The sequence below is a fragment of the Asparagus officinalis genome, chromosome 7 (assembly GCF_001876935.1).
Source record: "Asparagus officinalis chromosome 7, Aspof.V1, whole genome shotgun sequence".
NCBI lineage: Eukaryota > Viridiplantae > Streptophyta > Magnoliopsida > Asparagales > Asparagaceae > Asparagus > Asparagus officinalis.
In genome coordinates, this window is record NC_033800.1 from 72070133 (window position 1) to 72142221 (window position 72089).

The 72089-nt window shown below is 42.6% G+C and overlaps 1 protein-coding gene across 1 annotated transcript in view; it reads right to left on the minus strand.

Moving 5' to 3' along the window:
- The window catches only part of LOC109848642 (luminal-binding protein 2), a 6204-nt gene extending 4865 nt beyond the window's left edge, over positions 1-1339 (minus strand). The window contains exon 1 of the mRNA XM_020418261.1: positions 1112-1339. Coding sequence (XP_020273850.1) covers positions 1112-1169 — 58 coding nt within the window. The 5' untranslated portion in view covers positions 1170-1339. The remainder of the gene's footprint in view (positions 1-1111) is intronic.

Here is a 72089-nt window from a genome sequence, read left to right on the forward strand (position 1 = left end):
GAAAACCCATAATTATGAATCCATAAAAGCATAATCCAAAATAACCCAGTTAAACAAAAAGGAATTACCTAAATGAAGATTCTCCCGCTCCTTGACATCAACGGGAAAGGTATTCAAATAACATGAGCGTGTTACTTCTTATGACAAATATTAGATTTTTAACTATTTGGTATCTATCTTGGCATTTTTCTATCTCATGATCATGGAATAATTTCTTAACTATTTGGCTTCTACAAATGGCATTTCCCTTTTCTCGTGATTCTGAAACGTTTAGGTTCAAAAAAGATTAATCGCATTCTATCTTCTCACTACCAAGTTATTTATCAATAAAAAGGCTAAATATCATAAAACCCCCCTTAACTTTGGATGATTATCAGAAAACCCCTTAACTTTCAAATTATCAGAAAACCACCCTTAATTTAGGTGCTATCAGAAAAACCCCTTTTAACTTTGAAATTTTATCAAAAAACCCCTCATTAGGAAGGTTTTTTGATAAAATTTGAAAGCTAAAAGGATTTTCTGATAAAATCTTAAAGTTAAAAGGACGTTTTGACGTTTTATGATAATCCCCATATTTAAGGGGAGGGGGTTCTCATATTTTGGAAGTTAAGCGGAGTTTTCAGATAATTGTCCAAAGGGGGTTCTGATATTTAGCCTAAAAAACTAACTTTGGATGATTATCAGAAAACCCACCTTAACTTTGAAAATATCAGAAATCCCCTGAATTTAGGTGTTATCAGAAAAACCCCCTTAACTTTAAAATTTTATCAAAAAACACATCATTAGGAAGGTTTTTCGATAAAATTTGGAAGTTAAAGGGTTTTTTTTGGGGGGGGGGGGTTTCTCATATTTTGAGAGTTAAGGAGGGTTTTCTGATAATTGTCCAAAGGTGGGTTTTCTGATATTTGGCCTAAAAAAACTGGTAGAAAATGCAAATTGTACTAAGATCACGAGATTTCCGAGTACGATTCAGATCATAAAATCAAAAGAAACGCACAGATCTAAGCACTTGAACACTACCAACTAAACCAGACCCAACTGCATTATCACTGAAACTAACAAAAAAATTATTCAAATCAAACAACTCAAAGAGATCGGATCGCGACGTTACCAGCAAGAACGAGACCGAGCAGGATTAGAGAGCCTCGGTTCCTCATCGATCGATCCATGACGCGCCCCTTCAGGAGCTCTCTCCCCCCCTCTCTCTCTATATATAAACTCAAACGCTAGTAGATCTCAGATCGAAATCCTCTCTCTCTCTCTCTCTCTCTCTAGAAACTTCTAGTGATCTCCCTCCCTCTCTCTCTCTCTCTCCGCTTTTTCTTACTTTTTTACCCCTTCTTTTTCCTCCTCGATTCGCGTTCCGCGTCAACTGGTATTTATAGCAGGATCCCGTGGGGCCGGGAATTGAACATGTCACTTGTGATGACGTGGACCAATCGGCGTCCGGGTGGCTCTGGGCTTGGCCAATTGATGATATTGAGTTGTTGGGTTAATCTCGACCGCTGGTTTAGTTTATCGTACGGTTTGTGATGGGTTGGTTAGGTTAGTTCTTTACGATGGTATTGGATCGGGTTTCGTCTTTGAATTTGTTGTCGCCCGTTTAGGCAGTTGCGGGCTTGTAATGGACTTTGGGCCGGAAATTGTGGCACTTCTGGGCGGCATGGGGAGTATAAGGCCCTTTTTTTTGAAGTTTTTTTCGTTCGAACAAAATGTTGTGCTCAGGCTTGAAGTTGAAATGACATCTCAAATATTAAAGTCTAAAGATAATGCACGCAAGAAATAGAGTGGCGTGCGCAACAGATCTATCTACGGGCTCCCCGCATAGAAATGAGCGTCAAGAGTCTTATTCTGCGAGTGCAGAGTCGAGACTCGACCGAAGACCCTCTTATGCTCAAGTCCATGATTTGTAGCTAGTGAACTGTAATTTAGAAATTAACGTATAGGGGTCTATCTACCAAAATGAAGCCAATGCGCAATTAACCCAATAATATTGACAATGCTAGATTTCGAATTCATATTCCTTTAATTAAAGAGAGACCCTTATAAAATTTTAAAATAGGAATGCTAATAAATTAAGTCCGACGACCTCAATATCGCTAATGGCAAACAGTGAAGTTAAAATTGTAGAGGCCGGAATCAATAATTTAATTTCACCATGACATTAAATGCTCTAACAAAGTCATCATGGCTCATCAGCCCCTAAAAGTCTTTGCACTAACCACCTGGATGACCATCTTCGCCAGCGGCCAACACCTGTTATCACACATGTAACTCATGACACCCACAACTGATACCTATCAGTTGTCTACCAATTTAGCTACTGCTTGGAGTCGATCACAATTACATATTTACCTCTCTCAGCTGGGTATAAATATGGGCTTATCGCCTACTGATGAAGGGAGCCCTCAAGCCCCTAAGGGGGTCACAGGTATGCAACTTCTGCATACTTAGAACTATTTTCAGTTGATTGGTATCTTCTCCGAAGAACCCAACTCCGACCTCTCACGAGTGTTTCGGGTGCAGGGAAGAATAGCGATTTATGGGGCCATTCGTCTGAAGAAGTTATGAGGACTCTAATCCTACTTTAATTCAAAAATAACATCATTGTTTGATAGTTGACATTAATAGTTTAGCACCCACCATGGGACCCTTCATCTCTCCTTTACCTCGGCTACCACCAAGGCTGACCGCCATCAACTCGGCCTACTTCGGCCAAAGACCTTGGAGTCACTTTTATGAATAAGCCTAAGGCAAATATGGTTCTCTCCAAGGCAATTAGATTAATAAACTATCTTCAAACAAGATATGTTTTCCTACTGTATCTATGTGTAGCTCTCGTCGATCGATCATCATCGACTCGGTCGGCTTCGACTCAAAAGATCTTGGCACCTACTCTGGGTAAAACCAAGGCACACCATCGACAAAAGTCCTTGGTACTCTCTCGGGGTAAAACCAAGGCACGCCCCGACTCGGCCGGTTCCGACACTAAAGACCTTGGCACCTACTCAGGGTCAGACCAATGCACACCATCGACAAAATCCCTAGGTGCCCTCTGTAGGCAATAAAAATTGTCTTTATCCCTACACAGCAACTTGGAACAAGCAAAAGATCTCAACGGTCTATCTGAGTGAAGTCAGGCCTACTTGAGCAAAGTCAGACCCACCTGAAAGTCAAGTTCGCCTGAATGCTTGACTTCACAAAACAGACAAAAACAGTGATATCTCTCAAACCAGAGGGAATTTAACAAAACGGGTAGTAGCAAACCAAACTTTGATTCATTTGGTCGGCTCCATCTTGTCGAGATAGTCGATTTTCATATATAATTTATCCAATTCTGACTTACGGTTCGAAAGTTATGGTCTGTTCTTTGTAGCATGTTCTGGAGCTCGCCTGAAGAGCAAGCTCGCCTTCAAAGAGTTTAGCTCGCCTGAAGGCCAAGCTCGCTTGATAGCTTGAAGCTCGTCTACATAGGCCAATCTCGCATGACAGCTTGAAGCTTGCCTGCATGAGCTAAGCTCGCCTGACAGATGGAAAGCTCGCCTGCATAAGCCAAGCTCGCCTGACAAGCTTGAAGCTCCCTTGCATGAGCCAAGCTCGCCTGAAGGCCAAGCTCGCCTGATAGCTTGAAGCTCACCCGCATGATCCAAGCTCGCCTAAAGGTCAAGCTCGCTTGACAGCTTGAAGCTTGCCTCACGATCCAGGCTCGCCTGCATAAGCCAAGCTCACCTGACAGCTTGAAGCTGCCTGCATGATCCAGGCTCGCCTAAAGGCTACGCTCGCCTGACAGCTTGAAGCTCGCTTGCATAGGCCAAGCTCGCCTAATAGCTGGAAGCTCGCCTGCATGACCCAAGCTTTCCTACACGCTTGAAGCTCGCCTACATGCTTTAAGCTCGCCTACACAAGGCAAGATCGCCCGCAAGCTTGCCAAGCCCATCCACTTGAGGCATGGGAGAGGTCACTTCCCACGATTTAAGGGAATGACTATGATTCTCCTCATGGCCATACCCAGTATGGGAAGAGTCACTTCTCACAATTGAAGGGATTTGTCATGATTCTCCTCATAGCCATACCTAGTATGAGAATGGTCACTTCCCATAATTTAAGGGAGTTGTTACACCCTCCTTCCTCTCTATAAAAGGCCATGAGTAGCCATAGAGAAAGGGTCTTAGGACCTGACCTTTTTGAGGGCGAATTTGAGAGATCTCAAGACCATCTTGGACTTGAGATCTGTCTTGTTCCTGGCACGCCGTTGGAGATCGAACTTCTTGTTCTTTGGAGATCGGACTTCTTGACATTCAAGAAGACTGAATTTGTGGTATCTTTGGCCCACAAACACAAGCACTTGTTTGGTCTCGGTTAATCAAACTCATCCAATCAAGCTTCTACTGCGTACTGAAACTTACCCACTGTGACGCCCCAGGTTTCACGTGAGACTGCAATCCAAGGTGAAACCCGGATTGTCAAACCTGCCAAGCACCGAACACCATGCTACGACATGTTTCACCATCATAGTCACTATCTCTCTAGTGGAAACAACAAATAGGGGAAAGTACCGACAGACAAATAATAGAAATAGAACAAACCAAGTGTACACAGAAGTAATGAGAGAATAATCATCAATGAGCCCAACTAAAATAGAATAAAAGTATCTCTGAGTCTGAAATAAACCTCAAATACAATGAGTCAAATAAAGTATCACTAAGGCTCTCAGCCTCTACAAAATAAAATACAAGTCTAGAGTCTGAACATAAACACTATCTGTGAAGTTCTGAAATAACTACTAAAATAATAAATAGTTAAATGGAATCTATAAGAAAACCCATCAACCTGCGGCTCTCCGTACACTGGACTCGCTGCCTGAAAGGGAGGAAACAAGGAGCGTTAAAGCGCTATAGCGAAATCATCTCCACCTCTCCTCAGGGGAAGGGGTAGGAGTATATAGAAAATATAGACAGTATATAAGTATAAAATCATTCATATAAATCTAACTGGAGATAAAGTTCAAGAAATGATTGATGATGGACTAGCCATGTTTTTTTCCTTAGCATGATAAGTTATCGAGGAGTTTCTTTTAAGCTTAATGCTAAAATTTCTCCTCTATCCTTATCCATTCGAGGCATCAGATTAAGAGTTGAGTATGATTACAACGATTAATTCCTAATCAAGTTTGGTTGCGATGTTCAGTGCAACAGGTTAACCTGAAAATTTAAAAACGAGGCTTATCACGTGGTAGGCCTACTATTTCAAGAAGTGGTCGTTTGTGGAAATGACTGAAATAATGTGATGATCTCGTTAGTAAAATAACAATCTCAGATCTGAATAGTGACTCATTGCTTAGTAGGTCACTATTCAGGAATAAGAGGATAGATAGGGGCACAACGCCTGGTAGGTTCCTATCTTGAACAACGTTACTTGCAGGAATAATTGGAATAATTAAGTCGTTCAGTGACATGGGAGTATAGCAATTGTGATTGGGATAGAGGCACATCACATGGTAGGCTACTATTTTTTATCGCTCTAAGGAAATAGAACGTTTAGAAAAGATCAAGTAGTGAAACATCGCATGGTATATCACTATCTTGAATGAATGACAAGTAGGGGTTCATCGCATGGTAGGCCGCTACTTGACAGAGTATTTTCAATAGAGGTTAAAGAGTTGATTATCAGAGGTAATTGTTAACATGATAGTTTGTTGTGGACCCGCTATCTTGTTGAAGAGGATTGGTGGGAGAATCTAGTGGGAGATTGAACTATCAGAGGTAATCATTAACGTGAAAGTTTTGTGTAGACATGCCATCCTATTGAAGATGATTGGTGGGAGAATTTGGAGGAAATTGACTATCAGAGGTAATTATTAACGTGATAGTTTTGGAGACCCATCATCCTATTGAAAAGGATTGGTGAGAGAATTTGGAGGAATTTTACTGTCAGGGGTAATCATTAACGTAATAGTTTTGAAGACCCGCCATCATGTTGAAGAGGATTGGTGCAAAAATTTGAAAGACATTGACTATCATAGGTAATCATTAACGTGTTAGTTTTGTAGACCCGCTATCCTTGGTTAACCTCGTGGGAGTTAAAAGAACTTTAACTACTTCAATGATGTCGAAGGTCGTGTTTCTCAATATCGTTGACATCAAGCATCATCGTTACATCCATGGTGTTTGTAGGATGTCAGATTGAATGATCTGCGTCCCTCGCGCTTGGGCAATAGTAATCCTCGTCAATCATGAAGACCATTATAGGGAAGACGCCGGTATGTAAGAAGCCTATAGGTAGTACTTTTTTAGGAATTTACCATTGATATGTATCATGATCTTATCACCATCTTAATTGATTAAGCGATATGCTCCATTTGAGTAGACCGTTTCTACTACAAATGGCTCTTCTCATTTCGGCTCGAACTTGCCTTTCTTTTTGGAGTTCAGAATCATTGGGCATCGGACGGAGAGAACCAGATCACCTTCCTTGAAAATACAATATCTGACTTTCTTGTTAAACACTTTGGAGATTCGAACCTGGTAAAGCTCGATATGTTGTTGAGCTTGTAGTCGCTTTTCATCTAGCCCTTTAAGTTCTTCAAGGCGTTGGCGATGACTTTCTTCAATTGTCATATCGATCATAAGTGATATCTGAATAGATGGAATTTAAACTTCCAATGACAATACGGCTTTACATCTATATACCAAAGAGTATGGTGTAATACCCGTTGGTGTACGAACCGTCATGCTATATGCCCATAAGCTTTGACCCAACTTCTCATTCCAGTCTCATTTGCTTGTGGAGACCAACTTGGTGAGAATTTTGATGATGGTCTTATTAACAGCTTCTACTTGTCCATTTGTAGCAGGGTTATAGGCTGTTGACACCAAGTTTCTGATTCTGAACTTGTCACAGAATCGTGTGAAAGTCTGGCTGGAAAACTGGGGTCCGTTGTTATGGATGATGCTTCCTGGGACACCATACATGTATATAATGTGATGTTTGACGAACTTGATCACATCACTTGTCTTGAATTCTTTCAATGGAATTACTTCGGCCCATTTGGAAAAGTGATCAGTTATCACCAGGATGAAGCGATGTCCTTTCGTAGAAGATAGGGAAGTCAGCCTGATGATGTCCATCCCTCATGTTTCGTATGACCATGAAGTGGCCGAAGGATGTAGATGCTCCAGCGGTTGATGCATGTAGTTAGCATTATTTGGCATGCGCGAGATCGTTTGGTGTAAGCAACAACGTTGCTGATCATCTTCGGCTAGTAGTAGCCAAGTTTGCTTAGTCGATCTCATAGTTTAGGTCCTGTGTGGTGAGCTCCATAAATGCCATCATGTGATTCTTTAAGGTATTCTTCTACTTCTTTAGTTGACAAGCACCGAAGCAATAATCCATCGTATGACCTCCTATATAGGGTTTGCGACTGGGAAGCATAATAGAATCTTGGCGCCCGTCTATGGACAAATTCTCTTTCTTTAATGTCTTCAGGTAGTAAGCTGTATAAGACATAACCAATTATCGTGAATCGCCAATCCCTAGGTTCAAACACTTTTGGGCTCTTCATCGACCATGTTGATTTGCAATGCATACTTAGGTCAGAATAGTTGTCTGCTGGCTATAGTAACTCGCTGAGTAGTTCCTTCAGGTAGAGATAGTGTAGCTGCAAGTGATGTCAGGGCAACGACATATATTCTTGAGGTGAGGCACATAATCAATGTAAAAAACCTTCAAAAGAATTAGCTAATGTGATGGTCGTTTTATGGTGAGGGACCAGATGCTCATGTCTGACTTCGAACTCCCCATTGAGCAGATTGATGACGAGCTTTGAGTCATCATATGCTTCCGAGTGCTTTACCCCTAATTTCTTGGCTAAGTCAAGACTAATGAGCAAAGCGTTATACTCGGCTATGTTGTTAGAGCATGGCTCCATTAGAGAGAAGGTTCGTGGTAATACATGGTTTTGTGGAGAAACCAAGACTATCCCTGCTGCATTGAAGAATAGGTGCCATACTTATTCTTTAGACGCCACATTGGCTTCGCAGGTCTCGTCCTGCATATATTAGTACAAATCAAGATTGAAGGGTCATGATGCATGCATCTAATAAAGCTTGGATTTTATCCTTCAAGATGTAGTATGCCTTCGTTGGGTGATGCACCATCATGTGGTACATGCAGTAATTAGAATCATCTTTCCTTAAAGCCTCCTCAGATTGCTTTGATTCTGGAAGCTTGATCTTCTTCATCTTAATTAAGGACTTGAGAATTAGGACGACTTGTTCATCTTTGAAGTCGTACTGCTTCTGGAAATGGTTGTCCAAAGAATTGCCCTTCTGTTTTGAAGAGGGTTTGGATGAGGAAGTAGTTTCTACTGTCAAAGTATCTTTCCCCTTTGAATGGGTGTGAGGGGTAAAGTTGCCTTGGTTATCCCCTCTTCGAGATTCATGCGGCTCCTCGGTATCTATCCTCTTGAGAATGTTTTCTACCTATTTACCTTGGCGAACAAGCTCCTTCCAAGCTTAGGTCTCTACCTCTCCAATCTTGGATAAAATATGGATTGAGAGATTATTATGGCACATCTCGATCAATGTGTCTTCAATAAACCTAATCATAGTAATGCAGCAACTAATTTCTAAATCTCTTCACGAAGTCATTAACAGACTCCCCTTTTCTCTATTTTTCAGCTAGCAGAGTGGACATTGACACCTCTGTGTCGTCATCGAAGAAGCGGGCCAAGAATAGCTTCTCCAGGTCAGCCCAAGATTTGATGGAGCTTGGTTTTAGCCTGCGAAATCATTCAAATGCTACCCTTTTCAGGATTCCGATGAACAGCCGGGTCAGTATAGGATCGTTCCCTATAAGAAATCCTATTTGAGCAAAAAAAAAAAGTAGATATATTGTGAGGGAGAACCCTTACCATCAAACTGGACTAGGCTCATGGGCTTAAACTTCACCGGGTAGGAGATTGTATCTCATTCGACCGGATACGTCCTGACAACCTCCAGTTCATTCATATTTTTCTGGAGTTTCAAGGCGTGCAGTTGGTTTTAGAACTCATCAAGCCTCTTATCTCATGGATTGTTGCCAGAATATGATGCCCCTTCTGAAGACTCGGATGATGAATCAGAGGGCGACCCGGTATTCTCTTCTCCTTTTGTTGTTTGTAGAGGAGTCGGTTCACGCTCTTTGTTCTTGGTTGAAGACTTCGGGGGAGCCCGCGATGTCCTCTTATTCTTTTTCTTTTTGTTCAGAAGTTTCTAGCATCTCATTTATGGCAATGATTGTTCCTTGTTGCATGGCGATCACAGTTTGGTGCTTTTCCAGCTTCTTGTCTATGTCATCAGGAATTTCAGCCATGTGCACCTTTGCGCGCTCACCCTGAATCGAGCTTGAAGCCTGAGATATTGCTACTGCTAAGAAATCATCATCATTATCATTAGAAATAGATGCTAATCGCTTGTAATCAAGCGATATGGTAGTCTTGTCTGAGTCCGGGTGTGCTGGTAGACACTCTCAGGCTCAATGAAGAGGCCTCTTAGTCCCGGTGAAAATTCAGCATCAGAAGAGTCTGAATTCTTCGCCTTAGACTTTCTTGTCATGTTGATAGTTGCAGTTGGGAGATCCAAGTCATCGAGAGCTTCTTTCCTCACGCAGTTACATCTCCGGCAAGGAAGTCTTGTCTCTACTGTTCGCTTAGAGAGTCTCTCAAATATTGATGGTTTCGACAATTCACCACACTGGCACCCAGCGAGTACTGCTGTGATAAGCCTCTCACAGTGGTATCGAGGTGTTATCTCATGAATACTGTGTTTGCACGTCAAGTGTTCTTTGAGATCCACTGTGGATCGATGCTTGCAACCCCCAGTGTCAAAAGGATCAGCTGAGTGATTGTGAGAAGAAGGTTCAAGAGATCATTTGGAGAAATTTCCAAGTGTTGGATTCTGGCAAACTTGCCTAGGCAGGCGAAGTCGCCTAGGCTAGTGAAATTGATGAAGTTCAACTCTCTGTTCTTCCTAGCGAGGTTCGCTAGTTTGGTGATCTTACAGGCATTCAGTTTGCTCACGTTGGTGAAGTGCGCCTGTCAGGTGAACTTCGACCACTTTACCTTTCTAGCGAAGCTCAGTTTGCAGGTGGGATTGAGCTGTCAGGCGACCCTGGCGAGGTTCTCTAGTCGACTTAAATCCGCCTGATTGATGAAGTTCATTTGACTGGGGAAGTCCGTTTGATCGGTGACCTTCGCCAGTAATATGAGGTTCGCCTGAACTGCGCAACTTGCCAAAACTGGGAACATTGCCTTTGTTCTTAGAACTAGCATTGTTTATCAAGCGGACCTCATATTTCGGTCATCGAAAGAGATCAGAGCACGTGATTCATGGCGAACGCAGGCTTATCGTCGCCTCTGCCTGGCCCTCTTTGAGAGAGGAGCGTTCACGTTGACGGTGAAGGCATAATCTGTACCAACATGAACTTTGATCTCTTCGGAGACAAGAGTTTGTGTGGATTGCTTAACAACCCAACGAGTGACTTCACAATTTGCATCTTTGGCCTTTTGGCCTACCTCAATAGTCTTAGGGGGAATGGAACCCCTAGTGATTGTTCAAGTAGAGTTCTTAGTCACTATGGCCTTGGGGTTGAGCCTCACGTAAGATTTTATGATATTTACGTGACGTTTTTCCACCAGATGAAGTAGAAGATAAGTATTCTTTATACTTAGCATGATCGAACTCTATGATGAGGGACTCAACGGTAGTCCCTGTAGCAACCTCGTCGAACTGTGCCACCACTAATTCATCTGATAGAATGATTTCTCCCACTGTGGTCACCATCTTTTGTAGATCGTCAAAGATGATTCTGAATTTGTATTGATTGATTTGTGTATTACAAAATAGAAATCTCTTTTACACAAAAGAAGAGAGAATTGATCTGATCTCTCTTTTGTTTAACATGGGGTCGTTAGGGCGAAAGGATACCTCACTCGATGTTTGAGACGAGCTTACTTCCCGTTGACGATTCGAACAAGATTGGGGATAAGCTTCCTCGTGTGGTAGAAGCTTTGTCAGAGTTTGAATACCCAAGCTAGAATGCTTGATTGCTAGAGGCCAAGTACCTAATCGTCTCAATGTTAGGTTCCTCCCATTTCTCTCCTTTTTTTGGTAGCCATTAGTGGCTATTTATAGAGAAGAATGATGTGTAACTGTCTTCTATGAATGTGAGAAGTGGGCGTAACCACTTCCACATTTTAAGCCTTAGTGACTGACTTGGTCAAGCAGTGCAGGCGGACTTAACACTGGTGGACTTGAACGTTCAGGCAAACTTGGCAAGCTTGCAGGCGAGCTAGAGCATGCCGGCGAACCTTGTAGGCGAAGTTAAGTGTTTAGGCGAACTTAACTTCATTCAGGCGAGCTTGAATGCTCAGGCGAAGTTCAGTGTTCAGGCGAACTTTAGGCGAAGTTCAGCCTCGCAGGCGAACCTTTAAGCTTCTTTGCTTGTTCCAAGTTGATTTAGAACAACTTTCTTCAAATAATTTCTATATTGGTTTGTTAGTTTTTACCCAAAAGGGTGAAGTGGGCAATATATTGCTCAAATCTTGATGTGTTTGTTATACAACTCGTGCATGTCTAGATATTGACCAAAAGCTTCCTTTGTTAGGGATAGAGGCAATTTTATTTGCCTACAAATTACTGTCATTAAATTTGTTAATTTTTTCTAGTTCTAGTAGAACAAGTTTACAAGCCATTTGGTAGAGAACTAAACTAATTTTCCAATTAAAAATATTGTATAAGGTTGATGTAATAACAAATATATTAAAAAATAGAATAAGGTTAGAAACCAAGAAAAATATTTAAAAGAACCTGATTGTTCTAAGTTGATGAATGAGGCTTCAATTTGAGCGAGATTGTTTCTTAGTGGTGTTGATTGAACAAGCAACTCTCTGATCTGAGTTGGTGAAGCTTGTATTTGGAAAGGGTCCAGTAGATAGAACCAAAGATAATTTGATCAAATGGTCATCGAAGTCGGAGATGATCTGGCCGGTGTCGAACTGATCTGAATTGCTAGTTGAAGGTGGCAGCTGCTGAGAGATTGTTACGATTCTGGCTTGGCTTGGGATGAGGGTCTTATTCAGAAAATAATTAGGGCAAGGGGTATTTAGAAAAAAAATAAACAATTGAAATATTCAATAACGAGAGCACTCTGGGAAAAACAAATATATATATATAATAATGGGGCAACAAAATCAGGCTCACATGATGGGGTTTGATAACATAAATAAAATAAAAAATAGTTGAAAAGGTTCAGAGATGCTTTAGATGCTTTTTTTGAAATCGAGAAGGAAGAAAAAGAGCTCGGTAGCTGTCACCTAGGCAGAAAGAGAAATATAATCCATCGGATATTAGGAGAACAGAGAAAACCACGGGATAACATCTCTGATACCAGTGTTACTTTAAGAAGGGCTAAATACCTATATTAGTATCTTATTTATCAAAAAGATATTTTAATTAGGTAAATCTGCTTTAAGTCATTTTAATTGATTTAACTTACCAATAAGGTCATTTTTCTCGTCGGCAACCAATTTTTCGACAAGAGCTCGTCACGTGTGTGGCACGTGATGACTTAAACTGTTTTTTAGCTGCTGATGTGGCACGGATCTGTCCTATTTTGGGTGAATTGGGATTTTAGAGGGTTAATTCCCGCATTTAAACACTGCCACGTCAGCAAATCCGTGTCACATCAGCAGCTAAAAAACAGTTTAAATCATCACGTGTCACGCACGTGACGAGCTCTCGACGGAAAACTAGTCGCCGACGAGAAAAAGGACCTTGTTGATAAGTTGAATCAATTAAAATGCCTTAAAACATGTTTGCCTAATTAAAATACCTTCTTAGTAAATGGGATGGAATTAAAATACCAATATGGGTATTTAGCCCTTTAAGAAGAGAGGAGAAGAGATTAGAATTTGTTTTGAGGGGGGCTCCAGTAATAAATTTTGAGGTTATTTTTCTGTGTTGTTTCTCAAAGAGAGGACTACACTTTATATAGAGGTTACCCCATCATATCTAACCTTGATTCTTCATATTAGACCGAAAATCGGCATTTCCTCTTAAGTCGAATTTGAGAGAAGGAGATGGAGTTTTGGAGTTTTCTTTCCTGAAGGTTAATAACATGAAAAAGAGCGCAAAACAGGAGGGAGAGGAGTTGGAAGATAAGAGAAAATTGAACTAGAGTTTACTCCTTTTGAATGGCCACGAGAAAATCACATTGGTGCAAAAGGGTACATGCGAATAAAATATCCACTTTTAAGGGAAGATGTCAGATTTTTATATGATTTCAGCCCCAATTGAGAGGAAGTGGGTTTCTATGAAACCCTCATCTTTTTTATACTTTATAGAAAATCACTTCTATAAAAAAGAGTTGAACCAAACAAGGTTTAAGAAACAAAACCAGAGACGATTTAATTATAAAAATTATCCCTACCAGGCAATTTTCATGAAGTTTTTTTTATATAAAACAGTCGAACCAAACAACCCCTAAGATTGGATGAAGTGGAAGAGTACAGGGTGTAGGCGTCCAAAATTGTCTATGAGAGCCCGCAGGAAACTCGAAGCAAGGAGTGGACGAGTCAAGAAGGTTTACCCAATCAGCTCGCGCGCGTCAGTCAAGATGCGCTTCAATCAGCTCGTGCGCGTCGGTCAACACGCGCGCGTCAATCAGCTGGTGCGCGTTGGTCAACATGCGCGAGTCAATCAGCTCGTGCGCGTTGGTCAACACGCGCGCGTCAATCAGCTCGTGCGCGTCGGTCAACACGCACGCATCAATCAACACGTGCGTCAATCAGCTCGTGCGCATCAGTCAACATGCGCGCATCAATCAACACGCGCACGTCAACCAACGCGCGCATGTCAACCAACACGCGTACGTCAGGTAGCCCCAAGTGACCGACGTGTTCGACGGTCAGTCTCACAACGAAGCGTACAAGTCAACGAGTCGACCAAATACATGAAGCGACAAAAAGTACAAGTTCCAGAAAGAAAAGCGCCAAAAGAGAAAGAGCTCGTCGGAGGCGACAAACCCGCACAAGCGCGGGTCAGATCTTGTCGACCCGCACCCCCCACGAGTCAGCAGAGCCCGTCGCGCAGTCCAGAGCTCGAAACACATTTTCGATGGTTTTAAAGCGGTTTTCGCAGGATTTATCTGTTTCAGGGGTTCCCAACTGATTTGATATCATCCACAAACGTGGTTAGGCTGTTGTTAACTGAAGATAAGGCCAAATCGCTCATTCTTATCTAAATACCAGCACCCGAGGCCTATAAATATCAGTCCAAGGCCTCCATTTTACATGTCTGGAATTTTATCAAGAGGACAAGGTGCTGCTGGATTGATGAGTCAAGGAGCACGAAATTTCAGCGAAGGCCAAGGAGATCCCGACGAACTTTAGCATAAAGGGGAAGTCTTTCAAAGGATCCGAAGCCCCGTACGTCGGTTCCTTAAGATTAGGCTTAGTCCTAATCTCGAGAAGAGCTACTGATTTCGCTTGGTCGATTTCAGAGCTTCAAGCGAATACTTTCTTGGTGAAGTAGGAGCTCCGTCAATTTTCCGACAACCGGATCCGATCCGCGGTCGTCCACGAATAAACCCCGACACTAGCGAAGAACTCACGCAAGCAAGAGCCGATAAACGATTCTTGTGTTTATTTTCAAGAGAGTTGTAATTTTTTTATTTTTGTTATTTGAATTCATTGTAAACGATTAAAGTTATAATGAAATCAATAATGAAGGCGACTTTTGACGAAAACAAACTGGCCACCACAGTAGGAGCCGGCAGCCTTTCTGTGAAGGCTGACGTGTCGCAACCTCGGATCCTCATCCCAGTGGAAACAGAGGTCAAATATGAGTTCGATCAGCAGAAGTACGAGGAATACTTGTCGCCCCGCCGGCATCCGACGAGGCTAAAACCACGGATCTGAACCCCTTGAGTAAGGGGTTGACTGTTGATGATGTGCCCACATTATCAAAGAGAGCACGTCCGAGGCGACACCAATACCTCGTACGCCAGCTGGCTAAAGCCTTAGAGCCAGTTGATGGAATCCGCTATGAAGCGGTTCTGAAGTCCAGGAGGCGCCAACCGCCACAACAGCGAGTGGACAACCCTTCCTCCTTCAAACCAACAAAGAACAAATGGATCCGCGTCAAAAGGACCCAATCGACTCTTCAATAGAGGATTCAGAAACGCCGCACATTTCTTGCACATGCAAGAATTTTTGTGTAAGAAGCCAAAAAATTACAGAATGAAGAAGTGGAAAAGAAGCCACAAAGACTACACAAAGTATGGAGGCCAAAGTCCAAGACGGCGGCCGAAAAGATCGAAGCTCGCGGGACACTCAGATCCGACCCTCCAGCCCACGGGACACCCAGATCTGACCCTCCAGCCCGCGGGTCACCCAGATCCGACCCTCTAGCCCACGGGTCACTCAGATCTTACCCTCCAGCCTACGGGTTACCCAGATCCGACCCTCCAGGTCGCGGGTCACCTAGTTCCGACCCTCCAGCCCGCGGGTCACTCAGATCCGACTCTCTAGCCCGCGGGTCACTTAGGTCTAACCCTCCAACCCACGGGTCACTTAGGTCTGACCCGCGCCAGGGTTAAGATAGAAGATGTTCTGTACATGTTTCTTCGATTCCATCAAGTTCCGCACCTCTGGTGGAGATCCGCGACAGTACAGATTTGTCCCGGTTTAAGATAAAGATCACAGATCGCCTTGGCCCTTCACAGGGAAAAAAAAGCCACAAAGACTACACAAAGTATGGAGGCCAAAGTCCAAGACGGCGGCCGAAAAGATCGAAGCTCGCGGGACACTCAGATCCGACCCTCCAGCCCACGGGACACCCAGATCTGACCCTCCAGCCCGCGGGTCACCCAGATCCGACCCTCTAGCCCACGGGTCACTCAGATCTTACCCTCCAGCCTACGGGTTACCCAGATCCGACCCTCCAGGTCGCGGGTCACCTAGTTCCGACCCTCCAGCCCGCGGGTCACTCAGATCCGACTCTCTAGCCCGCGGGTCACTTAGGTCTAACCCTCCAACCCACGGGTCACTTAGGTCTGACCCGCGCCAGGGTTAAGATAGAAGATGTTCTGTACATGTTTCTTCGATTCCATCAAGTTCCGCACCTCTGGTGGAGATCCGCGACAGTACAGATTTGTCCCGGTTTAAGATAAAGATCACAGATCGCCTTGGCCCTTCACACGATGATCAAGGCAAAGCTTCAGTCAAAGAGCGCTTAGGCCCATTGAACGAATCTCGAGCGGTTTTTCAGGCTGGAGGTCATGGTCCTCCTCCTAAGCAATGGAGGAGAACGCATGATGAGAAAAGTCCTGTAACTGACCGCATTAGATTGCGTGTCGAAGTCCAGGAGCCCGTTAAGGTCCCGCGCTCACGTAAATGTAGCCTCGAACGTGTGACTCCTGAAGATGTTAACAAAGCGTTGAGTCCCCAGAGGGAAGTGTATTCATCTGATGATGACGTTATCCTGGGGAGTCGTGTCGACATGCGATGTGTTGCTCCGGTCATCAGACCGATGAGTTGTACTATCGAGCTAGGGATAGGAACAAATCTCGAAAAATAAGTACCCGAGAAACGGATTCTCGTTGTCCGTGTGCTAAGATCACCAAGGCAGTGTTGTCAGAATGCTGCTGTCCTAAGACTGCCCCAGAGAGAGTTTCAGTATTTAAAAGAATATCCATCGGAATGTCCAAATCCAAACCATGATGTTTCCGTAGAAAGAAATCAATCACTCAAGATGATGAATTTCCAGAAGTATCTGTCAATATGACTGGTAGAGGGAAATCAACACGACTCTTTAGTCCTGACCAGTTTTCAGGAGTATCCCAATGAATAACTCAATTACGATCAGGGACCAGTAGACGAAGGGATCACCAGAGAATGCAAAAGGGACTACCCTCAGATGACGAAATGTCAGATGCTTGCTCAGCAATAGCTTTCGATGATACGGCATCTAGTGCAGGACAATCTTATGAGTCACTCATGATCAGCACGAAGCAGATGACTAAAATTCTTTAGGACGCTTTAACCAAGCAGAAAGAGAATTTTAAATTTGAAATGGAGATGGCTATGCAGCAGATGAGAGAAATGTATGACCAACAAATCACGGCACTGACAAATCAGCAGAGAGAGTCCAGCCGTCGTAATAATCCCAACCAAATTGATAGTGATTGGGAAGCGGAAGAGAATACCAACATGGATCCCCCTCCTATTGACAACAATACTAGAAATGGTCCCTCAGATGATAACAATACGAAGGAGGACCACGTCACTTCTCTCCGAAATCGCTCGAAGAAAGATACGAGCGAGGATAAGAAGATGAGGGATTTGGAGAGCAAAATCAATGCGTTGATGAGTTCTCAGGAAGTAAAAAGGTCCGGAATACTGTGCCCATACACAAGAGAGTGGAAATCAATCCCGTATCCGGTAAAGTTTAATTTAATCAACTTCACGCCATTTGACAGAAAGGGTTCCCCCACTCAGCATTTAATATACTTCAAGTCTCACTTGGGAATAATCTTCGGGAATGAACCTCTGATGGTACGATCATTCGTCGGCATTCTTCGCGGAGCAGCCTTCGATTGGTATCGCCACCTCAAGTCGGGGAGTATTAGCAGTTAGGATGACATGGAGGACATGTTTCTCACAAATTTCTTTGATGACGACACCGAGGTTTCGATCAGAATGTTGTTCGATGAGAAACAGAAGGATGGAGAATTAGTTGAGAACTTCGTCAAATGATTCCAGAACAAAGCAATGAATTGTCGGGATCCTATCAGCGAAGACTTCATCCTTGAAACTTGTCATAATAATCTTTCATTGGATATCTTCAAAGTCATGGGAATGGCGCCATCCAAGACTTGGAAGGATTTGAAGGTACGAGGAGAACGAGCCGAACGCTTTCTCAAGAGGAAGAAGGCCGAAAGGGGTCAAACGATGACAAATACTCCGCAACAGAATTTTGTTCCCTGGGGTAAAGGAAAGGCACAAGCAAATGCAGTAGACGCGAACCAAACATTCGAGCTGCAAGCGCAACCACAACAGTAGCAGCCAAAGGCGTCTCAGCAATCGCAGTGGCAACGACAACCTCAAAAACAGAAGGCTTCAGAACCGAAATTCCCGAAGGTTTACTCTTTTAAAGAAGACGAAGTCCCTGGTATTTTCAAATACCTCATAGAGAACAACAAGATCAAGTTGCCTCCGATCCAAGACCAGGAAGATGCTAAAAGGGTTAATGACCCAAAGTACTACGCGTTCCACAGAGCAGTTCACCATCCTACCAAGTCATGCTACACCCTCAAAGACAAAATCCAAGCGTTGATTGATGTTGGGGTCATTACTATGAAGCAACCTAAGGAGAATAAAGTGGGTGCGAATACGGTGTCAATTAGCTTCGGATCTATTCCTTTGACTTGGTTTCAGCTTGAACCCGTGATTAAAGTAGAAATGAAGACAGTTAACGATGATCCTCACAAACAATGTTAGCAAGGACTTGTGCCACACATGGCCCCGAATGGCAAAATTCTCTGGGTCCATCTCGATCTGATTGAAGATGAACAGTGAGTCGGATCGTCATCCAAGAGGAAATCAAAAGGCAAGGGAAAGTCTTATTATGGATCCTCTGCCATTCCAGGAGAGGATGATGAAAGAATCCCGCTTTCCCGCTCTCTGAAGATGAATAAGAGGCCTTTGCAACCCGGGGTGGAAATGAATATCATTTCAAATATCCGGATGCTTCCGAGCAATTAGCTAAGCAGGGGGTAACCAAAATCATTCCCTCCAAGACATTAGCGGAAATATGAGTGGTCACAATTCCCCCAACACCCGTAGTTGCGGAGAAGACTCAACAAAAGCAAAAAGGGAAAGGGTTAAGAATCTGAAGCAGTCTCGATTCAATCAACCGATTACAAGAGATAAACCGGGGAGCTCGAGTACTCCTCATCACTTCGATATTATGGCACAACTAGCTAATATACCGGCTAGATTAACCTTATATAAATTGCTGCATCTTTCAAAAGACACAAGGGAAGCACTGCAAGAAGCATTGGCCAATTCTGAAGTTTTCCTGACTCAGATCAAGTCATCTCCTGAAGAACCAGAGCCGCTAGTCCAACATTACAACCTCACGGCACACCATTTTCTCTGCATTTCTTTGACCAAAGAGGACATGCAGATGAAGAATTCAAAGCATGACCGACCCCTGTATTTCATCGGGCACATTAGCTCTAGCGTTGTCAACTAGATCTAAATCGATTCGGGTTCCGCTGTCAGCATCATGCTACTCCGATTGATGTATAGTCTCGAAATATCGGCTAGTAAGTTGGCCTCCACAGGCACTACGATTTACGGATTCAATACTAGTGGATCCATACCATTGGGTAAAATCCGAGTGAAGTGCCAGATTGAAGATTTGAAGTCGGAAGTCATGTGTTATGTGATTGACGCAGAGACTTCTTATAACTTACTGTTGGGTCGACTCTGGATCCACGGTAATGTTATAGTCCCTTCTACCCTTCATCAGTATCTTAAGTATGTAGACACTAATAATGAGGTCAAGACGGTGGTCGCGGATAAGCAACCATTTAAGGGGTTGAAAATTTATTTTACTAACTCCCTTCTCTACGAAGCTGAATCTGATACCGAACCATCGGCCTAAGGTAAGGACAACGGGGAAGAAGCTGATACCGAAGCTGGATTTGATTATGATGGTGATTTTGTACTTAATGACATTGTATCCATTGTAATTGATCTTGATGATGAAGAGTCATCAGAAAGTAGTTGTAATTGGCAACTTGCCGAAGAAGTAGCAATAAATGATGATTTAGAGTACTCGTTGTGTCTTGATAATATTATGAAAGAGTTATACGACAACCCTAGTTTGTACGTACCGCTTCAATCGTCTTGCATGATGAAGAAGCATGTTCAGGATTCGTTTGGAACAACGCTTATCATTCCCGCAAAGACAGGGGGTGAGAAGGAAATCATTTACGGTAAAGGGAAGGAAATTTTAATACCAGATCACTTTCTACCCTTCATCAGTATCTTAAGTATGTAGACACTAATAATGAGGTCAAGACGGTGGTCGCGGATAAGCAACCATTTAAGGGGTTGAAAATTTATTTTACTAACTCCCTTCTCTACGAAGCTGAATCTGATACCGAACCATCGGCCTAAGGTAAGGACAACGGGGAAGAAGCTGATACCGAAGCTGGATTTGATTATGATGGTGATTTTGTACTTAATGACATTGTATCCATTGTAATTGATCTTGATGATGAAGAGTCATCAGAAAGTAGTTGTAATTGGCAACTTGCCGAAGAAGTAGCAATAAATGATGATTTAGAGTACTCGTTGTGTCTTGATAATATTATGAAAGAGTTATACGACAACCCTAGTTTGTACGTACCGCTTCAATCGTCTTGCATGATTTGATAATATTATGAAAGAGTTATACGACAACCCTAGTTTGTACGTACCGCTTCAATCGTCTTGCATGATGAAGAAGCATGTTCAGGATTCGTTTGGAACAACGCTTATCATTCCCGCAAAGACAGGGGGTGAGAAGGAAATCATTTACGGTAAAGGGAAGGAAATTTTAATACCAGATCACTTCTTGGAAGAAGATGAGGATGATGATAAACCGGCCCCTCATTTATTCAGATATGACACAAAAGCACGTAATCTCATGGAGAGATACATATATAACTTCGCACTCGGAGAGGGTCTTTGTTTTGGTCGAGGTCCACGAGTTCCACCTCGTATGGCCTATGAGCCGAAAGGGAAATTGATAAGTATTATAGTCACATAAGAGGTTTATGCTATGTCTCCTCGTTCGACGACGAGTGTTGTTGGTAGGTCATTGATCATATTGCTAATAAAGGAAAAGATTGATATTCTTCCGACTCTTCAGCCTGGGACTCCGACGCTAGTCTTAGGGAAATGTTCAAAAGGATAATGTCAAACATGGCTACAGTCGATCCCGCCACAATATAGGAAGACTGTGACGCCCCTGGGTTCACACAAGGCTGCAGTCCAAGGTAAAACCAAGAATGTCAAACCTATCATGCACCACACCGTGCAATAACATGTTTCACCATCATAATTAACATCTCTCTAGTAGAGTCAACAACAGGTGTAGGTACAAAAGCAAGTAAAAGATAATACAAATGATAACTGATAAAATGATAACAACCACATAGATATCTCATCATCTAACCTACAGAAATACATAGTCAATGGCTGAAGTAAATAAACTGGAGTTCTCAACAAGTCTCAAATACAAAATGTCTGAGTAAAAGAAATAAGGCACACCGCCTTTACAACATCTAAAATATAGTCCTCAAATGTCTAACAAATTCTACAGTGGAGCTCCAAAATAAAACATAACTAAAAAATAGACAGCTGAACACTAAAGTGTGTCACCATCAACCTGCGACTCTCCGGGCTCCTGACTCGTTACCTAAAAAAGGGAGGGACAACGAGCATCAAAGCGCTAGCGAGCAACAGCACAACCAACCCCAAGGGAAATGGCTCGTTGTAAGAAAATACAGTTAATACATATAAATCTAAAATCATGGTTTTTATCAAAGAGGGTTTTAGTATTTAGAAACTTACAACACGAGCATAGGTACGTCAAGCGAAATAATCCAAATAAGGAAACCCTTATGTATATACCTTGTATCTCAAATTGTAAATCCCTAAACACCAAACCTGAAAACTAGTACGGGAACAATAATAAAAAGAAAATACAACTCATTTCAGAACATAAATACTGAATCATGTCATAACTAACATAGGTGTCATGTCATAGCTTACATGAGTGTCATGTCATAACCTCATGTGAAGTGCCATATGCAGGGTTAATACAGATGTCCAATACATGAACTAGATATAGTGATTTACCAACTCATGGTACAAATGAGTAAATGTCCAACACGAGGACTAAAATGGATTATAGTCCAACACGAGGACTCCTATGGATTATAGTCCAACACGAGGACTATGCAACTGTGCAAATATCGCTAATATACATAGAAAGATCTACTATATAGATTTCACACTCGACTCGGTGTGCAATTCTAAACTGGTACCCTTAGGTCATCTATCATGCATAGATACATAGTAAGACTGAAAGACAAAGTCAGAAAATCGAGGAAATCCCCCCAACATGCGTAATACTCAACAAAAACCAACAAGGCAAAGAATCTATGCGACGGTCGACCGTGCACAGAGCCGAAGATCACTGAGTTCAAAAACTGAGCGGCGGTCGACCATAGAGGTCATCGCGGTCGACCGCGACCAGAGCAGAAACCCCAGTGCTCAACTGAACGACCCACGGTCGACCGACAACGAATTTAAACCTTTAAAAATCTCATCACCAAGATCCCAGATATATGTAAACATGATTTAAAGAAGAAAAATGGGTTTAGAACAGTAAAACAGGTTTTAACTTTTGCTAAAACGATTTCAGATCAAGATCTCATTAGTTAAAATTCGTTGGTGAGCTTTTAAAATCTGAAAAGTTTGATTCTCACATCATATGCCATAATGATCTGTTATCTATACATAAAATACGATTTAGGCCCAATAAAACCAGATAAAACAGAAGTTTAAGCATGAAAACCAAAAGTGGTGAAGTTGGGCGAGATGTTACTCGCCTCTGATGAGAATAAAACCCTAGATCTGTAGAAGGATGATCCCTTTCGCTGAATCCCACCAAAAATCCGCTGAAAAACCCTTCGAAGCTCCTCCCAAATCACCAAAGAATGAAAACTAGGGTTTGAGGGGAGAGAGGGGGCTAGGGTTTCTGATTTCAGATGAAGAGAAGCCTCTCTCGGGTATAAATATATATATATACTAACCCCACAAACCCGACCCGAAACCCGTTAAGACCCAAACCCAGAAAAACAATCTGCTTGTTGCGCAGTCGACCGCCGCGCCCAGCGCGGTCGACCGCACAACAGGAAAAATGTCTCCTGAGTGCCCAACTGCTGTGCGGTCGACCGCCGCGCCCATCGCGGTCGACCGCGTAGCAGTAAAACTACCTGCTTTGGTTGTTTATCAATATGCTGACTATCCACATGATTTCTCTCACATAGAATCACTTGTTGGGTTCCCAAACACTGGTTATCACATATATCTATAATATATATGATTATTTATCATAAAAGAATTATTTATCACTAATAATTCACATATATTCATTAATATATGATTATTTATCATAAAAGAATTATTTATCACTAATAATTCACATATATTCATTATAAAAATTACGGGGTTTTACATATCATAAAAGAATTATTTATCACTAATAATTCACATATATTCATTATAAAAATTACGGGGTTTTACAAAGACGACCAAATGCTAACTTGGGAAGACCCTTGGGTTCATCACTTGAATATGAGTACAGTGATAGGTTTGAACAAAGGAAACCTCCTACCGAGGACCAAGTGATCTAGGTGAATATGGGTGACGAAGATAATCTGAAGCCGATATTCGTTAGCGACAGTCTCCCACCAAGTGAAAAAGAGGAGTTAATTGCCCTCATTAGGGAGTACATCGATGTTTTTGCTTGGAACTACGAGGATATGCCAAGACTCGATCTAAAGGTGGCAATGCATCGCCTCAATATTAAACCGGATGTCAAACCTGTCAAAAACCAACAAAGATAGTTTCGTCCGCAAATTATGGAGGCAATCGAATCCGAAGTTAAAAAGCTTATCGACTCAGGTTTCGTCAGGGAGGAGCAATATCCCAAATGGCTTACCAATATTGTCCCGGTCCTTAAGAAGAACGGAAAAATTAGGATTTGTATTGACTTTAGAGACCTTAACACTGCCTACCCAAAAGATGATTTTCCTCTTCCCATCACAGGTGTTATCATCGACAATACGTGTGGATTTGAGAGAATATCCTTCATGGATGGATTTTCTGGTTATAATCAGATAAAGATGCATCCAGATGATGAAAAGCATACCGCGTTTAGAACACCCCTCGGTGTTTTCTGCTATACGGTTATGCCCTTCGGTTTAAATAACATAGGTGCTACATATCAGAGAGCCATGTTAAAGATTTTCCAGGAGCATCTCCGGAAGACTGTCGAATACTACGTGGATGATCCAGTCGTGAAAAGCCGTGACAAGAATGATCACATCAAAGACTTGAAGACAATGTTCGACCTAATGCGGACTCATCAATTGAAGATGAATCCTACCAAATCTTTTCTCAGAATGTCCAGCGGTAAATTTCTTGGATTCATCGTCACCACTAAGGGTTTTCACATTAACCCTAGTGGAGGCAATTAACGAGCTACAACCCCCGAGAAACCTTAAGGAATTCAGAGGATTACAAGGATGGTTGGCTTATATCCGTCGGTTAATCTCGAACCTTTCAGGAAAATGTCAACCATTCTCCTGGCTCACAAAGAAGGGCATATCATTCGTATGGGACAATGCTTGTCAAAAAACATTCGAAGATATCAAAGAATATCTCTCGAAACCCCCCGTACTCGTTGCACTAAAATCGGGCAAACCATTCTTGATTTATGTCAAGGTGATGAGCCACTCATTAAGTGCATTACTTGCACAAGACGACGATAACGGTCACGAACATGTAGTATATTATTTGAGCCGGACCCTTATGGGCATCGAATCTTGATATCTAATGATCGAAAGGGAGTGTCTCGCCTTAGTATTCGCTATTCAAAAGATACGATACTACTTGGTCGGACAGACTATCTACGTCATCTCTAATGTTAACCCAGTCAGAGTATTCATGACGCAACCGACTTTCATGAATTGGCGGTTAGCAAAATGGGTCTTGCTTCTGTCCCAATATGACCTACATTTTAAATAGCAGAAGTCGGTCAAAGGACAAGCTATTTGTGATCTCCTGGCAGCTAACCCAACTACGGATACCGCCGAGGTATACGACGATCTTCCAGTTGAAACCCATGAAGCCACCATAACTTCCCATCAATAGGTCTGGCGTTTGTACTTTGACGGTGCCTCTCGAGCAACTAATGTAGCAAGTGCTCTTGAATGGTCTAAGATTTCCTCCGGAGTTGGAGTTGTCTTAGTTTCCCTGGGAAAACATATGATGCCTCGAGCCTACTCGCTAACCGAGCCGTGCTCAAACAACATATCTGAATATAACACGCTGCTTATTGGACTCAGCTTTGCTAAAGAGCTGAGGGTCGAGTACCTTGAAGCTTTCGGTGACTCTCAACTGGTAGTTAAATTAGTTCAAGGGGAGTATGAAGTCAGAAAATAGGATCTGATACCATACCATAGGATGGCCGTTGAGATGGCAGAATTGTTTGAAGGATTCTTCATCGAATACATTCCACGTTTATAAAACGCCTACGCTGATGCATTAGCAGCATTAGCAGTATCTCTAGCACAGCCTCCCGAAATGGTACAATTCGTTACGGTGAGAACTCACAAACTCTCCGTACCAATCTATGATGTAGACGACAGAGAAGATGATATTAAAGAAGTGTATTCAACTCAAGTTAAGTTCGAGTCCTGAGACTGGCGTTTTCCTATCATAGACTATGTCCTACATGGGATTTTACCAGAAGATGTGAAGGAAAGAGACTCAATCCGACGGAGAGCACCGAGATTCTATTATAACACGGAGAGTCAAACGCTATATCATCAGGGATATGATGGCTTACTATTACATTGCCTATCCACTAAAGAGGCGGAAGAAATCCTTAGGGAGACACACGAAGGGGTTTGTGGTGCACACCAACCTGGCCCTAAACTTTATGACCGCATCAGAAGAATGGGATATTTCTGGCCCATCATGATCAAAGATGTAGTCGCATATGTCCGAAAGTATCACGCGTGTCAAGTAGACACAAATTATATGCACCAACCCCGGAGCATCTACATCCCTCGGCTACATCATGGCCTTTTGAGACTTGAAGAATGGACGTTGTCGATCCTATAAATCCCCCGTCAGTCAAGGGTGATCGATTCATTCTGGCAATTACCGATTACTTCTCCAAGTGGGTGTAGACGTAAAAAAAATGTTTATAGATATCCGAATACTGCTCAAAGAGAGGATGATGCGTGTCATTTTCTAAGTCAGAGGAAATTATCCAAAGTCAAAAGAAGTAAAAAAATAGATGAAATAACATGGACTGACGCGCGTTAACACAGCAGCCGGCCAATAGATGAAATATCATTGGCACGACAAAGTATGGTGACGCGCTAAAGCGCAGTAGCGTGTCGTGACGCGCTTAGGCGCAGCAGCGTGTCGTGACGCGTGTATGCGCAGTAAGGTATGGTGATGCACAAATAGCAGGGTAATCTCCTATGTGATTTCCTGATAGTTTTTAACATCTTTTGAGAGTCCACGTGGCGGTATACCAGAAGAAGAACGTGTGCTAACGAGGAGAGGTAGTTACAGGCTGAGAAAAGTGGCATTTCGTGGGTTTAAAGTCGCGGGAGAACAGTTATAAACATGACTGAACGTGGCAGAAACCGCCCCCTTAGCTGCGCCAGCCTATACTGACGCACTAATGGCCGCGGTAGTGAAGATTGACGTGCACAAAGAAGATGCGTCGGGTTGGTTATTTTGCTTCCATTTTCACTGTTATGCACCCCTATCCCTATAAATACATTCTTACACACGAAACCAAGGACAGAGAGCAGATTAGAGCAGAGAAACTTAAGCTTTTGGTGAATTTGAACAAGAGAGAGTCTTCATTCTTCACAAACGCTTGTAAACCTTTTAGTGATTCCTAAAGATCTAAGCCCTGACTTGATCTTTGGAAGAGTGAACATCTTACATCAATAAGATATTCGCTTCAAATTCTTACTTCAATAAACGAAGAAAGAATCTCTAAAGCCTTCACAATCTGTGATTTGGTGGTCCACGAGTCAAAGCACTCCCGGCATAGGCAAAGTCTCACAAAGCAGAAGTCGATAAACGATTTTTGTGTTATTTTCCAAGAAAGTTATAATTTTATTATTTTTCATTGTAATTCACTGTAAATAATCGAAGTTTTAATGGAATCGATAATAAAAACGACTTTCGGCGAAAACAAACTGGCGACCACAATGGGAGCTAACGGTCTCGCTGTCGAGACCATCGTGTCGCAGCCAATCAAGATTGTGATCAATGAAGAGATCGAATATTAGTTTGATCAGGCAAAATTTGAGGAGTATCTGTCATCCTCATCCTCAAAACCTTCCTCGCCTCGTAAGTGCAGGAAGATTTCGTCTTCCAGGAAGTTTTTTCAGTCTTCAACTTCGGTGAAGTCCACATGTGAAGACTCTTGCCTAATTGTTGCTAAGGACTCTACTTACAACATATCTACTCCAAATGACCCTTCCCTAGTTAAGACGTCATTGAATCAAAAACTTACCGGTGCTGACAAAGAGGGCTCGTCAGAGACAACGTCAGCGCCGTGCTCGTCAATTGGTCAAGGCTTTAGAACAAATTGACGGGGTTCGCTACTATACGAACCTAGAGTCGAGGAAACAACTAGCGAATCAGTTACCTCAGCGGCAAACCAATCATATTTCTGCACAACTCAAGACGGAGGAGTGGACTCTCATCAAGAGAGCTCATTCAACCCTCAAAGAACGCATACAAAAGCATTGTACAAACACCGATCGTACCCGTGCCCTTCGTCAACGAACGCAAGAAGGGAAGAAAGAGATGGTGTCTGAAAAATCACCGAAGAACAGCAAAGTCTGGGTTCCCAAAATTGAACGTGCACAAGAACTGGATCAGAAAGATTCCTCCTTCAACCGTGGAAGCTCATACTGTCGTGACAGTTCCTTCAACCGCGGCAGCTCATACTACCATGACAGCTCCTTCAACCGCGGCAGTCTCCGCTGCCACGGTACACTGTTCGACCGCGACACCAATCCCTGGCGCAGCCAAAAGAAGTTTCACAAGAGCACTCCTTTGACTCCATCAACGTCCGTTCCGGGTCCGTCTACTGTGTCCACATCCGTTGTGTCACCAGTGAAACCCTAGGTCAGTTCTGACTTGTCGAAATTTAAAGTTATAATGGAGGATCGCCTTGGTCCTTTGTCTGACGATCGAGGCAAAACCTCGGATCTGGCGAATAAACCCTTAGTACTTTCTTACACTGGGGGTCGTAAGTATCCTCCTGTCAGAACAGAACAAGCTCAAAAAGAGAAAATATTAATTCATTCTCGTTTAGGGCCTGTAAAGACTCTATCCCCACAAAGGGGTGAATTTAAACATACGACCTTGGATCGCCCAGAGGCGACGACTAGTCGTCCTGTGCATGTCAACAAGGTTCAAAAGTAGAAGATACGTTGCTTGAATCATGATAATGATGAGCTGTACTATCAAGATAACAAATCATGAAAAAGAACTACTCGAGAAATGGAGCCTCATTGTGCATGCGAGAGGCTCATTAAGGTGGTATTATCAGAATGCGGTTGTTCTAAGACTGAACCGACGAGAGCCTCAGTATTTTAAAGACTTTCCACTGAAACGTCAAAACCCAAAATGATGCGTTTTAACAAAAAGAAACATGTAATTCAGAAAGATGAGTTCCTAGAGGTCACTATTAATATGACCAGTAGAGGAAAGCAGCATTCAGTCAACCCGGATCCTAATTTCTCTCCAGGAGGGAGAGTTGGGCAGGGTCTTTCTCAAAGGATGTCACGGCTGTAACGAAGAGCCAACTGATGTCGAGACTATAAGAAAATGCATGAAGGGTTATCTTCAGACAAGGAACTATCAGATTCTTGTTCTGCGATTGCCTCAGATGGTACAGCATCCAGTGTTGGACAAGCCAGGGAATCATTTGCAATTACACCGGATCAACTAGCTCAGATACTGCAGGAAGTGTTAGCTAAACAACGCGAAGAAATCAGAGCTAAAATCAAGACTGAGATGGAGTTGATAATGCAACAGATGAGGGATTTGCAAGCGCAACAATATCAACAGCCAGAATCGAGTCAAAAGGCTGAATCTAATCGGCGTGATACCATACCTGTATGTATAACTGAGGTCGATAATGATCATGAGGAGGATGAAACTATCTTTGCTGATCCTCCTTCTGATAAAGACAATTCTGGAAGTGGTCCGGCTAAGTCATCTACTCAACCTTCTCAAATCTATTTAAAGAAGAGTGAGGAAGAGGACAAGAAGATGCAAGATCTTGAGAGCAAAGTCAATGCTCTGATGACAGCCCAGGAAGTGAAGAAAATGGGCATACTATATCCGTACCCAAGGGAGTGGGATCTGATTCCTTATCCCCCAAAAATTAGTTTGATAAACTTTACTCCTTTTGATGGCAGAGGTTCACCCACTCAACACTTGATTTATTTCAAGTCTTATCTCGGCGCAATATCCGAAAATGAAGCTTTAATGGTCCGGTCATTCGTAGGAACCCTTCGTGGGCCTACCTTCGATTGGTACTGACGTCTTAAGCCTGGGAGTATCAATAGTTGGGAAGATATAGAAGGATTATTTCTTACTAATTTCTTCGACGATGATACTGAGGTCTCTATTGGCACTTTGCTATATGAGAAGCAGAAAGATGGGGAGTCAGTTGATGTCTTCGTCAAGCAATTCCGGAACAAGACGGTGAACTGTCAGGATCCGCTCACGGAGGAGTTCATTCTTCAGACATGTCATAATAACTTGTCTTTAGATGTGCTAGAAGTCATGGGTGTTGTGCTTTCTAAAACATGAAAAGAATTGAAAGTGAGAGGTGAACAAGCCGAACGGTTCCTCAAGAGGAAGAAGCTTGAGAGGGGTCAGCCACCAGCTAATCCTTAAAAACAGAATTTTAACCCTCGAGGCAGAGGAAGAGGGTCCACGGCTGCTGTTGATGCCCATCAAACGTCACAAAAACCGTAACAACAACAATCACAACAATTATCTTTCTAACTTGCACAACATCAGACTCAGCAGTCTCTGAGGCAGCCAAAGGCTTCAGAACCCAGGTTCCCGAAAGAATACTCTTTTAAAGATGATGAAGTACCGACCATCTTTAAGTATCTTTTGGACAACAACAAGATCAAACTTCTACCGGTCACAAACCAGGAAGAGGCAAAGAAGACTAATGACCCAAAATATTGTGCATACCACAGAAGGGTCCACCATCCCACCAAGGCATGTTATGTCTTAAAAGACAAAATACAAACCTTGATCGATGTTGGTATCATGACGCCGAAACCAAAAGAGAAGAAAGTAGGTGCGAATGCAGTATCTATTAGTTTTGGTTTGGTTCCTTTATCCTGGTTCCAACCCGAACCTGTATCAAAGGTTAAAATATAAATCGTCAATGATGACCCTCATGGACAGCGTCAAAAGGGACTTGTGTCACATACAACACCAAATAACGAAATCCTTTGGGTTCATCCCGATTTTCTTGAAGACGAACAATGGACTACATCCACGTCTAAGAAGAAATCGAAGGGTAAAGGAAAAGAGAAATCTTGTTTCGGAGCTTCAGCAATTCCTGAGGAGAACGATGAAGAAATCCCAGCTCTACCGCTTTCTGAGGAGGAGCAAGAATCTTTCGTTACTAGGAGTGAAAATGAATACCGCTTTAATTATCCAAGTGCATCTGAGCAATTAGCTAAGCAGGGGGTAGTAAAAGCCGCACCTTCTAAAACTCTTACAGAGCTGGTGGTAGTTGCAACTCCTCCTGTGGCTGCTGGAAAACCTCAACAACTAGCCAAACAAAAGGAGAAAGAACCCCAACATAAAGAAGTTCAAAATCCGATGCATTCTCGCTTCAATCGACCGATTAGAAGAGATAAACTGAAAAGTACGGGCGCTCAGTACCGTTTCGACGTTATGGCTCAGTTGGCCAATATTCCAGCAAGGATCTCACTGTATGAGCTGTTGCGCCTTTCGAAAGATACCAGAGAAGCTCTACAAGAAGCCCTGGTTGATTCTGAAGTATTCATCACTCAGATTAATCCAACCCCCGAAGAGCCAGAGTCATCGGTTTAGCAATGCAATCTGGCAGCTACAAAATTCCCTTGCATTACTTTCACCAAAGAAGATATGCAAGTCAAGAATTCAAAACATGATAGGTCTTTATATTTCATCAGATATATTGGCTCAAGCGTTGTCAATCAGATTCAGGTTGATCCGGGTTCCGCTGTCAGCATCATGCCACTTCGGTTGATGTACCACCTCAGAATTCCTACCAATGAGCTAGCCTCCATAGGAACCATTATTTACGAATTCAATACTAGTGGGTCTAGGCCATTGGGAAAGATTCGGGTGAAGTGTCAGCTCGAAGACTTGAAGTCAAAAGTCACTTGTTATGTGATCGATGCGGAGACTTCTTATAACTTACTGTTGGGTCGCCCATGGATCCACGGTAATCTTATAGTTCCCTCCACCCTCTATCAATGTCTAAAATATGTTGACACTAACAACGAGGTCAAGACGGTGGTTGTGGATAAGCAACTATTTAAGGGATTAGAAAATTATTTTACTGACTCCCTTTTTTATGGTGTTGAATCCGATACTGAACCATCGGCCCATGATACAGACAACGGAGAAGAAGCTGATACCGAAGCTGGGCTCGATTATAGTGAAGGACTTGTACTAAATGACATTGAACCTCTTGTAATCAATCTTGACGGTGGTGAATCGTCGCATGAAAGTTGTAACTGGCAGCTTGCTGATGAAATAATAAATGATGATTTAGAGTACTCACGTTATCTTAATAATATAATACAAAAATTGTATGACAGCCCTGATCTACACATGCCACTTTGTTCGTCTTGTACGATGATGAAATTCATCCAAGATTCGTTCGGAATGACTGTAATCCTACCTGCGAAGACAGGGGGTGAAAAAGAAATAATTTTTAGAAATGAGGAGTCATCCTCGACCCCGATCTCTTCTTGGACACCAATTCAGATGATGAAGAACCTGGACGACATTTCTCTAGGTATAGTTCACAAACAAGTGACTACATGAGAAAGCAAGGATATGATCTTACGCGCGATGAAGGTCTCCGTTTTGGTCAAGGTGCCAGGGTTCCACCCTTTCCTACCTATGTACCAAAAGGAAGACCTGATAATTACTATAGCCATAGGAGAGGTCTGGGTTATGTCTCGTCATCTGATGACGAATAATGTTGCTGGCTAATCATCGACCAGCTAACAAATAAAAATGGATATTCATCCGATTCTTCGAATTAGGATTCTGATAATAGCATCGGAGAAATGTTCAAAGGGTTAATGTCGAACATGACTACAGTCGATTCATCTACTATTGAAGAAGATGATCAACTGCCCACTTGGGAAGACCCTTGGATTCATTACATGAATAGTTAATATGGCGATCGATTCGAACAAAGAGAACCTCCTACTAAGGATAGAGTAGTCCAGATTAATATGGGTGACGAAATTAATCCGAAACCCATATTTATTAGCGACGATCTTCCGCCGGATGAGAAAGAGGAACTAATCGCCCTCATTAGAGAGTATATCGACGTTTTCGCTTGGAATTATGAAGATATGCCGGAACTTGACCCAAATGTGGCAATGCACAGCCTTAACATTAAACCGGATATTAAACCCGTCAAGTAACAAAGATGGTTTCGTCCGTAAATTATGGAGGCGATAGAAACTAAAGTCAAGAAACTAATCGATTCAGGCTTTATCAGAGAAGAACAACATCCTGATTGGTTAGCCAATATTGTTCCAGTCCTTCAAAAGAATGAAAAAATCAGAATCTGTATCAACTTCAGAGATCTGAATACCGCCTGTCCTAAAGACGATTTCCCTCTACCAATTACAGATGTCATTATCGATAATACATGCGTATTCGAGAGAATGTCATTTATGGATGGATTTTCTGGATATAATCAGATTAAGATGCACCCGGATGATGAAAAACATACTGCATTCAGAACACCTCTAGGTGTGTTCTGTTATACAGTCATGCCTTTTGGCCTAAAGAACGCCGATGCTACATACCAACGAGCGATGACGAAGATTTTTCAGGAACACCTTTGGAAGACCGTTGAATGCTATGTTGACGATTTAGTTGTTAAAAGTCATGATAAGAACAACCACATTAATGATCTGAAGACGATGTTCGATCTCATGAGGAGTCATCAGTTGAAGATGAACCCGACTAAGTCCTTCCTTGGAATGTCCAGCGGTAAATTTCTTGGATTCGTTATCACTACAAAAGGTATTCATATCGATCTCGATAAAGTGAAGGCGATACATGAATTGCAACCCCCGAAAAATCTTAAAGAACTCAGAGGGCTGCAAGGTCGATTGGCATATATCCGTAGGTTCATCTCAAACCTTTTTGGAAAATGTCAGTCGTTCTCTAAACTCACAAAGAAAGGTGTGTCATTCATCTAGGATGAGGCCTGTTAAAGAGCATTCAAAAATATCAAGACATATCTAGCGAATCCACCTATTCTCGTAGCACCGAAATCAGGCAGATCATTTTTGATTTATGTCAAAGCAACGAGCCATTCGTTAAGTGCATTGCTTGCACAAGACGACCATAACGGTCACGAGCAAGCTGTGTATTATCTAAATCGTACATTGGTAGGAGCTAAATCTCTCTATCCAATGATTGAGAAAGAATGTCTCACCTTGGTATTCGCGATCCAAAAAATATGACATTATTTAGTTGGACAGACAATTTATGTCATTTCTAACGTAAACCTGATTCAAGTGTTCATGACTCAACCGGCCTCTATGAATTAGCATTTAGCCAGGTGGGCATTACTCTTATCCCAATATGATTAGCATTTTAAACAATAAAAATCAGTTAAGGGACAAGCTATTTGCGATCTTTTGGCGGTAAACCCTACAAAAGATGTAGCCGAGTTGTACGATGATCTGCCGGATGAAACTCACGAAGTTAACACCACATCACATCAACAAGTGTGGTAATTATACTTCGATGGAGCTTCCCGAGCAACTAACGTAGCGAGCACACCCGAATATTCTAAAATTTCCTCAGGAGTAGGGGTCGTTTTAGTTTTCCCAGAAAAACACGTGTTGCCCAGAGCATACTCATTGACCGAACAATGTTCCAATAATGTAGTTGAGTACAATGCATTAATAATTGGACTTAATTTTGCTAAAGAGATAGGGGGTTGAATACCTTGAAGCTTTTGGTGATTCTCAACTGGTAGTCAATCAGATACGAGGAGAGTACGAGATCAGAAATCAAGATCTGATTCCATACCGTTAGAACTTGAAGCGGGATCCTCCAAAGCTTGTCGGATCGCCTCCAAGTCTCCTTGATGCGCTTATATGAATTTTCATAATGTATAAGCGCTATCAAAAGAATCAATCTTGTTAGACATAAATGAATCAAATGCATTTAATAAAAATTCTAACATAAGTTTGTTCATAATAAACATCTTTTTATCATGTTTGCTCCACTTGGATTTCTCCAACGTGGGCACAATATAAGCACAATCAATGATTTCCCATAAATCGATATTTTTAGATTGAACAAATAATTTGAATCTAAAACACCATTGAGCATAGGGGAAAGCATTGAATTTAGGAGCAACACTAGAATCATAGCCTAAACAAGATGCATCATTCATATCCATAATTTGTGAAAATATGAAAGCAAGATACAAATGCAATCAAAACAAGATTAGCACAAAAATATAACTTGGATCTTTAACTCAAGGCGATTAGACCTTAAATCAAAGAGCACCAAGCTCTGATACCAATTGTTAGACCCTAGAGGGGGGGTGATTAGGGTCTTATGCTAATCTAATCCGATTAAATACTAATTAAAATTAATTAACAAGTTATCCTAGCAAGAATGAAATACCACAAGATATATGAGCTAGGATAAGCAATGTAAGCAATGAGATATATCCTATATGATGAAATATATATATGCAAGGATATATAAACTAATACAAGAGTAAACAAAATGAAACAAGATAGAGGATGATATGAATAATGAGACAATGCACAATTGGCGATATAAGATAAATGCAAAAGCAAATGAGTCAATGACAAACTCAAACACAATCAAATGATCACGGAGTTCGGACCTTCCGTCCTACGTCTCCGCTCCCCACTCCCAGGGAGAAAACCACTATCACAATCCGGTTTGGCAGCCGGAACTTCTACACACTCGGTTTACAAGCTTACCGAAAACTCTCACATAACAAACACTATGCAATCACACTCTACACCCTCACAAGTGTTGGACCTAGCCATGTCTCCCTCAAGTGCTTGGTTACAACCTTTCCCTAGGTTCGTCAACCGACGCCACTCCTCTTAGGACGATCCCCGACTCTCACCACACACTCCTCTCGGTGTACAAGTGTATTACAAAGTGATTTATACAATTATGCACAATAACAAGGTGTTTGTTCTCTAATACAAGGTGAGAACACAATGTAGGCTCACACTCAATGTCACACAATCCCACAACCCAATTATATAATGTATGCAAATACAATAAGCTCAATGGTTGTGTGTGTACAAAGAGATAAATAAAATCAACTAAACTCAATATAAACACTAGCTTAATAAAATGATAATCAAACAATAAAATATAAAGTTAGATTGAGTTTAGAAAACTTCTCCAATAAATGACAAGAGTGAGAGAGAGATAATTTGAAGCCCAAACACCAAAGATTATCTCCTCAAGCCCTTGTGAAATTATCTTCACAAACCAAACTCTTAAACACACTTAGAAAACCTTAAACAAACTTGTAAAAACTCTTTAAAACTTTTCTCTTAGTTATCTTAGAAGTATGAGGACATGGGGTATTTATAGGCTCATCAAACAACCCCAAAAACCCAACCAAAACCCTTAAAAACATTAAAATAATTAAAGCTGGAAACTAGCCGTTACTGTTCAAACGGCTATCTGAAAAATCACTTTCCAATTGAGAGAAATAAATATTTGAACACAGATAAACAGTTTCTAAAAAACTGCTAAAAACTCGGTTTTGTAAATTCAATTGAAAATAACAAAACAACTCCAAAATTAGTAAAACTTGGGGAAATGTTTGTATATATGAATATAAACATGTAAACGAAGAAATTTTTTAAATTTCATTTCCTAATTGTGAAAACTCATGTATTTTGCAAGTATGTCCAAAACATGAAAAGTTGATATACATGAATTTTGATGTTTTGACATAAACACAACTTTTGGAAACTTTTGTATGGCTTTATAGACTTAGGAAAAGATATAAAAACATATTATCAAGTCCATAAACCAAGAACACAATATATTTTCAAATATGATAGAATATGAAACATATGAACATATATATGAATATATATTTGTTTCATATCTAAAAAATCAAACCAAAACATATATGTATATATATAACTATATATATATATATATATATACAAAAACCAAAAAGTGTATGTGTGTATATAATTGAGCTTAAAGTACTAACACACATAATATAAAACCTAAACTAAATTATACTCAAGCTAGATGAAGGTCTTCAATAAGCTCGACTTGGTAAACTATGTGGATGAAGCGGGATCTTGGATCTTTAACTTGAATGCAATGCTTCATTCCACAATTCCGCCAACCTCCATTAGATATGATCGTTATGGCGCAATCCATCCATCCTCCAACTCGTTGTTTGCCTAGAATAAATACGAAAACACAAACACTAGACAAATAACATTAGATGTAAATTGTTTGTAAATCATCATCAAAACAAGAAGGCCAACAACATCAACCAGGTCCCAAACTCTGCGACCGATTTAGGAGAATGGGATATTACTGGCTAACTATGGTAAAGAATGTAGTTGACTACGCCCGAATGTGTCATGCGTGTCAAGTACATGCAAATTATATGCATCAACCCCCAGAGCATTTGCACCCATCAGTGACATCATGGCCATTTGAAACATGGGGAATGGACATTATAGGTCCTATTTTCCCGCCTTCAGTCAAAGGTGACCGTTTTATTCTGACGATCACCGATTACTTCTCAAAATGGGCTGAAGCAGTCCCGCTTAAAGAAGTAAAAACAAGAGATGTTAACAAATTCATTAAACATCACATTATATATCGATATGGTGTCCTGAGACAAATAGTGCATGACAATGGCCCTTAATTCGTCAGCAACGTATGCATCAAATTCTATAGTAAATTTGGAATTCAAGACATTTCATCGACTTCCTATAATCCCACAACCAACGGATTGGCTGAAGCTTTCAATAAGACGATTATCAAGATTCTGGCAAAACTTGTAAAAATCAATAAGCGAGACTGGGACGACAAACTTGGTGAAGCTCTATGGGCTTATCGTACAACTATCCATACGCCAACTGGAACAACCCCATATTCTTTGCTATATGGATGCGAAACTGTCCTCCCTCTAGAAATCCAGATTCCTTCTCTTCGCATCGCTCTCGCTACGGGAATGACAACGGAAGAACAACATCAAAAACGTCTCGAAGAGTTAGAGATATTAGATAGAAAGTGCTTGGAAGCTCAGCAACAAATTGAGTTTTATCAGGCTAGAATTTCTCAGGATTTTGATAAAAATGTCCGACAACGAAGCTTTAAAGAAGGAGATCTGGTTCTTACCATTCGGAGACCCATGATTCTCAATTCCAAAAAGAAAGAAAAATTCCAACCCAAATGGGAAGGATCGTTTGTAATAGAAACAGTCTATTCAAACGGTACATATCGCCTGATCACTCAAGACGGTAATAAACTTATGATACCAATAAATAGGAAGTTCCTGAAGAAATACTACCCATAATATGTTCAGGATAACCTATTTAAAACGGGAAGTTCTTAGAGAGTCATGTATAGGATATTTTTAGGATAACCCGAGGTCAGTTGATTGTTTTATGATGACAATTGATCTTTCGAATAATTCATTCTTAATTGATTATAAAAGTAATTAAGACTCTTTCACGGTGTTTATCGAATTATTTCTAAAAAATGATTAAGAATGTTTCGCTGTGACGTTTCATTTTCTTTGGGAGATGAGATTCAACGACAAAAGACAGTTGGTCTTTCCTCACAAAACCCCCATAATGCGATCGTGAGGGGACTTGATGATTCGTAACCCCACATCAAAAAAAATCCCTCACCGATCGGATTAATCAACGGTGGGTCCACCAAAATCCATCATGGATTAAAATCCTTCAAACTCCCATCGTATCTAATTTTTAACACTCTCAATGTTGAAATTATGATACAGTATTCAAAAAAAAAGTTCGATTTGTTGATCTGTAGCAACGAATCCTTTTATGTTGAATCCTTTTGTTTGATATCAGAAAATCCCACTGAGTGATGGGTATAAGTCAACATTTCCATCGTTACTCGTACTACGCTCCCATTCCTCATTTGGTCAAACTTTCCTACAGTTAGAACCAAAGCCAAAATCCCCTCTCGATTCCTTTCATGAGGGAGAGGTTCACTTTCGAAACTAAAATTCCTTTTCGACAAACGAAAGGGCCTCAAGTCCATTTGAATAATTTAGCCTATTAAAGGTAAAATTATCTCAACTCCCACTTGGTCAAACCTTCCTACAGTTAGGGTCATAACCAAAATTTCTTCTCGATTCATTCTATGAACGAGAGGTCAACTTTTAATTTGAGTAATCAAACCTTATGACAGTTAGGATTATTCAAACTCATCCAGATTCTCTAAGTAAAAATCCCACTTTGAGTTTCCTTTAGACTATGAGATAGAATATAAAATTCTTCCTCTCTGATTTTGGGTTCATCTCTACCAACAAACAAGAGACCTGGAGATGGAACATAAAGTTCTTCCTCTTCGATTTTAGGTTCATCTCTACCTACAAACAAGAGACCTGGAGATAGAACATAAAGTTCTTCCTCTCCGATTTTGGGTTCATCTCTACCAACAAATAAGAGACTAGGAGATAGAATATCAAATCCCTATTCTCTAATTCTGGGTTCATTCTGCTATTAAGAAAATATAACTTACTTACATAAAATCCATGCTGCTCACGCATGAGGGATGTTATCTCGATCCCTTATTAGAGATAAGCCTACATCTAACACATGTAGCCTACATATTCAACATTATAGTTCAAAGTCTAAAAGAGTTTAATTCTTTTAGCCTAACGTTATATATGAAATGGATCTAGATAATTCACATACTAGCCCGATTCAAACGGTAGTCGGTAAAGGCACATCAAATCCATTGATGGCTGAGGATTTACCAAAAATCCTATAAGTATTATGGTTATTTATTCTAAACAAGAATGAGTAATCGTATAAGCCTGTTCAAGCTCAGATGTCAAGTTAGCTTTAAAAGTTTCTTCGTCAATACTTTGAAGTTTGATGACCTCTTATTCTTTTTCAGCAAGTATCTGGTCTTGAAGATTTAGTTGTTGAAACAGATTCGCCTCAGCTCGAGTTAATGCCTCCAGATCGGACTCCAAGACTTCCTGAGCGTCCTCAACCTTCATAAATTGCTCCTTCAGTGCTCCTTCAGGCGGGCTATCTCGGCTCGACCCGACTCTAAGTTTCGATGCAAGTTAATCTTAGCTTGTGTCTTCTTGGCAATGCTTACTCTGATTTGACTAACACGAGCCCTTAACTTTTGGAGTTCGGATTCAGCTGATTTCTGAGAATCACGCCACGCCTGTAGCCTTAAGTCCATTCGAGAAGCAATATAAGAAGACGCACTGTGGGTACGACGATCCCTCAAATGTTCGACGTTTTGTTTAAGGTCGATTAAATAAGCTTCGATCGAATCGGCTAATTCAGCATATCCATCTTCTCTAATTCCTAAGACATGACGATCAAGAGATCTTCTAAAATTTTCGAAAGGGGATCCTTTGAGGATTACTCGACCAACAATAGTATTCAAGAAGAAGATAAAACTTTGAAGATCAGAGCAAATGACAACTTTATCCGGGTCTTCATCTGATAATAAAGCTTGGATACGATCGGACAATGATGGAGAATGGGTTGCAATGAGAGTTGCAGCTTCTGACGGCTTCGGGTCCAGATCGACAAATCCCTTAGAAATGGGTTCTACAAACAAGATGAAGATGAACAAATGCTCCAAAGGTGTGAATCCAACTATAAAACACATAAAAAAAGACGTACCAAGTTGAGTGGAAGTTGTGGTGATTTACTCTTCCACGGTTGCCTTCGACACTCCAACTTCGTGAACAAGTGGAGGCAGATCAGAAATTGCAGCGGGCTCAGTCTCAACAGTATCAAAAGTCGAAGGAAAAATAGCTGACGGTTCAATTTCAGCCGGGGGACCTGTCAAAAGCAGGAAACCAAAGCCTTCAGGTTGATCGGATGCACCAATGATAGTAGATGCATCAACTTCAATAGTTGGTCCTATGATTAAAATTCTTATTTAATTATTAAAATGAGAAGCAAAAGATCAATTGAAGGTCTAAGTTCAAAAATGCATACCCTCTGATGGAACTACTTCGGTTGAACTAACTTTAGTAGTTGGTCTCGCAGTTGCAGTTGGAGTTTCGTCAGAAAGCAGATCAGAAATACGTTGATGGTCATCCTCGGAGAGATCGAGATTGAAATCATGTTCGTTAAAATCTCTGATCCCTACATCGTGAGTAATTCTCTGTTCTCCTGGCTTATTTACAGGAATATCTACAGGACAGAAAAACCCATCAGTACATACGTAAGGGTATGAATGAACCAAAGTGAATAAAAATTACCTCCAATGACAGCTGTGAGATCAACAACATTACTACACGCATCTACTTCCTTTAGTTTAACTAAAAGAAGATAAAGTGCACATGTTAGCAGAAGAGGTACATGTTCCGATTCACATATTTCTCGGAATTGCCCTTCAAATGAGAAAACATTTGTACCTGTGTCGACAGTCGGCGAGGTCGATTTGGTGACTGGAGGAATAGTGGTGTCTATACCGACAGGCTCTTCACTCATCGCTTTATGCACTTGTTGAGTGAAACTTGATTCATCAACGTCCATTAAGCCAGGAGAAGAGGGTTCAGCCACAATTTCTCCTTCTTCTTGCCCACCTGCGATAGAAAAAGAATAAATAAAGTTCTATATTTGAAAATAAAATAATGAAAGAGAGACGAAAACGAGATTTTACCTCTCTTGTCAACCGGAAGATCTTGGGTAAACTCCTCTTTAGATAAAAGGGGGAGTTTGTGTTGTCGATGGGTAGTTTTCTTAATCCTTTTGGATAAGCGAGTGTCTCTTGGAATCTCATAACTCTCATGAAGAAATTTCGTGCGTAGTTCGTTTCCTTGAGAAGGACGGGGTTGAGCTTCGGAAGAAACGGGAGATCGGGATCTTTTCCGGCTAATGAGCAGGGTGACGTCTTCCTCCTCCTCTTCTTCTTCTTCCCGAACAGGCCATCTGACAGTCATCCTGTTGAAAGACGACAAAGGAATAGTCTTCTCCTTCATTTGTATCGGCTTTAAAGGAGCACCTGGTGACTTAGGTGAAGAAACACGATGAGTTCTGTGGGCTATAGGAGAAGGAGGATTATCAGCTTCTGCTTCACCTTCGGTCTCATCCTCTTCAATAGACATTTCAAATTCGTCACTCTCCTCTGAATCAGCTATCTGCTTTTCTTTACGGGAAGACGTGGTAGGCCATTTTCCTTTTCTAGAAGGTATTACTCTTCGGACTACAGCTTCCGCTTCTAGTTCAGAAATCTTCTTCTTCGTAACGGGCATATTGGCGGCTAATAACCATCGGCAATATAGAAAAGTCATTTGAAGTTTGGTTTCAGCAACGGGCAAGCTAAAAGTAGCCCCGGTACAACCGATGACATTCCAAAACCAAGCCCGTACTCCATCGATGAGACCTCCACAAGTTGTTAGCCATTTGTTTGGGTTCCCGGCGTATAACTGATCGTAGCCAAATTGTCGTGCAAATCTACAAGGAAGGTAGGGCTCGATTCTGCAAATATTTTTTGACCGAAAAACTGTATAACCCGGTCGAATGTTCATGAGCCAATGAAAACTGTCCATATTGAGAGAAGTCCTATTAGTCCCAGGTATTTCCTCATCAATGAGCATGTCACTATACGCACCAGAGAATTGAGGGAAACATTTATAAAACTCCCAACATTTAGCGTTCCTGAATTGTCTCACCATATCGAGCCATTGTCGGGAAGGACTCAACCATTTACATCCTTCTAAAAGCTGTAACAGAGGAATTTCTGAATCAGATACGTCGGGAGCCAACATCATATCAGTTCGGTGGAGGACCAACCACGCCATTAAATATGCATATGGTAGTTCTACCCTTGACATAGGAATTTAACTTGAAGGCTGGACGTCCACTTTTGTGAAGGTGTTGGCTAAGTTGCGTAGGCCGCTATGGATGTCGGCAATCATGGCTGAGAGCAAAGATAATTCACCTCTGACGGCCAATTGGACGGCAGGAAACAAAACTTCAAGAGAGAGAGCATCTGAAGACTAGTGTGGTACTACACACTTCTTTAACCATATGGCTAAATAGCCGGCGAGAAGGGTCTCAGGCTTCATCGTTTTCGTGGCCTACCACAAGAAAGTCCTAAATTTTGTGCCGCTCGGGAAAGCACCTTCAGAAGATCCAATTGTGTAAGATTGAGCGTTGATCTTCACGATCAGCTTATTAACATCGGAAGGTATCAGTAGAGGTGATTCACAAACTGCTTCACCAGTCGGACTTTCAAAATTCTGGAACAAATAATCGGCGAATTGCTTTAAACTGATCTGAGCAACTTTCTTGCTCTTCACTTCAATTCTTGCTATCGCCGTCTGATAATCACAGGTCAATTCCCAAATAATGTCGTAGACTATGGGACCCATCCTCTTCATTTGCTGAAGTTGACGATAGGAAGGAAAATACTCTTGATACAGAATGTTCCCCATCGGCAATCCTGATACTTTCATCATCTCGTGGAGTGGAAGTACTAATTCCCCATACTTAGTAAAAAAGTGTTCGTATCCGGATTATAAGACTCGAATAAAGCAAGAAAATGATCCACACTTATCGGAAGACCGTACATACTAGCTCGAATTGGGATATTCAATCCTAAACTAGCCAATTCCTGACCCCAATGTCCGAGTACATAGCTGGTCATCTGGGCCCACCACTTATCCGTGAGCGAATGACCCCAACCAAAACACATAAATTTCATAAGGGGGGATTCTCGACCTATTCGAGCAAGTCGATTCTTCACAGTGTTAGCCCTTATCATCAATTCGTTTTGAGGAGCACTATCCGGTCCAAGTATCCCTGGGTGAAGACCACGAATTGTGTCTCGACCACTGGAGCCAGGAGCCTTGATATCTCTGCCAATAAATCCATAGTGAATATGTTCAAGGTCCTCTGTCAAGTGCCATGACATCTTCCTTGATACAGTTAAATTCCGTAATTGCAAGAATGAATAGTGTCGGGGAAACGGAGGAAGAAACAGAAAGTCCCCATCATACTCATTCAACCAAGCTTCGGGACCATAACAAAGGGTGTCAGGATCTTCAACTGAATCCCCAAAAAGATAATCAGGCTTCCTTAATGGTTCAGTAGAATCTCAAACAGATGTTAGGGGCGAATCAGTCAGTAACTAACGCAATGTACGTCGACTTCCCTCATGAATCAACTCAGGGATACTATCAGCACAATCTTCACTAAAATGACGGGCTTCTTTAATCAAAAAATTACCGTCAAAGGAGGCATGAAGAGTTCTACTTTGACCCAGATTTTCTCCATCAGAAAAAGCAACAGAAGGGAAGTGGATTGCAAGCAAAGTTGGGGCAAAGTTGAATAAAGAACAAAGTTTCTTGTTCTTAGTAACCACGACAGTGTCCACTACCGCGCGTTACCACGGTAGTGTCCATTGTCGTGTGTTACCACGGCAGTGTATGCTGTCGCGCTTAGCCGCAGCAATGCAAGCTGTCGCGGCAACTGAGCAGCGGCCGTTGGCTTCGAAAAGCACGAGTTTGAGCAAAACTCGTATCTTTTCCATGGTACATGTCTTAATCAAGCAAGATATGTATTTTTATAGTGTTAATCCCATCGAAGGAGGATGTCAACTCTTCCCGGATGACTCTCAAAGGAGACAAACGAGGATATGAATGCAAATTATGAATTTGAATGAAGGAGAAACACAAAAAGCTTACCTCTAAAGGAAGAGGCAACAGCCTCAACCTCTTACGACGCTTGGGCTACTGATTTGCCCTTGGGAACACGAGCTCTTTTGGGTGGCATAGTGGAAACGGCCTGAAAACAAAGAAATTATGGTTTTTAGGTGAGATTTCAAACACAAAAAGGTTAAACGAATGCAATATATGAGACATGGGTGTGGTTTTACCAGAAATCGAAGAAAATCAAGTTCGGGAGATGAAAAACCAAAGGAAAACTTGAATCTGAGAAAACCACTTGAAACCCTAGATCTTGTTTTAACAAAATCGCCCAAATACAAAAAGATAGGGAGGGGAAGAGCCAAAGGTTACTTTTATAGAGTATTTGAGAAGGTTTCGAACTTAGAACAGCGGGGAAGAATGGCCCAAAAAGAAGCCCGACGCTCGTTTTAAAGCCTAGTCGACCGCTTCTGTGCACGTCAGTCGATACTGACGTGCTATAGCGCGTCAGTATACGCTGACGCGCTAAAGGCGTTGCGTGCACATAGAGACTCCACAGGTATTTGTATACATACATACATTTCCTATTGTATTTGGAGTGCATTCCTGAGAACTCCGACGAGTAAATAAGTATAAACTGCATCTCCTTGAACCTCCTGTTAGACCCTAGAGGGGGGGTGATTAGGGTTTTATGCTAATCTAATCCGATTTTATGCTAATTAAAACTAATTAACAAGTTATCCTAGCAAGTATGAAATACAACAATATATATGAGCTAGGATAAGCAATATAAACAATAAGATATATCCTAACAAAGAGATATAGGCAATGTATGTGTAAGGATATATAAACAACCCAATGGTAAATAATCTAAACTAGATAGTGGACAAACTAAATAGTAAGACAATGGCGAAATGAGCAATGAGCACAAATAAGAATAAATGCCAAGGCACACTCAAACACAATCAAATGATCACGGAGTTCGGACCTTCCGTCCTACGTCTTCGATCCCCACTCCCGGGGAGAAATCCACTATCACGACCGGGTTTTCTACGTTCACCCGAATAACGTTTACACCACACAATACGGTTTTCTAGTTTACCGAAAACTCTATAACTAACACACTTGTAATCCCACTCTACACCCTCTCAAGTGTTGAACTAGACGTGTCTCCCTCAAGTACTCGGTTACAACCTCTCCCTAGGTTTGTCAATCGACGCCACTCCTCTTGGGACGATCCCCGACTCTCGCCACACACTTCTCTCAGTGTACAAGTGTATTACAAAGTGTATCCCACAATAAGCACAAATACAATAAATGATTGTTCTCTAATATGGATGAGAACACAATGAAAGCTCACACTCAATTGTTACAACGCCCCACAACCCAAATTATACTATGAATGTAAATATAATAAGCTCAAGTGGGTGTATGTAACAATGAGATTAATCAAATCTAAACTCAATATAAAACTAGCTTTAATAAGATGATAATCAAACAAATAAATATAAAGCTAGAAATGAGTTTAGAAAACTTCTCAATAGATGACAAAAGATAGAGGGAGAATAGTTGATTGCTCAAACTCCAATAGATGATCTCCTCAAGCTCTTGTGGAATTTTCTTCACGAACAAACTCTTGAAACAAACTTAAAAACCCTTCAACAAACTTGTAAAACTCTTTTTAAAACTCTCTTAAACATCCATAAGAACAATGAAAGTTGAGGATTTTTTATAGCCTCTTAAACCAGCCACAAACCCCCAAAAACAGAAAATATCAAAAACTAGCCGTTACTAGCCGTTATAGGCTGAAAAGACCAAAATACCCCAAATTCCAGCATTCTGGAAATTTATATATCTGACTTTGTAAAATCAATTAAAAATAGTAAATCAATTGTAAAAATCATGAAATTTTGTGGAAGGTTATAGACATGTAGAATAACATGTTAGAGAAATAATTTCTGAAAAATAATTTTTCATTTGAGATAAATAAATGTTTGAAGATAGATATACAGTTTCTAAAAATCTGCTGACATACACGATTTTGTAAAATCAATTGGGCACAGTAAATCGTGACATACACGATTTTGTAAAATCAATTGGGCACAGTAAATCAACTCCAAAAATAGTAAAATTTTAAGGGAAGTTTCTAAACATGTAGATAAACATTTGGGCACAGTAAATCAACTCCAAAAATAGTAAAATTTTAAGGGAAGTTTCTAAACATGTAGATAAACATTTTAAAGAAATAATTTCTTAAATATCACTTCCCATTTGTAGAAACTCATCTGTTTTGTAAAAACATGCACGAACATGCACGAACGAAAAACATGATTTTGTAAATTCAATTAAACGTAACAAATCAATTTCAAACTTGATAAAACTTTGGAAAATGTTTGCAAATGTGATTTTGAACATGTTACAAAAAAGAATTTTCCAATTTTCATTTCCCAATTGTGGAATCTCATTATTTTGCAAAATCACATAAGTATGGACTTATAAAAGCTTGATCTTGACAAAATGAGTTTAAACAAAGTTTTGAAAACTTTCCAATAGATTTATAAACTTGATAAAAGATATAAAATAATGTCGTTAAGTCTATAATCCAAAACAACGATAAACCAAACCAAACGTGTGTGTGTGATATTGAGCTTGAAGTATTAACACACATAATATAAGCCCTAAACTAATTTACCCAAGCTTGATTGGTCTTCAATATGCTTGACTTGGTAATCTCGCGGATGAAGCTTGAACTTGATCTTTAACTTTGAATTGCAAGGCTTCACTCCACTATTCCGCCAACCTCCATTGGATATGATCGTTGAAGCTCTATTCCATCCATCCTCCAACTATGTTATTTGTCTATAATAAATAAGAAAACACAAATATTAGACAAACAACATTAGTGGTAAATTATTTGTTAAACATCATCAAAACAAGAAGGCCAACACCTCCCAACGGGTACACGAGGTTAAACTGATTCCTGAACACTTCGATAAGGTATATGAGTATAAACTTTTATTCCTTCGTTCTCCAACACTAGCTTTAGTTTAAGATTTCGACAATGGTCAAGCAATAAACGTAGTACCGGAATGATTTTAGCTATTCTACAAAGCACTAAGTAGACTAAAAGATGAATAAGTCAAGAGTTGAAGTTGTCTACAGGTTCTTCTACACGATCTACTCAATTAAGTACTGAAGGGATTACAAATAAAACATATCTTATCCAAAGTATCTCAGACTCTCCTATAAAAGAATGAGTCTGAAAAACTTTGGAGGGGGTATCTGTAGGCATCAAAAAAAATTTTTATAGATATCCGAATACTGCTCAAAGAGAGGATGATGCGTATCATTTTCTAAGTCTATCCAAAGTCAAAAGAAGCAAAGGAACAGATGAAATAACATGGACTGATGTGCGTTAACACAGCAGCCAACAGATAAAATAGCATTAGCGCGGCAAAGTATGATGACGCGCTAAAGCGCGGCAATGTGTCGTGACGCACTTAGGCGCGGTAGCGTGTCATGATGCGCGTATGCACGGCAGCATGTCGTGACGCGCGTATGCGCAGTAAGGTATGGTGATGCGCAAATAGCAGGGTAATCTTCTATGTGATTTGCTGACAGTTTTTAACATCTTTTGAGAGTCCACGTAGAGGTATACCTGAAGAAGAACGTGTGCTAATGAGGAGAGGTAGTTACAGGTCGAGAAAAGTGGCATTTCGTGGGTTTAAAGTCGTGGGAGAATGGTTATAAACATGACTGAACGTGGCAGAAACCGCCCCCTTAGCCGCGCCAGCCTATACTGACGCGCTAATGGCCGCGGCAGTGAAGACTAACGCGCCCAAAGAAGATACGTCGGGTTGGTTATTTTGCTTCCATTTCCACTGTTATGCACCCATATCTCTATAAATACCTTCTTAGACACGAAACCAATGACAGAGAGCAGATTGGAGCAGAGAAACTTAAGTTTTTGGTGAATTTGAGCAAGAGAGAGAGTCTTCATTCTTCACAAACGCTTTTAAACCTTTTAGTGATTCCTAAAGATCTAAGCCCTGACTTGATCTTTGGAAGAGTGAATATCTTACATCGATAAGATATTCGCTTTAAATTCTTACTTCAATAAATGAAGAAAGAATCCCTAAAGCCTTCACAATCTGTAATTTGGTGGTCCACGAGCCAAAGCATTCCCGGCACAGGCAAAGTCCCACAAAGCAGAAGTCGATAAATGATTTTTGTGTTATTTTCCAAGAAAGTTATACTTTTCTTATTTTTCATTATAATTCGCTGTAAACAATCAAAGTTTTAATGGAATCGACAATGAAAATGATTTTTGGTGAAAACAGTGGGCTGAAGCGATTCCGCTCAAAGAAGTAAAGACAAACAACATCGTTACGTTCATTAAGCACCACATTATCTACCGGTATGGTATCCCAAGGTGAATTATACATGCCAACGGTCCTTAGTTTGTCAGTAATGCATTCATCAAATTTTGTGAGAAGTTCAAAATTCAAGATATCTCGTCAACAGCTTACAATCCCACAGCAAACGGATTAGCGAAAGCCTTTAACAAGACTATCATGAAGCTTTTATCAAAACTCATGAAGACTAATAAATAAGATTGGAATGATAAACTCGGCAAAGCTCTATGGGTCTACCGCACTACGGTTCGTACGCCTACTGGCGCAACCCCATATTCTTTGGTATACGGGTGTGAAGCAGTCATTCCATTAGAAACTTCGAATCGCTCTCGCAACCCAGATGACGACTGAAGAGCAACATCAGAAACATCTCGAAGAACTCGAAATGCTCGACGAGAAGCGTTTGGAAGCTCAACAACACATTAAGTTCTACCAAGCCAGAATTTCCCGAGACTTTGACAAAAAGGTTCGACAATGGAGCTTTAAAGAAGGGGACATGGTCTTAGCTGACCGACGGCCAATGATCCTTAATTCCAAGAAGAAAGGCAAGTTCGAGCCCAAATGGGAAGGACCATTTGTGATAGAAATAGTATATTCAAACGGCGCATATCGCCTTATTATCAAGGAAGGCGCCCGGCTTATGATGCCGATAAACGACAAGTTCCTGAAGAAGTACTATCTTTAGTACATTCATGATAACCCATGTTTCGGGAAGTTCCCGGAAGAATATTACGTGTGGTATTCTTAGGAATAACCCAGCTGCTACAAAAGTGATAAATAAGAAATCCACACTTAGACTCTGAATGTTTTCAAAGTTGGACAGCTGCTACAAAAGTGATAAATAAGAAATCCACACTTAGACTCTGAATGTTTTCAAAGTTGGAACGTATCCTATTGTTGATATCGACACACTTAGACTCTGAATGTTTTCAAAGTTGGAACGTATCCTATTGTTGATATCGAATTCACTAACTCTTATGAATTCTTTTGCTGAGGCGAGATTCTACCATTTTGACAAATCAATATTTCCTCACAAAATCCCTCACTGATCAAATCAATTGACGGTGGGTCCACCAAAATCTCTATTCGCTAATTCTTTACAATTTTTAAACTTGATGTGTTAAGTCCTGATCACTTAAAATCGAAACCCTCTAGTGAGTGGCTAGTATAGGTCAGCATTCTCATTGCCACATGTATTCTACTCCCATTGCTTTCTCAGTCAAACATATAAAAGTTAGGACCAAATCCAGAATCCCCTCTCGATTCCTTCCATGAATGAGAGGTCCACTTTCAATTTGGGTAATCAAACATATTAAAGTTAGGATTGTCTCCAATCTCTCTTGGTCAAACCTGCAATAGTTAGGACCAAGGCTGGACTATCCCTTTCGATAAACGAAAGGCTTCCACCTTTCCGATTTTAGCCGAACCTATAAAAGTTAGGGCCAGAATCGTAATTTTACCTTAATAAATGAGGAATTCTTTTCTTGGATTAAGCAACCAATCCTATAAAAGTTAAGGCTGCTTTAATCTTTTTGATTCTCGGAGTGGAGATCTCACTCCTAGTTTTACCTTTCCGGATTCTGGGGGTGGAGATCCCACCTCGAGTCTCTTTTACAACTGGAGATAGAATATAAAATCCTTCCTCTTCAGTGTTGGGAGATAGAATATAAAATTTTTCCTCTCCCATTTTGGGTTCGTCTTTACCCTAAACAAGACCTGGGGACAGAATATAAAATTCTTCCTCTCCAGTATCGGGTTTGTCTTTACCCTTAGAAAAGACACAATTCTCAACTTTAAATCCGTACACTTCATGCACGGGGAATTTTATCTCGACTCCTAAATAGAGATAAGCCTACGCCTAACACGTGTTGCCGGTTTAGTCTTTCACCGAGTGAAAAAGATACCAGAATACAAGTCTGAGGACTTTTATCCCGAATCCTAAGTAGGGATGAGTCAGCGCCTAATACGCATTACCGGGTGCCATATTCCCGTAAGAAATGGTGAAGTCTATGTATTCAAAATTATAGCACCAAGTCTAAGAGAATTAACTCTTTTAGTACAACGTTACATGTGAAACGAGTTTTAATAATTCACATGCTAGCCCGATTCAAACGGTAATCGATAAAGGCATATCAAATCCGTTGAAGGCTGGGGGATTACCAAAAATCCTAAGTCTACGTCTAACACACGTTGCCGGTTTAGTCTTTCACCGAGTGAAAAAGACACCAGAATATAAGTCGGGGGACTTTTATCCCGAATCCTAAGTAGGGATGAGTCAGCGCCTAATACGCGTTACCGGGTGCCATATTCCCGTAAAAAATAGTGAAGTCCATGTATTCAAAATCATAGCACTAAGTCTAAGAGAATTAACTCTCTTAGCACAACGTTACATGTAAAACTGGTTTTAATAATTCACAAGCTAGCCTGATTCAAACAGTAATCGGTAAAGGCACATCAAATCCGTTAAAGACTGGGAGTTTACCAAAAATCCTATAAATATTATGGCTGATTATTCCAAATGGAATAGGACATCATAACAAAATAGATATAATGAATAAAAAAGAGAGAAATATTTGCTATTAATAAAAATTAAGTTTCCAGGTACAAAAGTCATAATCAATCTACACGAAGCTTATGGCTAAGAACTTGCTGCTCTAACTTAGACAATTCCATAGTATAAGCTTGATCAAGCTCGCTCTGTAGTGTGGTCTTCATAGAGTCTTCATCAGCAGCCAATACATTCATGGCTTCTGCTTTCATCGTGGCCAACTTCTCTTTAGTGAATGCCAGTTGCCCGGACATTTCCTCTCGAGCACGCTCCACGTGTACCTTCGTCATCTTCAAAGTAGCTTGAGCATCCTTCGCCGCTTTTAGCTATAGCTCGAGTCACGCTATTATGGCTTCACCTAACGCAAGAGAAGAATCAATGTTACGAAGAGTTGCCGACTTGCCAGCACAAGCCGCTTCCATTTGGTGAACAAGACCTTCTGCTTCCTGAATCTTAGAATCACCAGATGCTTAAGCTTCACGCCATGCTTGTAACTTGGCTTCCATCTGAGCGGCCACATATGAAGAAACCCCGGTTGCCTGAAATTCTTTTAGTCTTTCAAGCTCACACTCAAGGCGAACCAAGTCTGTACTAATAGCGTCCGCCAGATCTGAATACCCTTGACTCCTCAGAAAGGTCACTTGGTGATCAAGATATGACTTGAAGAGATCAATAGAGAGCCCGTTACGGAGAAGATTGTCAACCATCTCGTTCACAAACGAGAAGAAAGAACGAACTTCCATGCGGAGGAGGATCTTATCTGGATCGTTATTGGATAGTAGCATCGTGACGAGATCATAAAGCTGAGCTAAAAGCCCTAAAAAGAAGAGTAACTATTGAGGAATTTTAGTCCGAATAGTTTTAAGATAAATGTCAGAATAAGGCTCACCAATAACGACTGAAGGCTCTTCAATTTGATGCTCTGAATTCGACACCCCTTTCACGGTTGCATGAGTCGTTGGGGTTATTGCGGACGTAGTAGTCGTAGATGTACCGACTTTTTTAGTTGGCCTTGTGACCTGTTCAACCAGACTGATCCCCGTAGCTGCAGTAGTCATCTCGGTCACCGGGATTGTAAGCTGAGTTTGAGCCATTGACGACTGAGTTTCTATGATAGTTCCTGCCAACAGCAAGAAATCAATAGTTCCTGCCAACAGCAAGAAATCAAAACCCTCAGGATCATCAGATATCCCAACAATAGTAGCTGTATCAGTCTCAATGACTGGTCCTACAAGCATAACTCCCATACGATTAAGTAAGACTGATAATTGAGCAACTTTTGCAAAGGAATAAATTCATACCGGCAAGGGGACCAGCTTCAATAATTGGTTTGACGGTCTCTCGACGAGCTTGTTCTGACAACATATCGTCAAAAAGCATGTCGATAGATCCCGAAGGATCTTGTACAGGATCAAGGGAAGGTGTGTTAACTGTGTCGTGAGAGACTTCTTCATCATTTAAACCTTCCATCGGAACGTCTACAGAAAATTCGAAGTAATAAGACATGAAGTTGAAAATGAACAATAAAGGAGAATTAAATTTACCTCCAGTAGTAATAGCATGCCCTTCGATCTCGACGTTGGCAATCTCCTCTTGTAGCTTTTCTAAAAGAGCCAGAAGCATATAAGCAATTAGAGGAGAGACGAACTTTGAGTCGTTTAATACCCGATATTGCCACCTAAAAGGTGTACTACTGTGTTTTCGTCGAAAGTTGCCTTCATCATTGATTTCATTAAACTTTAGTCGTTACAAATGAATTCAAATAACAAAGAAATAAAAATTACAACTTTCTTGAAAATAAACACAAGATCCGTTTATCGTCTCTTGCTTGCGTGGGTCTTTGGCCTGTGACGGGGACGTCGATATCCGTGGACTACCTGGCACTCAGATCTGTTCTGGAAAAATCGGACAGAGCTTCGTCGATCCGCGAGGAGATCTAGAAGCCTGAAGCACCTATCTCGGCTAAAACGAGATATTTGCTCTTCTTAGGATTACCAGTGAAGGGTAATACTAAGGAACGGACACGGGTGATGAAGAATCTGATGAAGACCTCTCCTCTGTTGAAGCGCTCGACCACTCTTCACTGCAGCAGGGCTTCGCCAACTCTCCAAAAATCCAGATCTCCCAAAAATGAGGCCTTAGGTGGCTATTTATAGGCAATGGGAGCACCTAGGGTGCCTAGACACCCCTGGGGTGTCTAGGAAAAGCCTAGACACCCCTGGGGTGTCTCAGAAAGACCCCTAGGGTGTCTCGAAATTTCCGAGACACCCCTGGGGTGTCTCGGAATTTCCGAGACACCCTTGGGGTGTCTCGGAATTTCTGAGACACCCCTGGGGGTGTTTTGGAATTCCTGAGACGTCCGTTGAGGTGCATTCGATTGTTTTCGCCGTAAATTCTTCGTCCGAACTCGGATTTGAGTGATTCCAAGTGCGTTGGAAACTTGACGAAGAGTTCTATCTGCTCCAATGGTTGGATTATCTATAGAATGAACGAGACTCAAAGGGCGTTGTCCTTTTTGTGAACATCTCCGGGTTCCTGATTGGCCCGGATCTTCGTTGTTCCAAAATCCTATCAGCTCACGTAGTTCGTCGATTCAATTCAATCGTTCATCGATGTCAATTGAACTCCTATGGATCGGATAGTGACGTTCATCGTCGCTCTTTAACACTGAACCGTTCGTAGAGACCTATAGGTAATTTTCGATGCCTACAGATACCCCCTCCAAAGCGTTCCGGACTCGTTTCTTTTATAGAAGAGGCTGGAATACTTTGGATGTGATTAGTCTAGCCTTCAGTTGGCGTAAGGACCTGTAGTTAGCTTCAACTCTTGGCTCCTTTGATTTTCGGTCTATTCGATGCTTTGACGAATAGCCGAAGTTCTTCCGGCGCTGCGTTTATCGCTTGGCCGTCGTCGGAGTCTCGAGTCTACAGCTGATGAATTGAGTTTGGCTCGTGTCATTGAGTTGACTTTGAACTACCTCCATCACATTGTGTTGACTTAGGGTTTCGTCACAGTATGTTGACTCTGGTTGCAACGTGTTGACTGGCGTTGACCTAGGGTTACGCGTTGACCGGCGTCGACCCTAGGGTTTCGAATCATCAAACGTTGACTTTGGTTGCAACGCGTTGACTGGCGTTGACCTAGGGTTACGCGTTGAGCGGCGTTGACCTTAGGGTTTTGAGCATCGAACTTTGACTTTTTGTCGCAACGCGTTGACTGGCGTTGACCTAGGGTTACGCGTTGACCGGCGTTGACCTTAGGGTTTTGAATCGTTAAACGTTGACTTTGGTTACAATACGTTGACTGGCGTTGACCTAGGGTTACGCGTTGATCGGCGTTGACCCTAGGGTTTTGGATCGTCAAACGTTGACTTTGGTTGCAACGCGTTGACCGACGTTGACCTAGGGTTACGCGTTGACCGGCGTTGACCTTAGGGTTTTGAATCGTCAAACGTTGACTTTGGTCGCAACGCGTTGGCTGGTGTTGACCTAGGGTTACGCGTATCGAATGTTGATTGGTGTCGATTTTCATCAGGACATCCAATAATCGACGAAAACGGGCGAATTCGGGCCTAACAGGACACATATATAGGCGTACGGGGACCAAACGAGACCCGAGACACCTATGGGTGTCTCAACCCTGGCCGAGAGACCCTTGGGTGTCTCGGTTCTAGGGCCGAGACACACACACACCCCTCCCCTTTTTTTCTTTTTCTTTTGTTTGTTTCCTTTTTTTTTGTTTCCTTTCTTGTTTTGGCTTTATTGCCTCTTTTGTTTTCCCCCTTCTTTTCAAACTTTCAAAAGAAAATCCCTCTCAAACTCCTTCTCCTTCCTTTCATCCATACTCCATTGTTTCTCTCTCTTTCAAGAACTCTAAATCCAAAAACTCCATAAAGAAATTTCGGATTTTGGTGTTCTTTCCTTGACCGAAAATACCCTCTCCTCCAAGCTAGGGTTTCATCATCTTCAAGCTCAAGAAAAACCTCTTGATTTGGTAAGTTCCCCTTCTTTTTGAAAAGATTATAGCTTTATGCTTGTAATGGGGATACAACATGAACCTATATGCCAAGATCATAACTTTTCATTCTAATGATGATGGGTTGTGAGTATGGACCAAAATTTGGGGGTTTTATGCAAACATGCAATATGGCCGAATTTTGGGGGGCTTTTATGTAAAAGTGGACTGAAATTTGTAGGGGTCTTTATGTAAAATGGGACTGAAATTAGGTTTTGGATTGCATGTCCATTTGGTCGAAGATTCGAGGGGTGCTTTATGCAAGAAAACCAATGTTGTTTGAGGGGTTTATTTGCAAAAAGCAACTCACAAAGTGTAGAGGGGTTTATTTGCAAAAGAGCTGAAATTTAGGGCTGAAATTCCAAAAGTTCAGACCACAACCCAATAACCAAAGTTTTGATAAGGGCATGTGGACGTTAAATTGAAATTTGTGAAGGGGTTTATTTGCAAATTTGGCTTCATTTTACAAAAGGGTTTATTTGTAAAATTAACCAAAATTGTGGGGTATCGGGGGGTGCTATATGATCAGATATGATGACCATGACCCAACCCGAGCGTGTCCTTGACCTGAATTTGGCCTTGAACACGAAGGGTATTTTGGGTATTTCACCAAAATTCACCGCGAAAAATAACAATCATCGTTTCGCATGCACGAAATTTGTAGGTTTAACTAGACTTCAATTATGAAATCCTATTTATAGATAGGATTTTAATTAAAGTTCTTAATTTCCCTTTTCGTTACAGATTTTCAATGTCTCCCCGCCAATCTCGACCTCGTAGGAGTCGTTCTCATTCGCAGCACAGCGAGGAAGAGGTTCCCGCGACATCTTTCCCCGCGGCCTCTTTCTTTGGGGGTGAGAATTTATATTTTCCGTATCCCTGATTGACCTCTTCGCGGGTCATGAAGGAAGAACCGACACCCTCCTTTGCGGGGGTTAAGGTTTCAGACTCGTTTTGCTTGGCCAATTCGAGTCTTCTGGTATATTGGGGCGATTTTGTGTCGTCCTACACCTTATAGGTCGGTGTATGTTACCACGTTATTTACGTGATGATGCATACCGTTCTTCCGGTGTAGGACACTCAAAATCGTCTCTCCAATTATTCCGTGAATGAGCTTATCATTCTTCTTACGAGATGGATTTTCTGACTCCACCCTTGTGCTTTATTGCAGTAGAGTTTCCTGCGGGGAGCCTTCCTCTTCATGCCAATACTGGTTATAGCCGGGAGGTCTTCTCTTCAGCTTCTCTCAGGCAGGCCATTGGTCCACTCCCTCGGTTTGACAGAGATCGTTCCGACGAATCTTGTCGTTTGATACGAGAAGGAGGGCGTCATTGTTTGTGCCAGCTTATCACGGATGCCACCTTTACTGTGGATTCTTCCTCTACTCAGGCTTTAAAGAAGCCGAGTTTCCTGTTCGGAGATCACGTCGAGGATCCTGCTACGCTGACCCTTACCGAGGAACACTGGCTGACTCTCGACGAAGGGGCTGTCTTGTACATTCCCTCCATTCCGCGTCAATATTCTTTCAGTCACTTGAAGGGACAGGCCGTGGAGCGACAAATGTCTTGGCACCTTACTGATGATGCTGAGCGAGTTCAGTGTGGATATGCCTCTCATCACAAGACTCCTGGTTCTAACGGGTATCATGATGTTCGTGGTCTTCGACCAGGGATTATGGGCCTTAACACTGCACCCCCAGGCGAGGTGTCAGCAGCTGCTCCTACTGTGAGTAACCGTCTGGCTCTTCTTGGGAGAAGGTTACCTCCACCAGATTATAGATGCTATGGTTGGGCTTTCTCACTGCCCAAGGGGTGGTGGACACGCATGACCAGTTACGTCTTGGGGCGCTGGGAGAAGGATTTGAGGAGCAGTGGATTGTATGCACCTATACGAGCCACCATGTACGGAATCCCGGTCAGCTGCCGCCATTTCTTGGCGTTGCTAGAGACCTATATGCCTGACAGTAACACCTTCCTGACCAGCGGTGGCGAGTTAGGGTTGGCCTTGCATGAGATGCATCAGGTTTCTGGTCTTCCGATGGGGGATTGTCCATATCAGGAGTATTTTCCCTCGAACCAGCAGTTGGAGTGTATGAAGAAAGATACTCCCGATATGTATGACACTCTCTGGGATCTTACTTGTCACTATTATACCTCTTTGGTCCAGACTTCTACTCTAGCGAAAAGGAAGAGGCAGATCAGCTTGAAGCAGTTTGCTAGCTATTTGTTCCAGAATTTGGAGGGTAATTCTAGCGAGCCCATTCGTGAATTAGACGTGTTGACCCCTACCGCAATTAATGAGTTGTTGGAGAAGGCTGAGGCTCGTTCTTACACCATTGCCAGTGCTGAGGGAGCTTTTCCTGCGGGAACCAAGTTTCGTTCTTTTCTCTGCCGTGTACAGAAGTCCATTGGGCCCCGGACTCTACTAGCAGGCTACCTTGCCCTTTGGTTGAAGAAATGTGTTGTCCCGTACCAGCCTTCAGACGCTCTACCTGTCGAGGTGCTCTTCCCTGCAGTTCAGCTAGCTTACGGGAGAGAGCTTTCCATGCTCCCAGCGATGGTTGCTGGTACATAGGGGTTCTGAACCATCGACTGAGCTTATTTGTCCGAAGGTCGAGCTTCCTTACGCATATCTGATGGCGTGGCTTGTCCTTCACCGTCCTGACTTGATGTCAGCGCCCAGCGTTGTTGATGTCCCCGTTTCTTTCATGCAGCTGTTGGAGAAGAGCAGATGGCTCGGGGACAAATTCAGTGATGTTCAACGAGAGCTTCGAGTCCGTAAGAGCTGGGAGTTCTTCAAGTGTTTTCCTTACTTTTCAGGTCGCTATGGCGACGTGCTGATTGACGAGGAGAAACCTAGAAGTGACCGGACTGTTCTCGACGTTGGTTGTTTCCGCTGGTTAGTGAACATCCGCGTTGGGTATCTTGTCCTCCGGGTGAAGAATCAATGCCACATAGAGCCTTACCTCCCTTGCCGTTTCGCTCGTCAGTTCGGCTATGACCAACTATATGTCGGGAATCCAAGCCGTAGCCTGCAGGTTGAGGGAGGACTTATTGATGGCGTACGAGCATGGCTATGGACTATGGTGGGCTGCACTGGAGCCCGTTTTGCTCTTCCTTCATATAGGCGCAAGCCGCTGACCACTTTCCTCAGTTGTAAGTGGTTCCTTTCTGCCTATGAATCCATAGGTGTGAGGAGCCTTTCAGAGTTACAGTCCGAGTACTCGGTCCGGGCTGCTATGATGGCTGCTCGCAGGGCTGAGCTTGCTCAGAAGCGGAGAAAGGGGCATGCCAAATCTCTTCTCACAGATGATGAAGAGCTCCTTCCTACGGGTGACGACGACGAGACCTCCGAGGAAGAATATGTGGATGCAGATACCAACAGAGGAGAACTCGATACCGGTTTGTCCTGCTTCTTCGATTTTCCTTCTCCATTCTAATTGGTATAAACGACAGATCTTGTTCGCTTAATGAAATGACCATTGTCACTTTAGGTAGGACAGTTGACGATCATGAGCCGCCAGCTCCTCGTTATACGAGCTCATGGCCCGACGATCGAGCTCCCACACACGTTGAAACGTGTGACAAGCCTGTGCATGACCGACCTGTTGGTCCTAGGAGGGTCGGTGCCCCAAAAAGGAAGAAGACCGTACATAAGTCCCACGACGGTCAGCGTCCTTATGGAGTGGACTTAGGAAGCACCGCGGATGGAGGGGAAGGTAACATTTTATTTTTATTGCTTTAAGGTGATTTTCCTTTTGGGATTCGTAACCATGTTTTATGCTCCAGGGTTCTTCGAAGAGGGCGAACTCCCACCGGGTCCGGTATCTCCTGGATCTGATAACATGGATTGCTTTATGCAGCAGATGTGCGACGCCCTTCATGACGGGTCTCTACGCATCGATCTAAACATTGATCTTGGGCAAGTGAATAGTGTTGAGTCCACCGTCCCGTATTCAGGTATATCTACATCCAATGATACCCTCCTCAATCATGGGGAAGGAAGATATTCTGTTTTTGCTGCAAGTATTTTTAAGCTTTCCTCATCTTCCAACATTCAGGTTACCCTGCAGATGTCGCGATGGAAAGGCCAGCTGAGGATGGAGCCTACCATGATGCAGGTTTCGAGGAGAGGGGGTGTGCTCCTGTACCAAGCTTCTCGAAACCCGATGCTGGCTTATTAGCTGACATGCTGGCTGAACAGACTACCAGGGGAACCGAGAGACCATTCTTTGGGAGTGATTCATTCATAGGTATATATCTGATCCCCTTCATCTTGCCTGATCTTTTGTCTGACTAACGAAGGATTAATATTACAGCACCAACCATTGGGATTAGCCCAATATCAATTCCTGGTATATCTAGCTTACCTCGGAGTGACGGACTCGCCGGTACGCATACGATTTAGGGATATCGTACTTCTCTAAGTTTATCTGACTTTTGACTAATATATGAGTGCAATCATAGGACCAGCCACCGGGACTGATTCTCTTATGACTCCTGGCATTCCCCAGATACCTACGGATGATGGACCTACAGGTATGCAGATGACCTTATCATCCCAATCCTCCTTATTTGTCTAAATTTTCATTTTGACTAATAAAAAGGTGCAACTATAGGTATGACTCTTGGCATTCCCGCTGCATCTGAGGACGGTGGGATTGCAGGTATGCATACGATCTTTTTGTCCCGATTCTCCTTATTTGTCCAAATTTCCATTTGACTAATACAGGAGTGTAACTATAGGACCGGCCGTTGTGCCTGATACTACTACAGTTCCCGGGGCTGAAAGTCTGCATAGAAGTGGCGTCTCCCCGCCCTTGCCGAGTGGTATGAGCAATCTGCCTGCAGGGGTTGATATACCCTCCATGACCACTTCTGCCGCTGTCTCAGAGCCTGTCGGACCTCAGCCTGAGGGGACCTCCGTTGGCGTTGGTATGCTCAGAGTTTGCCTTTGAATTTCCTTATCGTATTCGATAATCTACTGAACTTCTATGTTGTTGCTTGTAGGATCTCGATCCTCTCTATATGAGCGTGTCCGCGCCCTTTTGGTCGATACTGATCCTGACAGAGACATTTTTCGTACGGACCTCGGCTTCTTCACTGCCTTTTATAACGGCATGATCGAGAAACTTCTTCATAGAGGATACGGTTTCGATCAGTTCAGGCGTTCCTTTTCTCGCCACATGATGATGATGAGGGAAGAAGGATACCCGGAATTGGCCAATTCCTTCACCGCCGATTTCGCTGTCCTGGAGTCAGAGATCCGAGAGTTGAAGGAATTGGAGATTAATGGGGCTTCTTCTTTCGTGTCCTCTCAGCTGGAGCATAGGCTGGCACAATGGCGTGACCTGAGATCTTCCGTCGGATGCGAGCTTCAGTCACATGAGAGCTCCATTGCGCAGCTAATGGCTAATGTGGCGAGGAAAGATACGGATAGAGCTGAGTTACTCCGCTCTTTGGACTCGAGCCGCGAGGAAGTGACTAGGTTGAAAGAGGCCTTGAAGTGCGCCGAGGAATCTGCTGCTCTTATTGCAGATGACCTGGCTGGACTAGAGCGTTCTCGTGAGCAGGCACTCGAGAAGCTAGGATCCACCCAGGAGAGACTGATGAAGCTGAAGAGTGAAGCCGCGGAGATTTTAAGCAGTTCTGAGGAATCTGCCCGAGCTGATCTGCAGGCGGTCCGGTATCTCCTGGATCTGATAACATGGATTGCTTTATGCAGCAGATGTGCGACGCCCTTCATGACGGGTCTCTGGGCATCGATCTAAACATTGATCTTGGGCAAGTGAATAGTGTTGAGTCCACCGTCCCGTATTCAGGTATATCTACATCCAATGATACCCTCCTCAATCATGGGGAAGGAAGATCTTCTGTTTTTGCTGCAAGTATTTTTAAGCTTTCCTCATCTTCCAACATTCAGGTTACCCTGCAGATGTCGCGATGGAAAGGCCAGCTGAGGATGGAGCCTATCATGATGCAGGTTTCGAGGAGAGGGGGTGTGCTCCTGTACCAAGCTTCTCGAAACCCGATGCTGGCTTATTAGCTGACATGCTGGCTGAACAGACTACCAGGGGAACCGAGAGACCATTCTTTGGGAGTGATTCATTCATAGGTATATATCTGATCCCCTTCATCTTGCCTGATCTTTTGTCTGACTAACGAAGGATTAATATTACAGCACCAACCATTGGGATTAGCCCAATATCGATTCCTGGTATATCTAGCTTACCTCGGAGTGACGGGCTCGCGGGTACGCATACGATTTAGGGATATCGTACTTCTCTAAGTTTATCTGACTTTTGACTAATATATGAGTGCAATCATAGGACCAGCCACCGGGACTGATTCTCTTATGACTCCTGGCATTCCCCAGATACCTACGGATGATGGACCTACAGGTATGCAGATGACCTTATCATCCCAATCCTCCTTATTTGTCTAAATTTTCATTTTGACTAATAAAGAAGTACAATTATAGGACCAGCCGCTTGGGCCGATACCCTTATGACTCTTGGCATTCCCGCTGCATCTGAGGACGGTGGGATTGCAGGTATGCATACGATCTTTTTGTCCCGATTCTCCTTATTTGTCCAAATTTCCATTTGACTAATACAGGAGTGTAACTATAGGACCGGCCGTTGTGCCTGATACTACTACAGTTCCCGGGGCTGAAAGTCTGCATAGAAGTGGCGTCTCCCCGCCCTTGCCGAGTGGTATGAGCAATCTGCCTGCAGGGGTTGATATACCCTCCATGACCACTTCTGCCGCTGTCTCAGAGCCTGTCGGACCTCAGCCTGAGGGGACCTCCGTTGGCGTTGGTATGCTCAGAGTTTGCCTTTGAATTTCCTTATCGTATTCGATAATCTACTGAACTTCTATGTTGTTGCTTGTAGGATCTCGATCCTCTCTATATGAGCGTGTCCGCGCCCTTTTGGTCGATACTGATCCTGACAGAGACATTTTTCGTACGGACCTCGGCTTCTTCACTGCCTTTTATAACGGCATGATCGAGAAACTTCTTCATAGAGGATACGGTTTCGATCAGTTCAGGCGTTCCTTTTCTCGCCACATGATGATGATGAGGGAAGAAGGATACCCGGAATTGGCCGATTCCTTCACCGCCGATTTCGCTGTCCTGGAGTCAGAGATCCGAGAGTTGAAGGAATTGGAGATTAATGGGGCTTCTTCTTTCGTGTCCTCTCAGCTGGAGCATAGGCTGGCACAGTGGCGTGACCTGAGATCTTCCATCGGATGCGAGCTTCAGTCACATGAGAGCTCCATTGCGCAGCTAATGGCTAATGTGGCGAGGAAAGATACGGATAGAGCTGAGTTACTCCGCTCTTTGGACTCGAGCCGCGAGGAAGTGACTAGGTTGAAAGAGGCCTTGAAGTGCGCCGAGGAATCTGCTGCTCTTATTGCAGATGACCTGGCTGGACTAGAGCGTTCTCGTGAGCAGGCACTCGAGAAGCTAGGATCCACCCAGGAGAGACTGATGAAGCTGAAGAGTGAAGCCGCGGAGATTTTAAGCAGTTCTGAAGAATCTGCTCGAGCTGATCTGCAGGCAGAACTCGAGCGGAGTTATGTAGATAGACTTTTTAGTTTAAAGTCTCATATCCTCGACCGCTAACTGCCTTCGGGCTAACGAGCTTTTTATTGTATGCTTTTGACTCGATCTATTAATAGAGACTCCGCATTTGCTTCTTTTGTGATCTTTCTGTATTTATTCTGAATGACAAGGTTTATGGGATTTTTGGCAAACCCCCAGCCATCAACGGGTTTGAAATGTCTTTACCGATTACCGTTTGAAATCGGACTAGCATGTGAATTATTAAACCCGTCTCACATGTAACGTTGTGCTAAGAAAATCGCTTTTCTTAGACTTGATGCTATAGAAAATTGCTTTTCTTAGACTTGATGCTATGCTTTTGAATACATAGACTTAACCATTTCTTATAGGGAAAAGGCACCCTGCACCGCGTATTAGGCGATGACTTATCCCTTCTTAGGCTTCGGGATAAAATTCCCCAGGTTTAGACCCTGGTATCTTCTTCAATCGGCGAAAGACTAAACCGGCTATGTGTGTTAGACATAGACTTTGGAATTTTTGGCAAACCCCCAGCCTTCAACGGGTTTGATGTGCCTTTACCGATCACCGTTTGAATCGGGCTAGCATGCGGATTGTCTAAATCCGTTCCGCATGTAACGTTGTGCTGAGAGAGTGAATTCTCTAAGACTTTGTGCTATGATTTCGAATACATAGGCTTTGCCCTTGTTACAGGAATAGGCTACCCGGCAACACGTGTTAGGTGCTGACTCATCCCTACTTAGGCTTCAGGATAAAATTCCCCAAGTTTAGACCTTGGTGTCTTTTTTCAATCAGTGAAAGACTAAACCGGCAACGCGTGTTAGGCGCTGGCTTATCCCTTCTTAGGCTTCGGGATGAAATTCCCCAGACTGGAATTCTGGTGTCTTCTTCAATCGGTGAAAGACTAAACCGGCAACGCGTGTTAGGCGCTGGCTTATCCCTTCCGTTGACTCATCCCTTCTTAGGCTTCGGGATGAAATTCCCCAGACTGGAATTCTGGTGTCTTCTTCAATCGGTGAAAGACTAAACCTGCAACGCGTGTTAGGCGCTGACTCATCCCTTCTTAGGCTTCGGGATAAAATTCCCCGTGCACCAAGTGCCCGGATTGGAAGTTGAGAATTGTGTCTTTTTTAAGAGCAAAGACAGACTAGGAAATGGGAGAGGAAGAATTTTATATTCTATCTCCCGGTGCTGAAGAGGAAGAATTTTATATTCTATCTACAGCTGGAAAGGAAACTCGAGGTGGGATCTCCACCCCCAGAATCCGGAAGGATGAAACTAAGAGTGGGATCTCCACTCCGAGAATCGTAACAATTCGGATAACCCTAACTGTCGGAAGGTTTGATTACCCGATTTGGAAGTGGACCTCTCGTTCATTGGGGGACCTAACTTTTATAAGATTGGTCATTTGAACCCAAAGAATCCCTCATTCATTGAGGAGAAAACCCAATTTCAACCCTAACTTTTATAGGTTTGGTGGAAAAGGGGACAAAGGTGGATTTTCGTTTATCGAAAAGGAATGACTCGGTCTTAGTCTTAACTATTTGTAGGTTTGACTAAGTGAGATCGGGAACAATCCTAACTTTTATAGGTTTGATTGTTCAAATTGAAAGTGGACCTCTCGTTCATGGAAGGAATCGAGAGAGGAATTTGGATTTGGCCCTAACTTTTATAGGTTTGACCTGAAAGCAAAGAAAGTGGAATACAGGTAGCAAAGAAAGTGCCAACTTGTATTATCACTCAAAGGAAGACTTTAATGCTAGGTGATTAGGACCTAACATGTTGAGTCTGAGAAATGCCAACGACGGGCAGATGGAAATGTTGGTGGATCCACCGTCGTCTAATTTGATCAGTGGATGGTTTGGTGAGGAAAGATTAACCTATCAGAGGATTGGATATCATCTCACAAAAATAACTCATAAGAGTTAGAGAATTTTGATAAAAATAAGAAGAAACATTCTAACATTCAGAGTCCGAACGTAGATTTCTTATTCATCAATTCTACAATGACTGGGTTATCCCTAAGAATACCCATGTGGTATTCTTCTGGGAACTTCCCGATACATTGGTTATCCTGAAGATACTAAGGATAGTATTTTTTCAGGAACTTGCCGTTTATCGGCATCATAAGCCGGTCACCGTCCTTGGTGACAAGGCGATATGCGCCACTCGAGTAGACTGTCTCCACTACGAATGGTCCCTCCCATTTGGGTTCAAATTTACCCTTCTTCTTGGAGTTAAGGATCATAGGCCGCCTTTCAGCTAGAACCAAATCCCCTTCTTTGAAACTCCTTTGTCGAACCTTTTTGTCGAAGGCTCGAGAAATTCTAGCTTGGTAAAACTCAATATGCTGTTGAGCCACCAGGCGAATCTCCAATGGAAGCACAGCTTCACATCCGTATACCAGTGAATACGGGGTCGCTCCCGTTGGTGTGCGCACCGTGGTCCGATAGGCCCATAGAGCCGCGCCAAGCTTGTCATCCCAGTCTCATTTATTAGTTTTCACAATTTTCGACAAGAGTTTGATGATAGTCTCGTTGAAGGCTTCAGCTAATCCATTTGCTGTGGGATTATAAGCCGTTGACGAGATATCCTGGATTTTAAACTTTTCGCAGAACCTTATGAAGGCGTTGCTGACAAACTGAGGACCGTTGTCATGTATGATTCGTCTTGGAACACCATACCTATAGATGATATGGTGCTTGATGAATGCAATGACATTACTCGTTTTAACTTCTCTGAGTGGAACTGCTTCGGCCCATTTGGAGAAGTAATCGGTAATTGCCAGGATGAACCGGTCGCCTTTGACTGATGGGGGATTTATCGGGCCAACAATGTCCATTCCCCAAGTCTCGAACGGCCATGACGTAACCGAAGGATGCAGATGCTCCGGAGGTTGGTGCATATAATTCCCGTGTATTTGACATGCATTACACTTTCGGGCATACGTGATTGCATCACTCATCATGGAAGGCCAAAAATACCCCATTCTTCTGATGCGATCATAAAGCTTAGGACCAGGTTGGTGTGCGCCACACTCTCCTTCATGCGCCTCCCTAAGGACCTCTTCAGCTTCTTTGGTTGATAGGCAACGCAATAGCAACCCATCGTACCCCCTGCGGTATAGCGTTCAATTCTCCGTATTATAGTAGAATCTTGGTGCTCTTCGTCTGATTGACTCTCTTTCCTTCACATCTTCTGGCAAGATTCCATGCAAGACGTAGTCGATGATGGGGAAACGCCAATCTCGTGGTTCGAACTCGATTTGAGTAGCGTGCACCTCTTGAACCTCTTCTTCCTTGGCATCTTCTGGCAAGATTCCATGCAAGACATAGTCGATGATGGTGAAACGCCAATCTCGTGGTTCGAACTCGATTTGAGTAGCGTGCGCCTCTTGAACCTCAGCCTCGAGATACTCAACCCCCAGCTCCTTAGCGAAGTTGAGTCCTATGATCAGTGCGTTATACTCTGCTACATTATTCGAGCATGGCTCGGTTAGCGAGTAGGCTCGAGGCATCACATGTTTTCCTGGGGAGACTAAGACAACTCCCACTCCGGAAGAAATCTTAGACCTTCCAGGAGCACCTGTGACAATAGCTGCTCGGGAAGCGCCATCGAAGTACAAACGCCATACTTGTTGGTGTGAAGTTGCGTTGACTTCGTGGGCTTCGTCGGGTAGATCGTCATATATCTCGGCGGTGTCCGTAGTTGGATTAGCTGCCAGGAGATCACAGATGGCCTGCCCTTTTACTGACTTCTGTTGTTTAAAATGTAAGTCGTATTGGGACAAGAGTAAGGCCCATTTTGCTAATCGCCAGCTCATGGAAGCTGGTTGAGTCATGAATACTCGAACCGGGTTAACTTTAGAGATGACGTAAATGGTCTGCCCGACCAGATAATGTCGCATCTTCTGAATGGCGAACACCAAGGCGAGGCATTCTCTCTCAATCATAGGATATCGAGATTCGGCGCCTACCATGGTTCGGCTCAAATAATATACTGCCTGCTCATGACCGTTATCGTCATCTTGTGCAAGTAATGCACTTAATGAGTGGCTCGTCGCCTTGACATAAATCAAGAACGGTTTGCCCGATTTCGGTGCAACGAGTACAGGAGGTTTCGAGAGATATTCTTTAATACTCTCGAATGCCTTTTGACAAGCGTCATCCCATACAAAAGACACGCCCTTCTTTGCGAGCTTGGAGAATGGTTGGCATTTTCCTGAGAGGTTCGAGATGAACCGACGAATATAAGCTAATCGCCCTTGCAATCCTCTGAGCTCCTTGAGGTTTCTCGGAGGCTGCAATTCATTAATCGCCTTTACCTTATCAGGATCGATGTGAATACCTTTGGTGGTGACGACGAATCCCAGGAATTTACCACTAGACATTCCGAGGAAAGACTTGGTAGGATTCATCTTCAATTGATGGGCTCGCATCAAGTCGAACATGGTCTTCAAGTCCTTAATGTGATCTTTTTTATCATGACTTTTCACGACCAAATCATCTACGTAGCATTCGACAGTCTTTCGGAGATGCTCCTGAAAGATCTTTGACATGGCTCGCTGATATGTAGCACCTGCATTCTTTAAGCCGAAGGGCATAACTGTGTAGCAGAAGACGCCGAGAGGCGTTCTAAATGCGGTATGCTTTTCATCATCTGGATGCATCTTTATTTGGTTATAACCAGAGAAACCATCCATGAAAGACATCCTCTCGAACCCGCACGTATTGTCGATGATAACATCCGTGATGGGAAGGGGAAAATCATCTTTTGGGCAAGCAGCGTTGAGGTCTCTAAAGTCAATACAGACCCTGATCTTCCCGTTTTTCTTAAGGACCGGGACAATATTGGCAAGCCATTCTGGATGTTGCTCTTCCCTAATGAAGCCCGAGTCCACAAGCTTTTTAACCTCAGCTTCGATCGCCTCCATCATTTGCGGACGAAACCGTCTTTGTTGTTGTTTGACAGGTTTGACATCCGACTTAATATTGAGACGATGCACCGCTACGTTTGGATCGAGCCCTGGCATGTCTTCATAATTCCAGGCGAACACATCGATGTACTCCCTGATAAGAGAGATTAACTCTTCTTTCTCCTCGGGTAGGAGACTGTCGCTAATGAATATCGGCTTCGGATTTTCCTCACTTCCCATATTCACTTGGACTACTTGGTCTTCGGTAGGAGGCTCTCTTCAAACCTATCACCGTACTGCATGTTTAAGTGATGAACCCACGGATCTTCCCATGTCGGCATCTGATCATCTTCTTCTATTGTGGTAGGATCGACCGTAAACATGTTCGACATCAACCTTTTGAACATTTCACCGATACTAGTATCGGAATCCCAAGCTGAAGAATCGGATGAGCATCCGTTTCTGGCTTTGTTAGCAATTTGATTGATGACTTGCCAGCAACATTCGTCGTCGGACGAGGAGACGTAGCCGAGACCTCTTTTATAGCGATAATAATCGTCGGGTTTTCCCTTCGGTACATAGGCCATTCGAGGTGGAACTCGCGGACCTCGACCAAAGCAAAGACCCTCTCCGAGTGTAAAGTCATATCCATACTTCTCCATTAGATCGTGCGCTTTTGTGTCATATCTAAATAGATGATGGGCAGGTTTATCTTCATCGTCTTCTTCTTCTAAGAAGTGATCGGGTATTGGAGCTTCTTTTCCTTTGCCGTAGACGACTTCTTTTCCACCTCCTATTCTCGCGGGGATGACAAGTGTTGCTCCGCATGGATCTTGTACCTGCTTTTTCGTCATGCAAAATGATTGAAGAGGCATGTACAAATCAGGATTATCATAAAGCTTATTAGTGACATTATCAAGACACATCGAGAACTCTAAATCATCGTTTATTGGTAGTTCTTCGGCAAGTTGCCAATTACAACTACTTTCCGATGATTTATCATCGTCAAGATTGATTACAATGGGTACAATGTCATTAAGTACAAAACCACCATCATAATCAAACCCAGTTTCGGTGTCAGCTTCATCTCCGCTGTCCGTTCCTTGGGCCGGTGATTCAGTATCGATTCAGCGCCGTAAAGAAGGGAATCGGTGAAATAGTTCTCCAATCCCTTAAATGGTTGCTTATCCGCAACCACCGTCTTGACTTCATTATTTGAGTCCACGTACTTGAGGTATTGATGCAGAGTTGACGAGACTATAAGGTTACCGTGGATCCAAGGTCGACCCAACAGTAAGTTATAGGACGTTTCTGCGTCAATCACATAGCAAGTAACTTCTGATTTTAAATCCCCAATCTGGCATTTGATTCGAATCTTCCCCAAGGGTCTGGACCCACTGGTGTTGAATCCGTAGATCGTAGTGCCCGTGGACGCTAGCTTGCTTGTTGGTATAGTCGGAATGGCATGATGCTAACAGCAGAACCTGGATCAACTTGGATCCGGTTGACCATGCTGGAGCCAATGTGCCCTGTGAAATACAAAGGCCGATCATGCTTTGAGTTCTTCGTCTGCATGTCTTCTTTGGTAAAAGAGATGCATGGAAAATGATGCGCCGCGAGATTGCAGTGTTGAGCTGACGGTTCTGGTCCTTCAGGAGATGGCTTGATTCGAGTTAGAAAAGCTTCAGAGTCACTCAAGGCCTCTTGTAATGCTTTCCTTGTATCCTTGGAAAGACGCAATAGCTCGTATATGGTTATCCTAGCCGGGATATTGGCCAACTGCGCCATGATGTCAAAATGAGGTAGAGAGCTTGCATTTCCCGGTTTGTCTCTCCCAATCGGGTGATTGAATTGAGACTGCCTCGGGTTTTGGGCTTCCTGACGTAAAGGCTCTTTCCCCTTCTCCTTCTGCCCGACTTTCTCCGTAGCTATGGGCGTTGGGGGAATTGCTGCAATTCCCAGTTCTGCCAATGTCTTGGAAGGAGCGGTTTTGGTACCTAATTGCTCGGAAGCATCCGGGGTACTTGTAGTGATACTCATTCCCACTCCGGGTTGGAAAGGCTTCCTGTTCATCTTCAGAAAGCGAGAAGGCGGGAATTTCTTCGTCATCTTCTCCTGGAATAGCAGAAGCTCCATAACAAGACTTACCCTTTCCTTTTGACTTTTTCTTGGAAGAGGTTCCAGTCCATTGCTCATCTCCAATCAAATCTGGATGAACCCAAAGAATCTCACCATTAGGGGCTGTGTGTGGCACAAGTCCTTTCTGGCGCTGCTTGTGAGGAACATCGTTCACCGTCTTCACTACTGCATTCATTACTGGCTCATGCCGGAATCGGTATAAGGGAAAAGAACTGAAACTAATTGATACCGCATTTGTTCCCACTCTCTTCTCCTTCGGCTGCTTCATGGTGATGACGCCGACATCAATTAGAGCTTGGATCTTGTCCTTAAGGGCATAGCACGCCTTGGTAGGATGGTGTACCGCTCTATGAAATGCGCAGTATTTTGGATCATTGATTCTCTTGGCATCTTCCTGATCTTGGACTGGAGGCAATTTGATCTTGTTATTCTCAATGAGGTACTTGAAGATACTGGGAACTTCATCCTCTTTGAACGAGTAGACTTTTGGGAACTTCAGCTCCGAGGCTTTTGGCTTCTGGGTCTGCTGTTGCCACCTTGATTGTTGAGGCGCCTTTTGCTGCTGCTGTTGCGGTTGCGGTTGCGCTTGCACTTCAAACGTTTGATTTGCGTTCACGGCATTTGCATGTGCTTTTCCTTTACCCCTAGGGACAAAATTTGGTTGCGGAGTATTATTAGCTATTTGACCCCTTTCCGTCTTCTTTCTTTTAAGGAATCGTTCGGCTCGTTCTCCTCGCACCTTCAGATCCTTCCAGGTCTTTGGCGGTGCCATTCCCATGGCTTTCAGGATGTCCAATGAAAGATTGTTATGACAGGTCTCGAGGATGAAATCTTCGCTGACTGGATCCCTACAATTCATTGCTTTATTTCGGATTCTCTTCATAAAGTTTTCGACTGTCTCCCCATTCTTCTGCTTCTCATCAAACAGAGTGCCGATTGAGACCTCAGTGTCGTCGTTGAAGAAGTTCGTCAGAAACATATCCTCCATGTCGTCCCAACTGCTGATACTTCCCGGCTTGAGGCGACGATACCAATCGAAGGCCGCTCCGCGAAGAGTGCCAACGAATGACCGTACCATCAAGGGTTCATTGCCGGAGATTATTCCTAAGTGAGACTTAAAATATATTAAGTGTTGGGTAGGGGAACCCTTTCCATCAAACGGCGTAAAGTTAATGAGATTGAACTTTGCCGGATATGGAATTGATTCCCACTCCCTTGGGTATGGACATGGTATGCCGGACCTTTTCACTTCTTGAGCATTCATCAACGCGTTGACTTTGCTCTCCAAATCCTTCATTTTCTTGTCTTCACTCGCATCTGTCTTCGAGTGGCTTCTGGGAGAGGTAACGTGGTCCTCCTTCGCATTATCATCCGAGGGACCGCCTCCGTTATTGTTGTTGACAGGGTTCTCCCTGGTGACTTGTCAGAGCCGCGATTTGCTGGTCATGCATCTCTCTCATTTGCTGCATGGCCATCTCCATATCGAATTTGAAACTTTCCTTCTGCTTAGTCAGGGCATCTTTAAGCATCTTGGTTACTTGTTCGGCGCTGATCATGAGTGATTCGTAAGGTTGCCCCGCACTAGATGCCGTGTCATCGGATGCTATAGCCGAGCAGGAGTCTGAATCAGCCTCTGACACCTCTTCTTCCGAAGGAAGTCCTTTCTGCATTCTTTGGTAATTGTTTCGCCTATTGACCCCTGACCGCAACCAAGTCATGCGCTGGGATGATTCGGCAAGTTGGTCTGAGCTAGAGGGTCGTGTCGATCCGCATCTGTCGGTCATATTAACATATACTTCTAGGTACTCGTCCTCTTGGCGAACGAACTTCTTCCCACGAAAATGCCTTGGCTTGGAAATCCTCTTGAATACCGAGACTCTCTTTGGGGTTTTAGAACAGCAGCATTCTGACAACACCGCCTTGATGATGTTGGCACACGGACAGTGAGACTCCGTGTCTTGAGCGTATCTCTTTCGTATCCCCAGCTCTATAGTACAACTCATCAGTTTGATAACTGGAGCAACCCATAGAGTGTTGGCATGACTTCCCAGGTATAACACAATCATCATCAGATTAATGTGTTTCCCTCTAGGGATATGACGCTTTATTAGTATTTTCAAAAGTCGCTCGTTCAAGTCTACGCTTTTGCGAGCGTAAAAACTTAACGGGCTCTTGAACTTCGACACGCAATCCGATGCGGTCGGTAACAGGGGCTTTCCCTTTGTTATCTTTTTCGGGGGGATTAGCACGACCCCCAGTCGGGTTTATCATTTGGGGACCTTTCAACGGACCCAATCGCTCCTTGACAGGTGCTTTACCTCGGTTCCCGGGTAAAGGACCGAGGCGACCTTTCAAAGGAACCCTGGATC